The sequence below is a fragment of the Leptosomus discolor genome, chromosome 22 (genome assembly GCF_034619465.1).
Source record: "Leptosomus discolor isolate bLepDis1 chromosome 22, bLepDis1.hap2, whole genome shotgun sequence".
In the NCBI taxonomy this organism is placed as follows: domain Eukaryota; kingdom Metazoa; phylum Chordata; class Aves; order Leptosomiformes; family Leptosomidae; genus Leptosomus; species Leptosomus discolor.
Genome location: NC_141412.1, coordinates 7,734,344 through 7,788,331, shown reverse-complemented (window position 1 = coordinate 7,788,331; position 53,988 = coordinate 7,734,344). Strand labels below are relative to the sequence as shown.

General features: G+C 57.5%; 4 protein-coding genes across 4 annotated transcripts; 2 read left to right on the top strand and 2 right to left on the bottom strand.

Moving 5' to 3' along the window:
- The first annotated feature begins 10,920 nt into the window (after positions 1 to 10,920).
- TMEM218 (transmembrane protein 218) lies at positions 10,921 to 13,208 on the top strand. Its single transcript, XM_086476939.1, has 3 exons — positions 10,921 to 11,030; positions 11,184 to 11,286; positions 13,074 to 13,208. The coding sequence occupies exons 1-3, from the start codon at positions 10,921 to 10,923 to the stop codon at positions 13,206 to 13,208; spliced, it is 348 nt and encodes a 115-aa protein (XP_086333065.1).
- Positions 13,209 to 20,199: 6,991 nt separating this feature from the next.
- SLC37A2 (solute carrier family 37 member 2) lies at positions 20,200 to 29,756 on the bottom strand. Its single transcript, XM_086476811.1, has 18 exons — positions 29,698 to 29,756; positions 26,607 to 26,688; positions 26,430 to 26,517; positions 25,974 to 26,052; positions 25,627 to 25,762; positions 25,113 to 25,189; positions 24,851 to 25,017; positions 24,387 to 24,424; positions 23,966 to 24,148; positions 23,717 to 23,807; positions 23,576 to 23,638; positions 22,994 to 23,079; positions 22,069 to 22,117; positions 21,691 to 21,764; positions 21,121 to 21,199; positions 20,905 to 21,002; positions 20,511 to 20,575; positions 20,200 to 20,242 (listed from the first exon to the last, which is right to left on the bottom strand). Exons 1-18 carry the CDS (start codon positions 29,754 to 29,756, stop codon positions 20,200 to 20,202), a joined length of 1,557 nt encoding a protein of 518 aa, XP_086332937.1.
- Positions 29,757 to 31,652: 1,896 nt separating this feature from the next.
- CCDC15 (coiled-coil domain containing 15) lies at positions 31,653 to 46,045 on the bottom strand. Its single transcript, XM_086476891.1, has 10 exons — positions 45,887 to 46,045; positions 43,771 to 43,920; positions 42,815 to 42,976; positions 41,891 to 41,995; positions 37,309 to 37,461; positions 36,116 to 36,235; positions 34,202 to 34,305; positions 32,677 to 32,856; positions 32,449 to 32,597; positions 31,653 to 31,774 (listed from the first exon to the last, which is right to left on the bottom strand). The coding sequence occupies exons 1-10, from the start codon at positions 46,043 to 46,045 to the stop codon at positions 31,653 to 31,655; spliced, it is 1,404 nt and encodes a 467-aa protein (XP_086333017.1).
- Positions 46,046 to 48,588: 2,543 nt separating this feature from the next.
- Positions 48,589 to 53,695, top strand: HEPACAM (hepatic and glial cell adhesion molecule). The gene is made up of 7 exons (XM_086476917.1): positions 48,589 to 48,673; positions 51,064 to 51,405; positions 51,632 to 51,913; positions 52,015 to 52,108; positions 53,074 to 53,147; positions 53,241 to 53,311; positions 53,408 to 53,695. Exons 1-7 carry the CDS (start codon positions 48,589 to 48,591, stop codon positions 53,693 to 53,695), a joined length of 1,236 nt encoding a protein of 411 aa, XP_086333043.1.
- The last annotated feature ends 293 nt before the right edge of the window (positions 53,696 to 53,988 follow it).

Sequence of the window (53,988 nt, the reverse complement as noted above, 5' to 3'; positions counted from 1 at the left end):
TAGCATTTGCTTCCCCCAACACCATTTGCCCCCCCCAGCAGCATTTGCCCCCCGAGCACCATTTGCCCCCCCAGCCCCATTTGCCCCCCCAGTCCCATTTGCCCCCTCAGCACCACTTCCACCCCAAGCACCATTTGCCCCCCCAAGTCCCATTTGCCCCCCCCAGACATATTTCCCCCCCAAAACACCTTTGCTCCCCCATCCACATTCTGAGCCAAACCCCCTGACCTTTGACCCCCCCCAGCCTCCCCCAGGGTGCCACCCCACCATTAAGGCCACTAACCCCCCCGGGGGGGTCAACAAACTCCCCCCTCCCCAGCATGCACCCCAAAAATTTCCTCCCCAGGGACACTTCCCCCTCCCCCGGGATTATCCCTGAGGCGAAACACGCCGATTTTGGAAGAATCGATTAATTATTTTTAATTGAGGGAGGGGGGGATTTCTGACAGAGCTCCCTCCTCCCCCCAAATTTTGGGCCATGTGAGACAGTAAACCCCCCCTCCTTCTCCCAAGGCCCTGGAGATGAGGTTTCCCTGGAGTCGCGAGTACTGGGGGCACTGGGAACACTGGATCCTGCAGGCAAATTTTCCCGCATTTTATTACAAACGCCACAGGGACGGATTTTTCCGGACCAGCCCCAGCCACGGTTTGGTTTCTCCTGATTTTCCCCCCTTCCTGATAAAAAATCTTGTCAAAACGGGATTTGGTAAAAAACGCTGGATTTCTGTCCATTTCCTAAGGAATATTGGATGGGAGTGGGAATTAACCCGGAATTCTTTCAGGATTGGGTCAAAATGGCTCTGAAGAGTTACAGTGGGAGGCCTGAGCCAGTGGCGACAAATACGGCTATAGGATCAGGGAAAAGTGGAAAAACGAGCTTAAATTTAATGCTAGGAACCCAAACCACCTTAATTTTCCCTCTTGAGTTTCCCAGGGTGAGCGACCGCTTGCGAACACCTATTTCTAACTCCCTCCTTCCCCCAAAAAAAACCTAAAATCCGGAAAATATTTGCTCCGACGTCCTAAAAACATGGTTGACCTCGTTTGGGTTGGCCATTGGAGAGTTCACGCCTCGAGCATCCCACGTTCGCTCCTCGAGCATCCCACATTCCTCTTCCCCAATTTCTGCTGCCGAGCCCCAAAGCGATTCTTCCGCCAGCTCCTTGCACTCATCCTCCAGGAAAAGTAGGCCCGATTTTTTTCTTCTACAAATACAAAAGCCTCTTCTCCCCTGGAGAGGTTTTATTCCAGAGGTTAATTATCATCCTGGGTCAAAAAACCCGGTGCCTGATGTCCCAGTGCGATTGGCTCCTCTTCGACATTTAGCTGTGGGGTCTTGCTGTATTTTTGGGGCGGTAAATTAAGTCTCCCGCACTCAACTTGGGTTTTTTTCCCCCAGAAAAGCATCTTTCTGCTCTCCCAGGTCACCTCTGGATGATCTTATTTTGGCCACATCCCACCCTGCCACTTCTGCACTCCAGTGGGTACCAGCCCGGGTGGTACCCAGCGGGAAGAGACCCCTAAACTCACAAAATCCTCCCTCAAACACCTTCTTCCACCTCCCTACCCCAAGCCGGAGCACGAACTGCTGGAAAACCTTGGAATCACCCCCACTTCACCCGGGAGTCCCCCAAATTTTGGGGGTTGTGCCGTTTTACCCGCCCCAACGCGGGGGCTGGGGTTTTTTTGCTCGGAGTCGGTGTCGTAAATCGATAATTACCGCGAGTTAATCAAAGGCGCGGAGGGTTCCTTCTCAAAAGTGCCGCGAGTTTGCTAAAATATTAAACATTTGGCAAGAGCGGCGCCATCTATAACCGGCAATATTTACATTTTTACATAACGGGCTTCAGGAGAAAACAAATTAGATAAAATATAGCGGTTTAGTCTCCGTCATTTGACTGCTCCTCCATAAATAATTCAATTCTCTTTCCAAGATTGTGTTATTGCTCGTGTCGGGTTTCTCTAAGAAAACTGTGACGGGATACATAAGAGCGAAGCCGAGTAAATTATTAAACGACAAATGTTAAAAACAAGAAGGAGGTTTCGGATGCAACCACAGCCGGGGCTGAGCTCCTCAGGCTGAGCTTCGCGGCCGAGCCTGGCTTAAGCTCTGCGATGGGTTAGAGGGGGAAGATACTCCCCCCCCGGGAGGATCTCTGTCCCCCTCGGGATGTCAAAAAGGGATCCCTAAAGAAGATTGAAGACTTGTTTCAGGTCAGATGCTGCTCCAAACTGTCCCAGCTCGGGTGTTGGTGGTACCCACCAGCCCCCTCCATCCCTCCAGCTCGGGTGCTGCGATCGGGGCACGGCGCTTAGTACGAACCACCCGTTAAAATTTGCGTTGGATTTTTAGAAGATATTTAGGATACAGATATTTCCCCCCGCCTTTCGAAACCCTCTTCAGTTTGAGTTTCAAGAAGAGAGGAAAAAAATTCAGCGTCATCCAACACAACGTCATTAACCTGGGACCGGACACACAGAGCCGTCTGTCCGCACCCGACGCTTGCGCCGAATCCGCGTCGAAGTTACGGGATTCCCCAGATTTGAACAATTTAGCTCCTGGAGGATTTCTATTTCCCTCGGTTTGTGGTACTTCACGTACGCAGAGGACAACTCCCCTTCGTAAATAGGTTTATTTTTATCTCTGCACATGATTTTCCTGGGGATAATACGAGAGTAAACCCAAAAAGATTTACGGCACCGAGGAGACAGCGTTCTCTTTGAAGCCGCCGTGCATTTTAAACAGTCTCAGGCGCACAAGTGAGAGCAAGTAACGCGACGCCGGCTTGACAACTACTAATAGATAAATACACGGGAGGATATAATTAAAGGCTTTATCGATAATCACAGGCACGAGGAGGATGTTGTACGAATAAGCGATCAATGCCAGGACGGCTCGAAGTTCCCGGAGGTTTCCCCATGCGGGATTAAACGAGATTAAAGTTTATTTCTTGCACGGGATTGACGGATCGATAATAAAGAAGGCGAAAGCCAAAAAAAAAAAAAAAGGATTTTTCCCTCTCGCCGCCTCCACCAAGCGGCCGGGATCGAGTGGGAAAATAGGTGAAAAAATGGGATTTCTCCCCTCCCTGCACCGGCTGAGCAGGGGTTAATGATGGCTCATGGAGCCGGGAGAGCACTTTGGGGTCGTTTTGGAGGAAAAAGGCTGGATAAATGGCAGGTTATATAGATTTTGATCAGAAAATCCCCGCTGCCAACTAACTCCTTTTAAATATTACCTTTCGAGGCACAATAAGTCCATGGCTGGTTCTTGCTTCTCCTTCGGGCTCTCCCCCGTAAAGTTACCGCGAGCGTCCGACTGACTGATCCTTTCCCGAGCATTTCCAGGGATTTTTTAAAAAAATAAATAAATAAGACGATCTGGGTGTTTAAAGCAACTTACCTCCAGCACTCGGGCAAGCTTCGGAGTCTGTTTTCCAGAGGTGATATCGGCTGGTTGAGATAGGGATGGGCTGGAGGGATACGCACCGAGGGGGAATAAAAGTTCTAAATAATCATAAAACTGCACCTTGTATAAAAAAAACCCGAGGTTGACGGATGGGATGAGGCAGGTAAAGCAATAAACCCCCCCACCTTATTTTTCCCTCGGATACCTGCCGTAGTTGGGCACCAGAAGCGCCGCGGGGATGCCGAATCCCGAGCTTTTAAATCTTGGCTCCACCTGAGATGTTTCTTCACCTTGGCTGGGCTTCAGCATCCCTTCCCCGTCCTCGTTTCGGTTCAGTCCGCGGTGGGAGCTCAACCTTCACCCGCGGCACCTCTTCCCCGAGCGATGCGAACGCGGCGCCAACCCCCGGCACCAGCCCGGCGTCAGAGGAGCTGGCGGAGGGAGAAGCGGAGCGATGGTCACAACTCTTTAAAGATGCAAATTGAGAGGCAGCCATCATAACAAGAGAGCTCTGTTAATTCTCTTACGAGTATGCAGATTTCGACGCCGACTTTTCCTGGGCTTATTTGTTTTATTTAGCAATAAATTTAATACCGGCTCCTTGAAGCAAAGAGACAGATGGACTATAAACTTTGAATTTTGAGTAGCTTTACTTCCTTGGGTTGGTGTCATCTTTGATCTCTCCTGAAATTACATCTAGGAAAGTTTGCGGGGATTGAATTCTGCTTTTTTACAACCCTCAGAACTGTTTGATTAGCCGTCTTTTAATTTTTTTTTGGTTTTTTTTTTTTGCACAGGGGACCCAAACGGATCTTAAACACCATCACATCCTTGGCTGCTGGAGTTATCTCAGGCGCTTGCTGGTGGACCTCAGCAAACCAAAGCGCTACATAACCTCTCCTCCGCAGGCAAACGAAAGGGAAATAAATTTTACGCAACCTTTGGGATGCAAAAACCCCCAGGTCCAAGACCAAAACCCCGGGTCTGAAATAAAACGGTGCCCTTGGAGAACGTGGGGCAACCAGCGCGCGGTTCTGGAAGGACCACGAAGTCATGAAGCAGCAGAAAGGCCTATATTTTTTTTTTTGCGATCCACAGGAATTACACAAAATCAGGTTGGAGGTGAGGAGAAATACCTGGCCAGGGAGGCCAGTGCAGCCCAGGGAAGTCCCCCAGAGGTGGGTGATCTCCATCCACCCGCGGTAGGACGAAGCCATGGGTTGATCGAGCGCTGTGATGGCTGGATACACCAGAACGTCCTTTTTTACCAACGATCTTGAGGTGTGTGAAAATCCAAAATTTCATTTTGGGGGATTAAAAGCCGCATCCCACATGCTCAGGACTCGGGGAAAAGAGATCTTAAGGGCAACACGGTGACTTTTGAAGAAAGATACGCAGCCCTTTGACCTCGCTGCTCCAGGCCCAGCCGGTTCCCACCACGACTAATTTCGCAACCGCCAAGCACAAATAAGGAAGGAAATTATTTTTTTGAAAAGAAAACAACAACGGCAACAACAGCTGCATCATTTCCAAGCTGCTGCCTGGGGAACGGGAGGAAAAAAATCGATATATGTCAAACGAAAAAGGGTGAGAGCGAAGGTGTTGCAAGGAGAGGAGGATAAAACCCGTCATCAAAGCCGCAAACCGGCTTGGCCGCCGAAAGGAACCAAAGCCTTGGGGACTGCGGTGAGTGCCGCGCTCGTGCCCCGCGGATTTGGGCCATTTCAGCAGATGTGGGTGGCTCACGGCCACCCAACATCCCGCCGCGGCCGGACGGCACCCGTCGACGTCGCCAACCCTTTCCAATAAGGAGACATTATCGACGGCTCAATTGCGATTGAATTACTACGGATGAACATATTACGGGGACATTAAAGTCTAATGAGCGGCCGGTGATTAATGCCATTACGAGGAATACCAAAAGAACTAATGATGATGAGCCACTTAAAGTGAAGTGTCGAGGGTTTCATTATCGATGACTCCTTGGTTTCTTGCCGAAAAGCTCTTGGGTTGGAAGGAGGAAGGGGGTTGACACGCGTAAAGGCAAGAGGTTTCCAGAAGTGATGACACAAGGAGGTCCCATATCGATACTCGTTTAAGGATAAGATTGATGGGAAATAGCGTTTCTTGGAGAAACATGGAAGAAACAGAAAGTTTCTTGGAAAAACATCTCACCACGGGGTTTAGCACCTTTGGGAAAGCCATTATAAAAGCAAATTATAATTTTTAGTGTCTCCCCAGACCCTGTTCTTGCCTTCCTTTCTCCCCTCAACCTTCTTACATCCATTTTCCACTTGTTCTTTCACTCCCTCCTTTAGCTTTGCCTCAGCTCCTTCGCTTGCAGCACACAGGGAGGGCTCCACAACTGAATTTAAGTCTCTCAGGTGGTTCCTCTCCTCCTTCCTCTCCTCGGCTGGGTCAGATTTTGTCGTGATATCACGGGTTTTGACCCCATGGGGAAATATCACCCCATGTGGGCATGATGACATTGAAACATCCCCAGAAGATGACTATAGGACCTTTTTTTGTAGGGTTTTTGAGGGAAAGCACTCTGCAGTTGCTTTAACTTCGGGGAGCCAAGTATCAAAACCCCTTACTTGTACCAATATGCAAATTTACTGGACCGAATTGAAATTGCATTTAGTATAAAAAGTCACCAAAACCAAAAACCGACCAACTTCCTCCCACTCGGGAGCATTTTGAACCATAACAGGCGATGATGGGGACACCCCCTCTTCCTCCACCCACCTTCTCCAAGCGCTTCTTGGTTGGAGTCAGACTCGTCCCACCATGGGAAACGCTTTTTCTCCTCCACCTCCCACCAACCAGGGCATTTTGGGGCTTTTCGAGGCATCTCCTTTTGCTGGGATGGGATTTTTTTTTTTTTTTTCATTTAAAAAGTGACTTCATATCCCATTTTATTATTTTGTTGAACGTTGCAGGATTTGTTCTGTTTGAAGTCTTACATCCTCATTTCCCGTCAAGACGATGAAAATTGATTTCCGCCATCAGCAAGAGAAAGATAATCCGAAGTGGGTTCCTGCGAGAGAGAGCTGTATCCCCACCGGAGCCATTACAAACCCTCTCCTATTATTTTAACTTTCCTTTCTTAGGGATTTCTCTTCGGAAAAGGGCAACTTGGCGCTTCTCGGCCGCACGCGTCCTCCAAGAAGTCGGGGAGAACTATTTAACCTCCTGTATTTCCATCGCAGAAAGTGGACCGGGGCAGGGGGGGGATTTAAATAGCTCATGTTTACCGCCACCACCCTCCCTGAGGTATTTTTAGAGGGGTAATCAGATCCTCTCAACGCCTTCGCTTTGCTTTCTCGGGCTCCGCATCCTCCGACCCCATCCCAGCACCTGTCCCAGCTTGTATCCGCGCCAAGCGGAACGGGATGGGGTTTTCTCATCGCATTATTTGGGTCGTTCCTGGTGCACCCGGGGGCTTTACAGAAGGAGGACGGAGGGATTCGGGCTGGAAAATCACCTCCAGGGCGTAAAATCTCTGGCTGACGAAGAAGACATGGAAATGACGGGCACGGAGGGCGAGCGGCACATGGGGATCCAGCTGCGCCCACATTTACCCACCTCTTAAATCAGTTAAGTTTGGAACATCCTCAATAAAAAATCAATTAAAATCAATTACATAAATTCTAAAAATCAATTACATAAATTCTAAAAATCAATTAAGCAGATTTTTGCAATGGGTTGAATAAATTTAAAAATTAAGTAAGTCAACTAAACCCTGAATATCCTAAATAATCTCCAAAATATGCCCAAAACACCCCCTAAAATAGAAATAGCATCTTTCCAGGCTGGAGAGAATCTCGGGGCCCTGCGAGCATCCCACTCCTGCGCTGCTTCGCAGCAAACCTCTGTAAGCAAATCTATGCAAATGAGGGGGGTTGGTGGTTCCTATCGCACCTTGCAAGGGGAAACGACGGGTTTGTACCAACCCCGCAAGAGCTCAGCTGTCCCCAGCGGCCACCCCCAGGCTCCCAACCCACGAGAAGCCACCCCAAAAAAGGGGGTCCCCAGCCAGGTCGCCACCATCTAACGGCATCCCCATCCCGAGGCTTAAATACCTTTACAAGAGAGTAATTTAACGCCATCCCCAGCTTAAGCTCCATATCTACCGGGCGTGAAATTAGTTCCAGCAAGCTGCAAATTTGCTGCTAATAAAAATATTTAGCAATTCGCTAGTCTTTAAATCAGGAGCGGAATATTTTCGCGCTCGCATCAGCGCCTGTTTCTTTTGAATTCTAATATTGGAGCAAGTTTTACGGCTGCGCGAAGAGTTTTAAATCAATTCCCCCAGGGTTTCCAACTCCGCCGCCGAGAGTTTGATCTTAGACCCCGTTGGTCATTTTGGCCGCTGGGATGAGCCAGGCGTGGTGGATTTGTAGCTTTTAACCCCAGAAAAGGCCCATCTCGACCCAAACCTGCCCTGTTCCTGGCAGCTGCTCCTCAAGCGGCGTCTTACAAAAGAGCTTTGATCCACGTGAGCCTGCCTTGCAGCCCTTGAAGGAAGGTGACCTCTCGGTCCTCCTGGGCCAAGCGTTTAATTAGCCTCGGTGCTAATTGCAGCTCTCTGCCAAGCCCATCTCGTCCGATTCCAACATCAGGATCTTTTTCATGCCTTTGCCAAGAAACTCCGCGATCCCCTCACCTTTTTTTTTGGGGGAAAACACACCCACTGTGATGAAGCATCCTTCAAATTGTTCCACAGCAGGTCCATCGGAGACCACCTGGATTATTTGTGTCCAAATAAACCCTTTGCTTTGGGTTTTGCTGGGCCATGAGCACCCAACAGCACTCAGATGACTTCACTTCTCCTTATTTAATGCATGGTATCGCTTCAGAGCCTTGCCAGTAAAGGCTTTATGGTACCTAGATCGCTGATATCAAATATATTGGACCTGGAATTAACCGTTACCACATCGTTTGTCATCAGTTTGGTGTGTCCTGCCCCCAACACAAGGGTTTGGATGCAAACACCACGCGGTGTATGTCAAAAGTCTTGGAGAAACTTGTTTCCACGATACCAGCAGGCATCTCCATATCAAAAAAAACACCACAAAAATCAAGTTTCTCCCAGAGCCGTGCAATCGCAGCAAATGACCCAAAAATCCTCAGTTTCTGCTGGCTTCCTACATTTTTAAATCACGTTGCCTTTTTCCCCCCCTTTCTATTTTTTTTTTTCTTTTACAGGTGCAATGCAACTCTGACACAAGCAGCAAGTGATACCAAATACTAGTGGGTAAAAGCTGGGGGAAAAAGCTAATTTTAGGACAGCAATCAGTTATTCTTTGGCCATAAAATCTAATCTTTACGTTCAACTGTCCAGCTGCCCGAGCGGTCCCGTAAGGCAAATCCCTGCTGAGGCATTTCTGATACCTGGGAGGGGGGGGGAGGCTGAGATAAAGAAGAGGGTGTTTCAGATGATGTGCTTCATTGGAGATGGACTGAAGAAATTTCTAAGGAAAGTTGTGCTTGGAAATATCACACCAATGAGGCTGGTTGTCCCAGTTCCTCAGCTGTGGATTCCCTTTGCCTCCGTTGTGCTCAAAGAAACCCATAGCCCTGCAGCGATACCATTTGTGCTGTAGAAACAAATATTCTAGGGATATTTCGGAGTGCGTTGGGCATCATTTTGACTCCAAATCTTAGTGCTTGAGTTACCACCAGCCCAGCTGTGCTGGATACCACAGATGGGATTCAAACCGACGAGCAGCACGGCTGAAATCTGGCTGCTGGGTGCGGTTGATGGGGCACACATCAGGACAAATACCCGGGACGCGGTGGCGTCCAGCATTGGGTTCAAGAGCTGGATGATTCAAGGTCTCTGCTGCAACCTCTTGAACTTGCTTAACGTTGTTGCCAACACCACAAGATTACCAGGCAGGATCAAGAGGTGATGAAGGAGTTAATAAACAGTGAAAAAGACCCAGATGATACAGAAATGGGTTAAAGATGTCGTTGTAAAATCTGCGGCTAAAATAGAAGGGAAAATTCAGTAAAGGAAAAGCCACGTTGGCTGATGGACCAAAATGATCACTTTTAGATGGAAAGCCAAAGGATGGAAGAAGAACAGCAGAAGGAGAAGGGTGCCTTCCAAGAACAGGGCTATGAAGAAGAAATTTGGGGTTTTCCACTCTACTGGGGTCCAAAATTGCAAAGAAACAGGAAAATGGAGAAAAGCAAAGGGAGATTCTCAAAAAGCGGGAGCGAATTTCTCATTTCTGCTTGCCAACAGGAGCGGAAAGCGTGGGGAATAACGGGAGGGTCGGGAGGAGGATGGCAAGGACGGACATCGCCGATGTGGGGTTTGCAGAGGGAAAAAAAAAAAAACAACCCCTCTCAGGTGGGATTAGCGGCACGAGACGGTGCGGGAAGGCGTTTGCTATCAAACCTGCGCTTTTAATGTGTTGGCAGCCGGTTGCTGCTCGATGCCAAGGAAAGGCAGGTGTCGGAGACAGTTTGTGCTCCGCTTGCCGACCCGGTGGGTGTCACGCTGGCGACTTTGATTTCATCGCAGGAAAAGGCAGGTCGGTGCCGCGCGGCCTCATTAATCGCCGGTTTATTCCTCCCATCGAAAGGCGCGACAGAAAGGAGCCAGCGGTTACGTGACGTTTTATGCAGGCAAAGTATCATCAGGCTTCAACTAGTTGAGAGGAAAATCTGAATATATCAGTGTATTTCTTTTTTTTTTCATGCTAACTGGCAGGCAAGCCCTGAGTACCAGCATAAAGTCACCCACGGAACTACGCACAGACACGACGAGGAAGAACCAGGATCTAAAAACAGGCAGAGAAAAATGGGCTTAAAATGAAAATCGCTCATGTCTTGGTATTAAAAGATGCTCAATGCACCGATAAACCCCCTTGACTTGTCTCAGAGGCCCTTGACCCCCGGCGTGGCTGTGTCAAACCCTGCCCTATCCACCCGTGTGGGTATTAACCAAATCCACCCGGTTTCGGCTCAGAATGTTTTGAGGGTGCAGGGAGTTAAATTCTAGGTTTTGGGGGTTCAGACCTTGCTCAAACCGAGATGCTCCCTGCAGGGGGGTGGGCAGGAGCTGGCTGGTCGCTAGGGCCGGTGGCACAACTTGTGCACCGGGGAACGCGGGGTTAATTAATTAACGGATCCGCCAGCAACGGGAGCAGGGCGGGGAGGGAATTCCTGTTCCACCGGGAAAACCTCCAGGGAGCGGGGTGGGAGCCCCGGCAGCGGCTGGAGGAGGGTCCCGTGAGCTCCCTGCCGCCGGGAGAACCGGGGCTGTGCCCGGGAGAGCCGCGATCGCAATCGCGATCGCACCCGGGACGGCCGCGCCCGGAACGCAGCGGCGCGCCCCCGCCTCTGGCGGCGCGGGAAAAGCCGCCGCGGTTCCGCCCTCGACGCCCCTCCCCGCAGCCAATGGGAAGCGGCGGGCGAGCGGCGGGCGGCGCTGATTGGCTGAGGCGGGGCGGCGCGGCGCGGTTGCTAAGGGGAAGGGGGAGCGGCGGAGCGGCATGGCGGGCGCGGCGCTGGGCCTGGGGCCGGGCGTGCTGGTGCTGCAGGCGCTGTGGGGCCTGGCGCTGCTGCTCTGCCTGGTGCTCTCCCGCACGGCCGGGCGGCCCCGGTAAGCTGCGGGGTGAGGGGAGGGGGAAGGGGGACGGGGAGGGATCGGTCCGCCCCCGGTGCTGTGCCCGGTCCGCCCCCGGTGCTGTGCCCGGTCCGCCCCCGGTGCTGTGCCGGGTCCGCCCCCGGTGCTGAGCCCGGTCCGCCCCCGCAGGTTCGCCGTCCTGCTGGTAACGGGGGGAGCCGCCGTCCTCAGCGCCGCGCTGCTGCTCTTCCCCCGGGAGGACGAGAGCCCGGTGGCAGCCGCCGCCGATGAGGTGAGCCCGAGCGGGCCCGGGGGTGGCGGGAACGTTACCTCAGGGATGGCCCCAACTGCCGCCCCGAGGCCCCGGGAATGGGCCTCGCCACCCGGGACCCGTCCCCACGGGCGCCCCGGGAGGGCGGGGCCGGGGCTCCCCCCCCGGGCCGGGCCCCCACGGGGGCCCTGAGGCCCCGGGGATGGGCCTTTTCTTCAGAGAGGGGTCCCCAGAACCACCCTGAGGCCCCGGGGATGGGGCTCTCCCTCAGGGCCGGCCCCGGCAGCAGCCCCGAGGCCCTGGGGATGGCCCTGCGCTGCCTTTTCACTCTCCTGCGGCTCCTTCTCTGGTGCAGGCTCATTCCCTGGGGCAAGCTGTGTCGCTCACGGCACAGAGATCAATTTATTTCTTGAGGAAAATCCCTTCTTTACGTGCCTTTACACATGGGGGTTCGCTCCCGTTCTCCCACCCCCAGGCCCAAGGGGCTCCGAACAGGAATCCCACTCGTACTTTTCTCCCTCCCACCTCAGCCCTGAGCTCCAGCAGCTTCTGCTCCCCCCTCTGCCACCCCCTTTCACAGCCTAGTCCACGGCTTTCCTTGCTCCTGCCCGCCTCCATCTTTCAACCCACCGCTGGCAGCCACGTGGCACGTAGTTTTGATAATTTTCCCTCCAATTCTGCAGCCTGTCGCTTTCCCCTGGCTCGGTTTTTTATTTTAAAGCCCACTAACTGCTTTTCAGCTCTCTTGTAGGTTGCTACCGTGCTCAAGCATCTATGTTTTTAGACAGCCCCTTGCCTGTGTGATCAGGCACAGGATCTCCCCCAGTTTTGGGTTGTGACTGCTGCCTGAGCTGCCATCTTGGGCTTTCCCAGCGCTCTTTGGGCTTTGAACACACGAAGTTTTGTGGCATTTGAGGTGCCGTTTCCTCTGTTCTATTATTAATGCACATTAATTGTTGCTCTCCTAGATCCCAATCTGTGTAAATCCCTACTAAAGATCCTCGTAAGTTGTTTTTTTTTTTCTTTTTTTTTCCACCTTGCGTGGGACCCGCTCGTGGAAGCGAGATGAAGGGCAGCCGAGCGCGTGTTCGTGCCCTGGAGGCCAACAGAATTGGAAAGCTTTATTCTTTATTTTATTTTTTTTTTTTTTTGGATCTTCAATTGGACTGGACCTGCCCTGCCTATCAATAATACATGACCTGAGCTTTCTGCGCCGAAACTCTGCTAATTGGCTAATTAAAAAGTGAAACGGGCAGAAGGAGCCAACGCTTCGCTCACCAGAGACTCCTCCTGCAGCAACACCAAGGCTGAGCGTGTGCTAATGCACTTTCTAACAACGGAGCCGGGGGTGAGCGGAGCTGTGGGGCAGCCTCGGGAGCGGCGGGGATGATTTCATAACCAGCCTTCTCGCTCGCGTCGCGGCTTGCCTTGCTGCTGCATCTGCCTTCTTTAAATCTTTCTCTTTTCGCCCTCCCCACCGCCCCGTTTCTCTTCTAAAAGGGAGGAATTCTGCGAGGTTTGTGGCTGGGGAGAGCTGCTGCAGGTTTTGACTCCTTTCCTTCACGTTGGCTTTCCCCTGAGCGGCTTTTTTCAGAGGAAAGGGATTCTTCTCTCAATCCGTTGTCTCACGCCCTGCTTCCCACGGAGGACACCCATGAAAAGGGAGGGGTGAAATCGGGGAGGGCGAACCCCAAAGGTTTTCCTCTTGGGTGATGTTTTTCTGGCTCTTTTTCCAGGCTCCTGCAGATGTAAATGTGCTGTGGTCTTATTTTTGTGGTTTTTTTTTTTATTTTCCCCACTCTCTGCAGATCGTGGACACCTTCTTTATCGGCCGTTTCGTCCTCCTGGCCGTGATGAGCCTGGTTGTACTGGGGTGCCTCTTCCTGCTCCTGATTTATCACCTCATGGAGCCGGTGTACGCCAAACCGCTCCGCAGCAGCTAGCGGCAGCCGGAGGCGGCGAGCCCCGCGAAGAGGAAATCCCAATTTCACGGCAATAAACCCGGGAAGGGAGACCAAGAGGCTGTTGGCGTCGGTTTTTCCGAGCTCCCAAAGAGCCAGCGAAAGAAGTGAAGTGTCTCGCTTGCGCCCAGCGCCGCGTCTTTCATCTTGAAAAGCAAAGTTTGGACTGAGCACAAGCGTCTCTGCCTCTCCTGGGAGGTGTGTTCAACCCTCTGCGGGCTCTGAAGGTGTTTTAACCTCTCTCTTCTTTTCTCTTTTGCAGGACACTTGAAATCCATGCACTTTGTACTGCACTTGATTCAATGAATTGAACTGAATCGAGATGGTTTATCGTTATCCACAAGAGATGGTTCGTTACTGTTCCTTTTTCACTGTAGTTTAATAAAACTCTGAGAAAGCCCGGACTCAGTCTTCATTTATTCTCCACTAACGTCACGTTTCGCTGCCAGCATCTCTGTAAACCACCTTTTCCTGTGGGTTTTTTGGGTTTCTTTGGAAATTCAGCGTGTGGTTGTGGATTGTTGGGCACGAGCCCTTTGGAAACCCTGAGGGATTCGGAGTGGGGAGTGCAAAATAAGGCGCAACTTAGAATCTCCCCTCCTCAAGGACGCAGAGGAAAGCCAGGTCGTGCCTCCCTGCGCTGAACAATCCTGCCAGCCCACGAAATAACCTGTTTTGCGGGGGGGGAAACCCCACTTTTTGTGCATTTTGGCAGCAGCGACGGGGGTCAAATCGCAGTTATCTCCGTTTTTTTTCATGGAAACCAGGGTGAGCAGCCCCCGAGCTGGCAGCTACCTCTGCCTCCTGCCCGTGCTGCAAATCAACCCGTCGACAGCAGCGGCTCGCGCAGGCTGGGTGCCCGTGCTTACCCAGCAATCGGTACCGCTTCCCTCGGCCACGAGGGTTTCTTTTTCTCCCGTGAAATCTCACGAGGCTTTTAAATCACTTGCAGGAGGAAAGCGGTTTGGTGGAGTAAGAGTTGGTCCGAAAACCAGCATTGCCTCAACCTTGTCATCAGGAATGCGGACTCTGGAAGTGAGGTTAACACCTTGCAGCGGCCTGCCTGAGAGGCACTTGCTGATCCTGAATGCCGGGCTCGTGAGGTCATTGTGCCCTGGACAGGGCAAGGAGCTGAGCAACTTGTTCCTCTGGCAGAAAACAGCAAAAGGATGGAGGTGCTGCTGTCTGCTCCTCCCTTCTAGAAACCTGGTGAGGGGAGAGAACAGCTGAAGGAGGGAGCCTTGCGGAGGCCAGAGGGCTCTGTTTTGGCTAAGGAGTGCTGTGCCGTTCCCCGGTGCCAGGGATGAGCCTGAGAACCGTTATCAAGAAGGATCAACCAGCATCGATGGAGCCAAGAAGAGGCAGAGATGCAGAGGAGGAGCAAGGGGTGCTACTGGGCATAAAAAGGGGCTCCTCAGCACCCCAACTTTGGAAGCTTCTGCCACCAAGCGTCACGACGATTGGTAGGACCGGCCAGACGCTGCCTGGACCTGGGACCATCGGGACGCCTTGGACCCGCGGTGGCAGCTATCGATCTCTGTCCTCTTGTCACTTTACTTTCCCCTTTCCTTTCACCCTCTTTACCACTTTACAGGCAAACAATAAAGTTTCACTGATGGTAGCAAACCCCTTTGGTGTGGTCACCTTAATTTTGCCCTTCGAGATCGCAGCGAAAGAAGCATCACAAGTCCACGGAGTGGACCATGACAGGTGGGACGGAGCGTCGTGTGACCGTTTCGGAGCTGGGAAGGAGCCTTTGCCGTCCCTGCTGCGTGGGGGAGAGGTTCCCCCCCAGGTGAGTGATGTTAGGGCTCACGTTGGCCAGCCCCAGAGGGATGGAGCTGCTCGGCCAGTTCACGGTTGAGCAGGCAGCGGGTATTGCTGTGAGGCTGCCGCCGCAGCCCTGAGCCGAAAACCTGAGGGCAAGAAATTCTGAGATTTTTATTTTTTCCCTCCTTTTTAGAGATTTTATTTTGAACGGAAGACGGTGAGCAGTAAATAAAAGAACCGGCCAGCTCCTTCCAGCCCTGTCCTGCCAGCTGTCAGTCACAAAATATCGCTAGCAGGGCATGAAAGATTAATAAGGCAGAGCTAGTGGTCTCGGGGACGATGCTTCCCCTGCAGAAAATGCCCCAGCACCCAGGAGCCCTAACTCAGGCAGCTAAAAATGTGTAAGTACATCTTAAAAAAAGAAAAGAAAAAAAAAAAAAAAAGGCATATCTGCTTTCTGAGCCGCATAAACGCTCCATCCCTTCCTATCCCGAAGCCTATGTCCAAGGGAGTCGAACTATCGTGTTAAGGAACATGCCGAGCATTTATGCAACACAAGCGCGTCGGGTCTCTGGGTGATTTTGAAGTTACGCCTGAAACAAAATTCATATTTAATTCATCATCTTAATAACATTTATGAACACGAAGCTCGTCTCACCGCTCGCTCTGGCTCCGCGCCTGCTGTGCCTCTATTCCCCGCGCCGGTGCGAAAGTGCCGGGGCCACGGCAGCGAACTGGGCCAGCCGGGGATGGCGGCGTTTTGCCAGGCTTCCAGTCTGACGAGTGGGGAAACGGTGGCAAAAGCAGACGGGGCACGAAAAAAAAAAACAACCCTAAAAGCAGAAATGCGAAATTTTTCCCAGTTTTGTGCCATAAATAAACCAGAGATATTTGTTTTCTTCCATCCCCTTAATCCATTTGTGGCTAAAATCAGCCAAAAGGCTCGTTGCGTGGGAGGGGTGTTTTGGGGAGAGGGGAAAGCCGCGCTGCCGGAGGGACGCGGTGGCTCCTGCACGAGGCGGCCATTTCAGCGCTTTCCCCAAAATCCCATTAATTAGGGATAGAACTCCATGTGCTCTCACCACCCCCCAAGACATTTCAAGCTCTAGCCTCATCCTTCGCTACCCTTGGCAGCGGGGAACGACCGGCTGGAGGAACTCAACCCCAGGCTCTCTCCGTGTATTTATTTATTCTGGGCAATTCTGCTCCTCCCCACGCAGGGGCTTTCCAGACGGTTCCTGTTTATTTTTGGGAAAGGAAAGACCGCATCAAGGAATTGGTATGAGCTGGAGCTGCTTCCCAAGCGGCCCCAAATAGTGATTTCTCTTTTTTTTTGCTGCTGCCCCCCACCCAAACCTTCAGCTTCTGGAGGAGAACCTCTCTCTAGCACCCGGATAATTTGTTCTTTTTTTGCAATGGATGTGTAGCAGGAGGGCAGATTTGGCTTAAATCCCAACCTTTCAGTCGCTGACAAAGCTTTTGGGAGCTTGGAAGAGTCCTGCTGCGGCCCAGCTTTCTCCCAAAACTGTGAGCAAACGATCCCAGCAGGGTGGGAGCGCCGGGTGCTCCGTATCGCCAGGAGCCAGCCCCGCGCGGACGAAAAAAATCGGGCTAAATCCCAGCGAGAGAAACCTGCCGTGCCAAAAAGGGGCATTGGCGCGAGGTACCGCGTGCACCAGGAGGAGGGCGGCCAAACTGCTTTCGGGTCGGGTGGGAAAACAGCCTTTTTTGCTGCTAAATTCCCCGCCTGGCTCATTAGGAACGAGCAGAGAGCCAGGATGCCGGTCCCCAGCTCGCCACGGGCTCCCGCAACGCGAGGGCGGCTGCTCCCTCCTGCCCCATGAGCGGGGACGGAGGGGAGAGCGAGTGTCTGCAGGAGAAACTCCTCTCCTTGATTTAAGGTCCTTGAATGACGGCAATTCCTCACGCCTCGTGCTGCGCTCTGCCGGCACTTAATTACCCTCCCTGGTAAAAGCTGGCCTCTTATTTCCACCTTGACTTTGCTGACTTCAGCTTCCCCGCTGTTGAATCTCGCTTTGCCTTTGGCTGCTAATTAAAAAGCCCTTCAGCGTTTGCTGGCTGCATCGGTAATCACGGCCCGTGCCCCAGCCACCTCTTCACCTTCACAGCGGACCCACGGCGCGTTCCTCCACCGTACGGGCAACCCGACCCCTTCCCCAGCCGCCTCCCGGCAAAGCTCGGCCAAAACGGTGTCGCTGCCGCGGTGTCGCCTGTAGAAAAACCCTGCGTTGAGCCCGTTTGAGGCGCGATATTTTTTTATTGTTCCCCCCCCCATCCGCAGGACGGCGGCGGACGCGTGGTCGTGCTCTCCCGGCTCGCCGCGACGCCGTGGCAGGGGGGAAAAGCGGCGGCCCCTTCTCTGGGGGAGACGAGGTGAGTTGCAGACTTCTCCCGGAGGAGCTCGGCTGGATTTAAACAGTCCTTTGGCTGAGGCGAACCCAGGGGATCCCCCGCTGCCTTCCCGCCCACCCCTCGGTCTCGCCGAGATTGGGTTTTCTTTGGCATTTGGCTCCTTAAAGGGTGGGGGTTTTTTAAGTTTAAAACTGCCATGGGCCGTCTGCCCTTTCTCTTCGCTCCCCGCGGCGCAGCCAAGGCTGCTCAGACTTTCCAAACACGAGAGGGACACGGCACAGGCCTAAATTTGTCCTGGAAAAACTATGAGCAGCTGAAAGAACAGGCGGGGGGGGGAAAAAAAGGAAGAAAAGGGAGGAAAAAACCCAAACCAAACCAACTTGCTTTTGCAATAAGCACGTGTCGGGGCTGGTGGGTTTTTTTTGGCTTGAAAATGTATTTCAAGCCCCCTCATCCTCCCCTGCAAGGTGGAGGGCGGTGAAACAAAGCGAAAGCTCGGTCACACGTGCACCAAAATAACCGTTCTCAGCCCATCTCTGCTGGCGTCGGTGATCCGTGCGCTGCCGGAGGCCACATTTGCCAGGAGCCCCGCGGTGTAGCCCTTCGTCTCTGCTGAGGCCAGACCCAGCCGGGACGCTTCTCCCTGGGGGTTTGCCCCTGGTGGGGGGTGATTTCCTTGGGAAAAAGGGGCAGTTTGGGGATTTTGCTTTTCTCTGCCCGCCTCAACATTTCTCCCCCAGGGATCTGCAGTGAGTTTTCAAGCCCCAGTTAGTGTGGAGGGACCAAAGGCCGTCACCATCCAGCCCCCTCGAACGCAGAGCTACCACTCTCCGAGTGGCCTGTCGCCGCCCGGTGCCGCTCCGTCACCTTGCAGGGGGAGCTGATCCAACTGGCCAGCAGGTTTTTTTTCCCTTTTTTCTTTTTCTGATGAAATCAGCACTTAATAAAATCACATCAGGCCCAGATGTTTTCTCCTCGGGTTAAGATCCAAGGAGGTGAAGTCAATTAGAGTTCAGATTTAATACCGGGCGTAAACGCAGCCCCTGGCACCCGCTCTCCTGCTCTCCCCTGGTTTAACCTCCCCGGGGGTTCCCAGGCGCCTGTCGCACGGCTCCTCCTAATTAAGAGGCGTCTAACGAAGGCCATCAGCCCGCTGTGCTGGTCTGAGAGTGGCCACGGTGTGTTTGCTGTGGCTTAGGGGATGATGTGTGGCTACAGGTCCCTCTTTTGGGGCTAAACGGTATGAACTAGGAATAGTAATAATCAGGAAAAATGCTGTTCTGTTGGGATTTTTTTTCAGTGGGATGAGACAAGGTGTAAACCCAGCTTAATTTGGGCTCGATGAAAGGCCCAGGGACACCCTTTACCAGCACTTTGTCGGTGAGGCAGCGCCTGAAGTGCTTTGGCGCAGTCCTCCTGGTCCGATATCCTGCAATACCGAGCGCCGGGATGGGGCAGGCTCGCAAACGAGAGGCCGCACGTGGCGAAAAGCAAGGAGGAAGGTGCGATCCCTGCCCCCAAGTTCATGCAGACCTGGCCGAGCCCCATCCACGAAAGGGCACGGAGCGGCAACACGGGTTTCGCACGTTTTTTATTAATAAAATGGCTGACGGCGAAGAATCGGCCCAGAAAACCGGTCAGCCGGGGCCCTCGGACGGCTCCTCGCCGCTGCCTCCCTCCGAAGCGAACCCACTGTAGCTCTACGAGCCCACAGGGGCCGTGGCTGAGGCCGGGCCTCGGCTCTGCCGAGACGGACACGCTCCCGGCGTGCCCCAGCCTCTCTCCTCCCTCCGGGCCTCTTGGCTGGGGGGGGACACACGTCAAAACTCCTTAAACCTGCGGGGAGAGAAGCGAGCGGCTGAGCGGGGCGGGAGGCCGTGCGGCAGGCGTTGGGATCGATGGCGGGTGCTGCTGGAGAGATGGAAAATGGCTCTGCCGGGAAACCCCAGCCCCGTCTGCACCGTAAACCCGGAGGAGAAGCAGGCGCGAGGAGGAGATCCAGCCACCGTTTTGCCTCTGGCCAAAGCTGAAAGTCCGCCAAAAGAAAAAACCCCCAAACCCCAGCATTTGCACACTCCTCTCTGCAAACAACACGCTCCCCAAAGCCCTCTAAAGTGTTGCAGTATCGCCACCACCTGAGCCAGCCGCTTCCCCCGGCACAAAACTGCCGGATTTTGGTGCAAACAGGGATGGTCCTCGCCCCAGCCAGCCCCGGCACAAGAGAGCGGGGATGAACAACCCTCCACCGGCGGCCGGAGAAGGAGATTTGGGCCGCACTTACCGCAGCGCGAGGCCCACGCTATTGGGTCTTTCACCTGCAAACACAAGACATAAAGGACCAAACGTTTTTTTTTGGGGGGGGGGGATATGTCTGGGGTCTGGCACCCCCCACCACTGGCCTGGCTGCAGCCCCTTCCCCCTCAGCGCTCGGGGGGGGGGGGGGCTTTGGTGGCAATCGGAGAGGGGCCGGTGCTGATTCGGAGATTATTTATACCCTCGCTGCGGTGATGTGGCCACGGATTTGATTAGCGAGCCTGGACTGTGTGTAATCAAGCTCATTAGCGCGGGTGGGCAAGTCGGCCTATAAATTTGGCCGTTTCAAGTGCGTTAATCAATGCCAATCAAGCGGGCATCTGGGCTAGCGTCTCGCCCGCTCTCTTCCCCCCGGCCTTTTGATCCTTTGATTCCCCCATCTTGATCTCGGCCCTCGAATTATCATCGGCGGGGCTGTCTCTAGGCTGAGCCTGCCAAGCGAAACTTGAAATCAGGGCGAATCAGGCTTGCGTTTGCGTTTAATCCCCGAGGCTCAAGCGGAGATACTCACACCGAGCTACTTCCCATCCAGAACTGACTCTGTTAGCTGCACGCTAGAGCTACAAAGACACAAGGTCGGCGTGTTTAGCACCGAGACAGTTTCATGGCTAAAATCCCCCCTGGCGCTCCCCTGGCTCGAGGTGGAAACCGCTCTTTGTGCCCACGGGAGCGAGGCAGCGGGCAGACGGCCTCGCGAAGCCTGGCGCGATGCCGGCGCGGAGATGCAGCAGCGACAGCAAGGGATAACAAATGTCTTTCCGGAGCGGCATCGACGCCGTGTTTTGGCATCGCGGGACCGGAGGCCGCCCCGGGGTGGTACGTACGTACCCTCTCTTCCTCGCCATGTAACCACACCATCCACGGATCTCTTTGACCACCACGCGAGCGAGGAGCTGCAAGAGGAAAGGGGGAGGATCGCCGCCGGGCTGAGGGCTCTGCAGCCGCCAGCCTCGGTGTGAGCATTTCCAGCGCCGGGAGATAAATTTTAAGGCTCTTCCTAGAGCAGATCGCAGGAACTAAAACTGTGCGTGGAGGAGGTGGTTGGGAAAAGCCACGTGAACAGAGGCAAAGATTTGGAGTCGACAACGGGGCTTTGCAGTCTGCCCTCTGCCTTTCTGTCTCCCGAGGACTGTCCCTGCCCTCCGCCGGCGAGCGGGGCGGCTAAAAGGGAGCCCCTGAGGCTCCAGGGTAGCAAAACGCATCCCGCCGAGGAAGGACCTACCAGGCAAGCCAAGACGTCGGCTGCTATCAACATGTAGAAGACGTTATTCCAGCCCGTGGGGGAGATGAGCCCTGCGAGCAGCGGCCCTAGCGCGGCACCTGCGAGGGCACACGAGTTAGGAGATGTTCTCCTCCCAGGGGAGAGGGGACCAGGAAGCCCCAGCACCCCGGCACGGGGGGGGGAAAAGGTCGCTCGGCATCCCCCAGCCGTACATACCTATGGATCCTGTGCCGTCAATGATGGCTGTGACAGTGGAAAGGGCTTTGGCGTTTCCTTTGAGAGATTCATGGGTTCCCTGCAGGGACAGAGGAGCAAAAAGTGAGGTGGGAAAGGAGCTTTGGGGTCCACAGCTGGAAAGTCCTAGCAGGAAACCGGTCGCACCCCAGGCAGCAATTTCTATGTATGGGACCCTGCCGTGGATGGGAAGACCGAATTCGGACGCTGCCTGCAGCTCAGCCATGGCAAAACCAGGATCGCCAACAGCGGGAAGCAATCCCAGTTGATTTCCCAGCGCATTTTTCCCGCTCTGTTCGGGCTCAGAGGGAGATGCAGCGAGGCCGAAGCAGAGTCACGTGGCCAAGATGAAAAAGCAGTAGGAAAAGAAAAGCCAGGAGGGTGCGGACCGCAGCACGAGGTGTGACAGCCCTGCCCATCTCCTCTGGGCTTCAGAGGCGTTGGAAAACAAAGCTGAAATGCAAAAATCCCAGCAAACATCCCGCTGGGAAAGAGGGAAGGGCCTTTGGGTGCGGAAGGCCAGCGTGGCGGGGTGCGAGGTGCGCCGCTTACCAAATCGGCCGAAACCGCTGTCGTGATGAGAGCGTAGGGCCCGTTCACCAGAGCGCCGCAGACAATCAGCATCCCTGCGAGGGATGAGGCGGCCACGGAGGTACCCGGGAAGAGATGAAATCGTTTGAGTGCGGGGAACAACGGGATGTCAGGTCCGTCGCCCCCCAGCCCGTGCGCGGACCTCGCGGCATCCACCACCGCCTGCTCGTCTCCGTTTTCCCCAGAAGATCCCACCCAGCAGGCAGCAAACGCTCATCCAGCACCACCCTCTCCCAAATCCTAGACTGGGAGCCCAGCTCCAGAGGAGAAATAAAGGCAGGTGAGTCCGTAGCATCTCCCTTCGGTGACGGGAGCCGGCTGCACCAAGGAGCTCCTTACCTATTGATGTGCCGATGCCGTTCTGGCCGACGTGGTTATACAGGAACAGCTGGAAAAGAGACACGAGAGACACCACTTACGGCTGCTCCAGCTGTTTTCCCAAGTGTTTTCCCAGCAGCAGCACCCCAGGGACAGGACAGAGAAGGTGGGGACCCGAATTACCGCCGGCGCCAAGCTTTGCAACCCCCCCATTGACGCAGCATTGGAAGAGGAGAGCACCAGCTGGGACGGGGAGCCGAGCGCGCCCTTGGCTCCGCGTCCCGCCGTCTGCCTGCCAGACGAAATACCTGGCAGCCGGCAAACAGAGGTGCCGCCGCGATTTACGGCCCGGCGAGGCTTCGCGCGCCTCCCCGCCGGCTGAAGCCAGACGGCGATTTGCCCCGCGGGCGCTGTCGGGGGCCGCGGGCACGACGTGGCCTCGCTGCTTTTCAGGAGGGGAGGCCAGGCTTGAATTACACTAATTAGCCGTATTTTTTTGGCAGCAGCGACGCCAAACGAGCTCCATGCAGGTGCTCGGGAAGAACATCCCGGCCAAGCGCCGGCGGAGCGTGAGGCCGTCAGCACGGGGGCTTTTGGGATGCAAAGCCAAGAGGCGAAAGCTGGACTGGCTCAGTGGGACCCCCAAGGCTTTAAGACGGAGTCAAGGGTGACGGCAGGATGGAGGGGAAGAAAAAACAACCCTAAAGGGTTGGGTTTTTTTAGCTGTCAAGGACTCTACAGTCCCCTCCCAGTCCCCACATCTGGACGTTCACCCCGGGAACATCTGGGCACGTGGATCGATCCCAGCTCTCGTCTCAGCCGAGCACGTGACCGGCTCATCCCGGGCGCTTGGGAAGAGGAAGGCGGCCGTGACTTAAAGAAGCCAGAGGAGAGGAAACCCTCGTGACCGTGGTTTTTTTTCTCCCCCCGCCGTGTGACAACGCACCATGGGAGCGGCGATGACCAGCATCACGCAGCACGTGGTGGCTCTGCCGCCGGCGTAGTCCGAGATGAGGCCGGCGAAGATGCCCCCTGCAAGAAGGAGTCGCGGGTGTCGGCCGCGCCGCCCCAGCAGCAAAGCTTTGCCCTGGCTGAACCCAAAATCCAAGAGGAGGTGCTTTTTCATCCCCTCTCTTTTCAGCGAGATGCCCCCAAGCTTAAATATAGTAATACCAGAGGGAAGAGCTTTGATTTAGCCGCACCGCTTTCGCCCTGCGGATGGTTTCCCCACACCTCCACGCAGCTCTGGTCCCTCCCACGCTTGCAAAATTGCCTTATTTTTCTAAGAAAAAGGAGAGCCTGAGCAAGCAGGACCCAAGGAAAGGTGCTGCGGTGGTCACCCGGCTGGCAAAATAAAAGCGAGGGGCGTTTGCTGCCTGCTGAGTGCTACGGATGCCACAGAAACCTCGCCGCGGTGCGCCGGGGAAAGAGGTGGTGTTACCGGCAAAGCGCTCCCACGGAGGGGACTTTCCGTCAAGGCCAGGATTGTCCCCAAATCATCCCCGATCCACCCCGGTAGGTGACGAACCTAAAATGCCCCCGACGTCAAAGAGGGTCGACAGGTCGCCGGCTTCCTTGGCACTGAAATGAGCTGCGAGGGAGAGGGGAGGGGTGAGGAGGTGCTCCCCTTGCCAGGCTCGTTCCCACCTCCCCGCCCCCCGAAACTCACCGATGTTCACGATGTAGAGGGGCAGCCAGTAGAGGAAGGTGTAGCTCACCAGCTTGGCAAAGAGCAGGCAAAGGGAGAACTCCACCACGCCCTGGGAGGAGAGGAGAAGACATCAAGGGAGCCTCCTTCCCCCTCTGGATGGTGAGGGTTTCCCCCAATTTTCTGGCCACCCCGTTAATGGGGTGAGCTGCCCTGGCTTTGGTCTTTCCCCCATCCCTGTCACGATGCACGGAGCATCCCGCAACTCACGGGTATCCGGAGAGCCCCGAGGAAGCTGATGGCTTCGGGCTCCTCGGCTGCCTCCTTGGGGCTGTCGGAGCGATCCGCGCTGCTCTGGCCTGAGGTGTTCAGCGGCCCCTCGTTGGAGGTGATCGCTTCGGGATCCTTCTCGTTGGAGGTCACCCCTCCGGCTCCCTCCTCATCAGAGGCCATCTACAAGCAAGCCAAAGGCAGGAGATGTGGCTCTCGTTGCTGCAAGGGGCTGAAATATCGGATTCGCGGGGGGGATGTGACCTGGAGGACGCTCACACCACAATACCGACGAGCATCCTCCGTGATAATGGAACATCTCGAATTTGTGAGGTTATGACCTGACACCCCGGCTGTTTCGCTGTGACCTGAGCGACCACCCAGCCCAGGAACGAGCCCGTTGGGAATCGATTCGACTCACGTGATGCAGAGGCGGACTGCAGCCGACGTCCTCGGGATCTGCAGGGAGAAAGGAGAGCCCATGAGAGCCTGGACCGGCCCCGTTCCGCCTGCTCTCCCCTCCAGCATCTCACCCCGCAGGGGAGAACCCGGGGGCTGGGAATCCCTGGGGGCTGGGAATCCCCTGGGGCTGGGCTGCATCTCCGGGTACCCGCTTCCCAGCAGTGAAAAATCCCGGTAAAATCCCAAAGGGCTTCCCAAACATTTCCTCTCAAGGAGTGACCAGCACAGGGGTTGAGCCTGCCTGAAGGACCCCAAAGGATGCTGAGCATTCCCGTGGTGGTCGGGTCCACATCCCTGCTTGCCACAAGCTGGAAATCACTATTTGGGGTTGCCAAAAACGCTTGGGTAAGGAGAAAAATAGTAGCCCCCGCTGCTCTCGGCGTTACGCCGGTCACCTGCTGCGCTCCGGATCGCGCCACTCACACTCTACGAGGAAGAAGAAGCAAATGATGCCCATGATGGCGATGATGATGCCGGGCACGATGAAGGACAAGCCCCAGGCAGAGGAAACCCAGACACCGGCGATGAGCGACCCCAAGATGTTGCCGACGGAGGTGTGCGAGTTCCAGATGCCCATGATCAACCCCCTCCTGGTGGAGACACAGTCAGGGTCGGTACCGCCGGGGTGGCCGCCGGGGCCAACAGGGACCAGCACCGGGGTGGGACACGCCGAAGAAAGACTCACTTTCCCTTCCCGAACCAGTTCCCAACGCATGTCACGACGGAGGGCCAGCCGGTCGTCTGCACCAGCCCGTTGCAGACCTGGCAAGAGACAGGCAGCACCGCACGGCGCCGTCGGGCACCCGGTGAGCGCCGCCTTCATCCACGGAGCGCGGCCCCTGTGCCGTTTCGGGCACTTGGCCTCAAAAATAGCCACCCCCATCCCAAAGCTGTCGAGAAAACACGTGGTTTGAGGTTTGTTTTTTTCTCCGCTGGGGCAATCCCGGAGCCGTTTGCATCCTTCCCGTGGCTCAGTTGGGAGTGGCTGGTGTTGCCAAACCGGCCGCCCGCCCTGCTCGGTGAGACGGGCGCGCCCGGTGGTTTCGGCGCCCACGCCGCGCGCGGCCGGGTTTTGCGGGAAGTGGAAATGCCCGGCGTTCTCCCGCTTGGAAACTGGGCCACCCCCATCCCCGAAAAAAAATGGGATGAGGCCGGAGCGATAAAATCCAGAGCCTGGGCATCCTCCAATGCGGACGCACCTGCATGATGATGAAGTACCAGAGGACGTGGATGTTCCAGAAGTAGCCGAGGCCGAAGAGCGCGGTGAAGAGCCCGCTCAGCACCATCCCCCCCGATAGGTAGTAGCGCAGGGGGAGGCGCTCCCCAAAAATGCCGCTGCGGAGAGGGGGAAGAGCACGGACGGGAGCTGTCAGAGGCGATGCCGTCGATGGGTGTTACCGCACCGAGCCGGTGCCCGCATTCCGAGCAGATCCCAGCACCTAGATGCTTTCCCATTAGCGTGACCCCGGCCCGACAGAAACCAGTTTCCTGGCGGACTGGTGCAAACTGGTGTGCGGAGGGAAAGGGGTGCAAAGGACCTGGGTACCTGATAAACATCCCGATGGCGTAGGCCACCAAGAAGGCATTATCCAGCGCCCCAAAAAGCTCGTTGTAGTTGTCCCCATCTGGAAAAGGAGCATTAGGGCCACGTCGGCCTGGCCCCCATCTTGTTTTCCCTCCCCGTGGCCGCTGGCTCATCCCTGTCCCCCATCCCCAAAACCTCCTCCCAGCACGGGGCGGGGGGGCTCTCGGAGCGTGGCTGGCTGCCACCAACGTTGGGCCCTGGTCCCATCTTGGCCCCGATTTCGCCACCCGCTGCTGCCCTTTGGCCCGGGGGCGTGGGGCAGACGAATGCCGCTTAATTACCTCCGGGTGCCTAACGAGTAGCCGAGCCCCTGCCAAAACCTCCGGCCACGACCTGGCTTAGGGCATGGCGGGGTGGGGAAAGCCCGTCTCGGCTGCCATGAGTTTTTGGGGTGACCGAGGGGGCGCTCAGCCTTACCGAAGGGTGCCCAACTGCACCACGTGCTGCTGTTGGAGTCGTTGTGGGGGTTCGGGCCCAAGGCTGAGCAATTGGGGTGCAGCTGGCTCTGCGGAGAGAGCAAAGGGGTGAAATCGGGGTGCTTGAGGACCCCCCCACGTCCCCTTTCCCTGTGTCTGGGGCGGGGTTGGAGCTAACCTTGACGATGCTGATGGGTTTTCGGGAGAGGTGGTAGCTGGTGTAGCAGAGGAAGGTCAGCACCAGCGTCAGTCCCCGATAGCTGCGGGATAAAGCGAGCGGAGAGGTCAGGATTTGGGGGGGGACAAGGATGGGGACAGGGATGGGCAGCCTGTCATCATGCCAGCTGGCAAAGCCCGGCCTGGCGGGGATGTCTCGGGTGGCTCCAGCGTTGGCGTTAGCCGTGCTCTTCCTCCCCCTGCCCCAAAATTCCTGTTTAGGACGCACGCACGCAGCTCCGGCGCTATTTCACCGAAAAACACACGGAAAGAGGGAAAAATACGGGGTCACTTCTTGATTCCCCCACAAAATACCCCCTCAGCACCAAACAGAGCCTCTTCTGCCAGATCGGTGAGCTGAACCGGCAGGGAAGTGACCAGCCCCCCCTTCCCAAAATAGCCAAGGATGCAGCTTAAAAGGGTTTTATTTTGGGGGTGGAAGCACTAATTGGTGTTTCCCCCTCCTCGAGCCGCCGTGCCAGCAAACCACAGGGTGAGCAAACACCTTCCCGGCGTCACGGGTGGAAACAGGGCACGAGATGGCGGCTGATTCATCGTCACTCCCGGCGTTAATTAAAGACGAGGTGGAAAAAAAAGCTGGAGGGGGGATGCCCTGAGCAATACCCACTCCGGTTCCTCCACCGGCTTTATCGCTTTTGCTGGAATTAAATACAGGAAAATAGGGGGAAAAAAATGGGGTTTGGGCTAAGGGACGGGGATGCTGCTCCCAGCAAAGGCAACGGCTGAAGCCTGGAGAGCCCCAAATCGGATCCAGCGCCCTTCGGAGCGGGGTGAGCACCTCCAAGGGGGGCTCATCCTGCATTTAGGGAGGGGTTTGTGGCAGCGCAGAGTATCCAAGCGCTCAGGGGTGGTTGTGACAACGAGAAGTGTCACGGGGTTGCTCCAAGTTTAGAAAGAAAAAAAAAAAAAGCCTTTTTTTTTTTTTTTTGTACTTTTAGCCCATCCTGCTCCTCTTCCCAGTTTCACTTCTTCATGAAACCGCAGCAATCAGACACCCCGTAAATCCAGGGCAGCTCTGCTCCCAGGGTGGGGGGCCAGCTCCTCAGCTGAAAAATTCCTGGTTCCCACCCCAAAAAAAAGGACTAAACTCCCCCCAAAAAATCACGGCGGGCAACTGCAGGGCTGAGCCGAGGGGAGCGGAGAGGCCGCGGCGAGGAAGCAGAAGAGGAACTTCACGTGCGGTGCCGACTCGGCCGGAGGGTTGGGTTTGTTGGTTGGTTTTTTTTTTACCCCACGTGTTCTGGCAGGGAAAATATTGCAGCTGATGGAAAAGCACGGGGGTTGTTTGGCAACAGACTGCCAAAAAATAAGTATATTAAAGAAAATTAAACCAGCAGCGGGCACGTCACCTCGCCGAAAGGGAGGGGAACCGGTGGGATCTCTGCCTTGGCCACGTCCCACCAAATTTTGAGGGCAAGGACCTGGTACACGCCGGAGGGATGGCTTGAGGCTCGTTAGGGCTCCCCCCCCATGTCCCCCCTGCCCAGCCTCAGGGTGCCCAAGCTGGGCTCGGTGCCCTCTGGCACAGGGATAGGGGCCAGTTCCTGGCTCGTGCCGAAAGCCCTGGGTTTGGTGCTGGATCCTGTCTCATGGTGGACCCGGTGCCTGAGGGGTGATGCTGGTCCCTGGGTGAGCGACTCCCAGTCCAGGGACAGTCCCCAGCCCGGTGAGGCTCCCTGGGCAAGTGACCCCCTGATCTAGGGCTGGTCCCCAGCCCGGTGCTGGTCCCTTGGCAAGTGACCCAGGTCCAGGGTTGGTCCCTGGGCAAGTGACCCGTGGTCCAGGGACAATCCCGGTGCCAGTCCCCAGCCAGGTGACAGTGTCCGGGCAAGTCACCCGCGGTCCAGTACTGGTCCCCGGGCAAGTGACCTCCCGGTCCAGAGCCAGTCTCTGTCCCGGTGCCTGTCCTTGGGCAAGTGTACCCCCCCCCACCCCAAGCCCGGTGCAAGTCCCCGGGCGAGTGACCCCCCCCGGTCCAGGGCTGGTCCCTGTCCTGGTACTGGTCCCCAGCCCGGTGCCAGTCCCTGGCCAAGTCACCCCCGGTCCAGTATTGGTCCCCGGGCGAGTGACCCCCCGATCCAGGGCTGGTCCCTGTCCTGGTGCTGGTCCCCAGCCCGGTGCTGGTCCCTGGGCAAGTGACTCCCTGGTCCAGGGCCAGTCCCTGTCCTGGTGCTGGTCCCCATCCCGGTGCCAGTCCCCGGGCAAGTGTCCCTCCCCAGTCCGGTGCCAGTCCCCGGGCGAGTGACCCCCCCCACCGGTCCAGGGCTGGTCCCTTTCCTGGTGCCGGTCCCCATCACCGGTGCCAGTCCCTGGGCAAGTCACTCCCGGTCCAGTATTGGTCCCCGGGCGAGTGACCCCCCCCCCCCGGTCCAGGACCTGTCCCTGTCCTGGTGCCGGTCCCCAGCCCGGTGCCGGTCCCCGGGCGAGTGACTCCCTGGTCCAGGGCCAGTCCCTGTCCTGGTGCCGGTCCCCATCCCGGTGCTGGTTCCTGGGCAAGTGTCCCCCCCCAGCCCGGTGCCAGTCCCCGGGCGAGTGACCGCCCCACCGGTCCAGGGCTGGTCCCTGTCCTGGTGCTGGTCCCCAGCCCGGTGCTGGTCCCTGGGCAAGTGACTCCCTGGTCCAGGGCCAGTCCCTGTTCCGGTGCCGGTCCCCATCCCGGTGCCAGTCCCCGGGCAAGTGTCCCTCCCCAGCCCGGTGCCAGTCCCCGGGCGAGTGACCCCCCCACCGGTCCAGGGCTGGTCCCTTTCCTGGTGCCGGTCCCCATCCCGGTGCCGGTCCCTGGGCAAGTGACCCCTTGGTCCAGGGCCAGTCCCTGTCCTGGTGCCGGTCCCCATCCCGGTGCCAGTCCCCGGGCAAGTGCCCCCCCCCCCCCCAAGTCCAGAGCCGCTCTCCGGGCGAGTGCCCCCCCACCCCCCCCCCCCGCTCCAGGCCCGGTCCCCGAAGAAGTGACCCCCCTGCCCAGGCCCGGTCCCCATCCCGGTGCCGGTGTCCGTGTGTGTCCCCCCCTCCCCCCCAGCCCGGTCCCCGCTCACCGGCTGTCCCGGGGGAGGGCGCGGAGCAGGCGGACGCCGGGGGCCAGCGCTGCCCTCATGGCGGAGCTGCGGGGCCGGGGCCGGGCCCGTTCCCCCACCCGGCGGCTCCTTTTCACCGCCCCGCGGGGCCGCCGCTCCCCGCCCCGGGCCCGCCCCGGGCCCCGCTCCTTCCCCCCCCCCCCCCCCCCCCGGTTCAGCCCCTTTCCCCCGGCTTCTCCTCCAGCCCCGGGAGGCGAAACCGGAGCAAATAAAAAAACCAATCCACTTCGAATCCGGCGCGAAGGAAGGAAAAGCGAAGCTGGGCAGCGGGGAGGGGGGGGGGGGGGTGTCCCCTTTCACCCTGTCCCCTCCTCTGGGCTCCGGGATTTACCCTAAAAACTGCTTTTTCCAGTGGAAAAACGCTGGGGTTAACTTTTCGGCTCATTTTTCCACCAGCCTCCCCCTGCTGGTGCCCTGATTTTGGCTAAATCCCCCCCCCGCAGTGATGCTTTTGCGTTCATTCGCAGGGATTTTGGGGAGCTCTGCTCTCCTCTTTCCCCGCCGGGAAGCAATTCCCACACACAGCCAGTCTCAAAGGATCCCATTTACACCGCCGGGTGGGGCGGATCATGAGGTCGAGGAGCAGCAATGGCTTTATTGAACCATCATCCCTTTGAACTAAACTCCAAACCAGCCCGTGGCCCTTCGGACGCCGCTCTGGCCCCTTCGGAGAGGTGGAAATGGTGGTTCCCGGGGGGGGGGGGGGGGGCTTGAGGAAGGGCTTGGCCATGGAAACGCTTGTCCCCAGGGCTTGAGGAAGGGCTTGTCCTCGAGAATGCTTGTCCTCACCTGCCCCGGTGCAACACCCTGCCCTAAAATCAGTTATAAACCACTTGAGCTCTTCCCTTCCTTGGCCCCGGTGGATGCAAACCTCCCCCCGGGCGGATCCTGCCCTTCACGGCTCCACCTCAGGACCCCTCGGTGGGCGCGCGGTGGCTTCCCCTGACGCAAACGGCGGTTAATGAACAGCACCGGCCGCCGCGGAGAAACCGGTGAATGATTCTCCAGCGGGAAACGGAGGAGCATCCCCTGGCTCGGTGCCTCCGTGGCACCGCTGGCACCGCCGCGCGGATGGTAACGGGGAGGAGGGGGAGGGGGGGGGAAGGAATCATCCGGCACGCTCGGCCGCCCATCCTTCCTGCCGCGGTTAATATTGGAGAGGAGGCGGGAGGGCGGCCAGCGGGCAGTAAATATTAATGACGGGTTACGGCGCGACCTCTGGCCGGCACCGCGTCACCCCGCCGGTGGCACTCGTGGCGAGCGCTATCTCGCTCCAGCAAGCCCTTGCCACGGGGGCAGAGTCACACTCCCCTGGAGATTAAATACAGATATTTTTTTAATTTTTTTTTTCAGGGGGAAAAAAAAAGCTCCTTTCTGGGGCAAAATAGAGGCTGTGGGAGTGCTGGGTGGATGTTACTGGAGGAGAGGTCCTCACGTGGAAGAAAGCGAAGGAGCAATAAACACCTGGCTCTGGCCCGTGACCTGACAGGGAAAGGGAGAGAAGGGAGTGGGAAGGAAGAGAAAGCCTCCTGGTTCCTAACCCTCGGGATTTTGACGCCCCCACACACCTCGTTGCTCCTCGTTTCGCACTCCAAATGAGACAAACGACCCTTGAAAACAAATTTATTCCGCAGCCGAACGCTGAAATTCAAGTGGCCGCCTCTAAACCAGCCCCGTGGCGCGCTCGGCTCCTTCGCCCCCACCGTCACCCCCGTGCTCCTGGTCCGGCCGACCCCGCGCACACGGAGCGAAGCGGGAGAGGAGCAGCTTGAACGTGAGGAGGAGGAGGAGAGCGAAGGCGCCGTCGTGCCAGGCGGAGCAGAGGGCCAGGCAGGAGCGGGCAGGACAGGCCACAGCCCTGCCCTCTACTTCCAGCCGAAACAGAGGGCAGGGGGGTGCCTGCGGCTGCTGCCTCGTCACAGACGCTTCCCCGAGCGAGCGCAGAGGGCGGCCAAGCGTCGGAGGGGCGACCTCGCCCAGGGGCTGGTGGCCGCGGGGTCGCAGGACGAGAGGAGGGACTGCAGAGCGTGGCTGTAGGCTGAGGGAAGGGGACACAGAAGCCGCGTTAAGAGGTATGGCCCGAACCTGGGCTCGGCTTGAGCCTTTTCCCCATAAACCAGAGAGAGAAGAACTGGTTTTTAGGCTAAATCCACATGCCTGTAGTTTTCCACACGCTTGCCTGCACCCTCCTGAGTACGAAAGCAGCAAAGCCAAAAGATATTTTGGTTTTTTTTTTTATAAAGCCCCCATTTCTCTTTTTCCCCTAGAAGACAACTCCCAGTTGCTCAGCCAGCTCTTTTTCCAAGCTGGACTCAAAATCCATCACTGAACCAAGACAATTTCCACCACCTTGGTGCATCCTCCCAGCAGAAGATCCAGGGTCTAAGGCCAAGAGGTTCTCCACGCCCCTAACGAGCCTGTTTGGCAGCGTTTTCCTTACGGTTCTCCCCCTACCAACGCCCGTATGTACCACAGCAGCGTTATTTATCACATCATCGAGGCTGGTGCTTTGCTGAGGGTGCCACTAAGCCCCCTGAAGGGACAGAGGAAAAGGTTGGGGTAGAAACAAGCAGCAGAGCCCCTGCCTTGCCCTCTCCAGAGTATATCCGTAGGAGAACCTCTCCACAGCAGCCCAGGACCGCGGCAGCATCGAGCCACGCTTGATTTCTCCCTGTACAACCAGGATTCCAGGCCCGAAGCAGGCGCTCCTACCTTCGTGGTTTTTGTAGAAGACGCAGTTGTTGGCGCAGGTATCCGGGTGGGAGTCCCAAAAATCCGCCCCGCAGGAGCACAGCGGGGGCAAGTCGATGTTGGAGAGTTTTATCTTCTCCCTCATCTGGGCTCTGAGCGCTTCGACGTACCTGCGAGGGGTAAAACGTTCGCCTTGGCCAGCGCCGCCCGCCTCCGCGCGAGGAGAAGGGGAGGGGGGTCAGGCCGTACCTCACGTGCTCCTTATTTCGCTGCTGTTTTTCCTTGACCTTCTTCACCCTCCCCTCCTCCAGTTGAAGCTGGGCCGGGGTTTCACAGGCTCCCGCTCCCAGCGAGGGGTCTTGCTGCTCGACCCCCTGCTGCAGCCTCTGCTCCTCCGCCCGGCGCTGCGTCTCCTTCTTGCCCTTAATCCTGCAGGCACCAAGGCGGTCAGAGAAGGAGCTTCCCCATCCCAACCTCCGCTCCCCGCCAGCCTCGGGTTGGAAGATGAGGGCAAGAGGATCCAGATGCTGCTGCTGCTGCTTCCCCCCCCAGCAGGTGAAAACCCTGCGCTCGCCGCGGCGTCGAGGTTCTACCGGGACGGGGAGAGCGACCGAAGAGCGCCGGGTACCCCAAGGATTTGGAGAAGCTCCAAGGATTCCACACCTCCTCCAAAAGTCGCTTCAAGGGGCATTTTTAACCTATTTCCTCCACCCCCCTTGCACCTACACGGCACCCGGGTGGCACCAGCCGAACTCCAAGCGCGTTCCCTCGGCCAGCGGCAGCGCCGGAGCGCAAAGCCCGCGAACCGCAGCGTCTGCCATTGCATTCCCGCCGATGAGCACCCAGTGCAAGAGCTGATCGCTGCCCAAAGGCATTTAAAAATCATCAAATATCACGAAATCAAGGCTGGGTAGAAGCCAGCCGGGGAGAAAGCGTCATTGAACGAGACGTTGCGGATGTTGCTGCATTCGGGGGTGGGGGGTGTCGAATCTTTTACATCCAGAAGGCAAAGGGCCGAAGCCAAACTTCTCCAGTCAAGTTATAAACACCAAAATGTTTTTTAAATGAAGTGGTAATAGAGCCTTAACTACCCCACCATAAATCTTCTGCTATAGAAACTAAGGCCAAGGCCAACGTCAGGCTTTACACTAAGTAATTACAAAACCAGCTCTTTTCCGCATACGTTCCCAGCAGCTTGCAGCTCCCCTGCACACACAAAAAATAATAACAACAAGAAGATATTGCACTAACTAAGACGTCCCTGGTGGCTCGCCAGGGCTTGTAGGGCAGGACGAGGTCTCCGAAGCTGCCGAGTGCCAATTTAAATGTCAGGAATGGGGCCGGAGGAGCGTTTTCTTTCGCCTGGCCATTCCTCCCGTGAAAAATCCCGCTCTCGGGTGCTTGGGCTGCTCCCCCAAAGCCTGCCCACCGCAGAGAGCAGGGAAGAAATAAGAAATCTGGAGTCTCTCCTATTTTGGTGTTTGTTTGCAGCGCTCCTCCTTAACGAAGGCCTTAAAAGGGAGAAGATGACTAAACCACCAAAGCCAGGACTGATACTTTTGCACAGATACCAAGTTTTCAACTCTGGAACAAATGCTGGGCAAGCTTTTTTATTACACTATATACATTTATAGCTGTGAGGGTGAAGGGTCTGATATTAAAAAAACGTGACGAGATCAGCTCACCAGCACCAACGTGGCCTCACCCCGAAGACTAACCGCTGAGGTGCGGCGCGGGGTCTTGGGAGGCGACGCCTCCCCCCGCACGTACCCACCTGGCGATTCGCTGCTGCCTCTCCTTGTGCCGCTGCTGGGCCTTCACTTGCTCCCGCTCGACGGTCATGAAGAGGCGCCTGTACCTCAGGAACTCGGCCTGACGCTGCGGGCGAGAAGAGGCACCGCTGAGAAGGGCGGCTGGGGGCAGGTGGGGAGCGTCAAGGGCCCAGCTTGGTTTCTGGGGCGGAGGAGTCAGGGTAGAAACCCCGCTGCTTCCCCACGAGATCCTCCAACGCCTCCTAGCACACGCAGCCCAGGAGCTGGCGAGACAGCGGGTTAGCAAGGAGAGGAGGATCAAGGCATCTTGGAGCACCAGAAACCCAACGTTCCTCGGGACGGGAGCTCTGGTGTCTGACAAACTCCTAAACTCCCGCTTTCCTGAGGGGGGGAAAGAGCCGGTTCCCGCTTCACCAGAGCGCTACAAGCTACAGTCCAAGAGTTTCCATCCACCTGGGGGCTGGTGGTCCTCCACGATCCACGGGAAGCCTGGATCTCCAAGCAACACGAATGTACAACACCAAGCCAGACCCACTAGGTGCAGAAGAGGTGGCAAAGTCATGGCTGAGGCAAATCCAAGAGCGCTGCGGGCACCAACCCCCACTCAGGTGCTCAGCACACGCCGAGGTTTAGTGTCTGGGCTTAACCCCACCGATGCAGCAAGGGCAGGGAAACCTCCCGGCTCAAGCTCCCACCAAAAGCCCTCCCACCCGCACGGGAATCAGTCGGGATGCAGCTCATTTGAGCTGCAGAAAGTCGGATTTTTTTTCCTCATCAAAGCCAAGAATTTGGGGCTGACACTGTCCACCTCGCCCAGCGGAGCGAAAGGAGCAGGAGGAACCGCCGAGGCCGAGGAGTGGAGAAAGCTGGATGGAAAAAACCCACGCGGAAGAGAGTGCTGCGAAACCAGTTATCTCAAGGTGGATCAGAGCCAAGGAGATAAAAAAGCAAGGGGCAGAGGGAACCACGGAGGCGGGGGGAAGGAGCAGCCTGACAAGCCCCAGGCGCTGTCACGCCGTCTAGAAACCACAGCCGGATTTTGGAGCGGCTTCTTGGAAAATAAGGAACCAAAAAAATAAACAAAACAAACGCCACGCGTTCAAAGTCCGCTCGAGTTTCACGCCGTAAGCGGCGAGAAGGCCGACAAAAGCCGAGGGAAGTGTTCCCCTTCCCAGCAGAGGGAAGCAGGAACATGAAAGTCACCGCCTTTAGGCAGTCCAAGGGAAACATCGGCTCTTTGCAGCGCCTGGATGACCACGAGGCAAACTGTCCCGGGCAGCCCTCGCTGGTAAATCACACACTGGGCATCAGTCTGTGCTTGAGAGCTACGCCCGAGATGGCAGAAACCTTTATATTCCCAGCCTTGCACCCGAACAAGACAAATTGGGGTTTGTCGTGCCTGTTTTGGGGTTGGTTTTAAGCCTTCTTGGCAGAAACCTTTATATTCCCAGCCTTGCACCCAAACAAGACAAATTGGGGTTTGCTGTGTCTGGTTTGGGGTTGGTTTTAAGCCTTCTTGGCAGAAACCTTTATATTTCCAGCCTTGCACCCAAACAAGACAAATTGGGGTTTGTTGTGTCTCTTTCGGGGTTGGTTTTAAGCCTTTTTGGCGCTTCTCTCTCTCCACACAACCACGGAAAGCGACACCTCTGGTCGGTGAGGCGAAAGGAACGGAGGCCGCTTCTGCTCCAACCCTTCCGAGCCCAGCTTGGGCCGGAGGAGCACGGAACGGTGGCGCTTCTGGTCACAACAGCCCTTCAAAAGCAACGCTCGGGTTTGCCCGAGACCTGAGCCACCACCGCCGTAGAAACGCTTCCCACACGAAAGTGGGGGGCAGCGGCACCCCCCCCGGCGCTCCATCCCTCTCATCCCGAAGCCGAGACGAACCCCCGAGGCCTCGGCTCCGGCGGACAAACCTGCTTCTTGGTCTCCTCTTGGTCTATCCCAGCCCAGAGCCCGAGGGGCGCTCGGTGCTGAGCGGGCAGCCGCGGGGGAGGCTCAGGCGAGCTCGGCTCCTGCCCCGATCCCTCGCAGAACTGGAAGAGAACGGGAGAGAGCGGCGTCAGCACCCTCACGGCCCAGTTTCTCCCCTTCCCGCAGCAACTGGAAGGAGGGGGGGGGGTCGGCCACAGGGTAGCCCACCCCCGAGCCGTGCTTCTTTTTGGAGGGCGCAGGCAGGAGAGACCCGTGCGACAGCTCCTCGCGGGAGCGCCAACGCTTTGTCAACACATTTCTAGAGACAACCTGGAGGAGGAGGAGGCTTGAGGAGGGATTCCCACCTCCCCTCCCCAAACTTCCACAAGGAAAACGACACAAATAACAATTAATAAAAACAACCAGAGGGAATTCAACGGCCAAAACCTCAGCGGAAACCTCCCTCCCGCCTGCCTATGTGGCAAGCCAGGATTTCTGCTCCTGGCTGGACTAATCCCCAGCTATTGGCACAGGCTGCTCGGAGCCATTAAGTATTTGCTAACTACTCCAGGTAATTAAGTATTTGCTAACTACCCCAGGTAATCAGGGCGAAACATTTCCACACCTCCGATGCTTAACGGAAGCCTGCCCGAAAACAAAAGAGGAATCGATAAATACATCAGCTCAGTCCTCCCCAGCAGATTTGTCACCTCCAAGGGAGGCGTTTCGCCAGCCCAGGGGCGCAGGAATTGTCACAGCCAGCTCCTGCCTCTGCTGCAAAGCGGGGTTGGGGTTTTTTTTTTTTCCCCCCCTTGCCCTTTTCTGGTTGGTTTGAGGCACCACCCGCAGCTCTTCCAGCCCCAGCAGGGCGGCGGGGACCAGAGGCTGTTAGCGGCGGTTTGGAGGGGGGGTTGAAGTGGATGGTGCAACGGCAGGCGGTGCTGAGCGCCAGCCAAGGGGCACCACGGCCCAAATAAACCCCCTTCCGAAGCCCCAGCTGTAAGACAGAAGCCGCCAATCGCACTTAGCCGTCACGCTGCTCTCAAGCCTGTTTGGCCGACAGTAGGCTTAAGAGTTAACCAGCCCTGAGGGAGCAACTGCTTTCCCACAACAGCAGCCTCTGCTGAAATAAACCTCAAATCCCAATGCTTCGAACCTCTGAAGCCCCGCTGGCCCAGCCCTGTAGCAGCCTTACTTTTCCAAATTCGATTTTGACGTAGAAGTCATCGTCTTCCTCGGCCCAACGCGGGTCTTGCGGTTCAGCGGGAAGATCGTGGTGTCCTGCCAGCAGCAGTTCCTCATTCCGGTCTCCGGCGGGCACCCCGGCCGTCTTGCGAGACTCGGGTTCCTGGAGGAGAGGGGAGGAGACGGGTGTCGATACGGAATCTGGCTGTCGATACGGAATCTGGCTGCGGCCACTTTGGTGCCGAGGGCAAACGCCAGGTCCTGCCGCAGGGGCGATAACCCCAGGGCACTGGGAGAGGCAGCGGAGAGCCGGGAGCGGCTGCGCAACTGCTCAGGCACCCCCGGGGGCAGGGGAGGCAGAAAGATCTGAATTTAGCGGGGAAACTCCTGACGACGTCTCCCTGAGTGCGGGGGAAAAGAGGGACAAAGGCTGCGGGGCGAGGGGGGAAGGAAAGGCGAGGGGGAAGGAAGGCGAGGGGGGAAGGAAAGGCGAGGGGGGAAGGAAAGGCGAGGGGGGAAGGAAAGGCGAGGGGGGAAGGAAAGGCGAGGGGGAAGGAAAGGCGAGGGGGAAGGAAAGGCGAGGGGGGAAGGAAAGGCGAGGGGGGAAGGAAAGGCGAGGGGGGAAGGAAAGGCGAGGGGGGAAGGAAAGGCGAGGGGGGAAGGAAAGGCGAGGGGGAAGGAAAGGCGAGGGGGGAAGGAAAGGCGAGGGGGGAAGGAAAGGCGAGGGGGGAAGGAAAGGCGAGGGGGAAGGAAGGCGAGGGGGGAAGGAAAGGCGAGGGGGGAAGGAAAGGCGAGGGGGGAAGGAAAGGCGAGGGGGGAAGGAAAGGCGAGGGGGGAAGGAAAGGCGAGGGGGGAAGGAAAGGCGAGGGGGAAGGAAAGGCGAGGGGGGAAGGAAAGGCGAGGGGGGAAGGAAAGGCGAGGGGGGAAGGAAAGGCGAGGGGGGAAGGAAAGGCGAGGGGGAAGGAAAGGCGAGGGAGGAAGGCGGGGGAAGGAAAGGCGAGGGGGGAAGGAAAGGCGAGGGGGGAAGACGGGGGAAAGGCCTCTCCAGGTGCCGTTTCGCAACTGCGAGGAGTTGGGGGGCGGCGGGATCCCCGGAGCGACACCGGAGCGCGCAGAGCACTCCTTCAGATGGCAGGTGGGCAGGCTCCCCTGCGGCAAGGAACAATATTTTGAGAGGCAGCAGATTGTTTCCTACAAACTAAAAAAAATCAAAATGCCAGAAGGAGAGGGGAAGGGAAGGGAGAGGAGAGGGGAAGGGAAGGGAGAGGAGAGGGGAAGGGAAGGGAGAGGAGAGGGGAAGGGAAGGGAGAGGAGAGGGGAAGGGAAGGGAGAGGAGAGGGGAAGGGAAGGGAGAGGAGAGGGGAAGGGAAGGGAGAGGAGAGGGGAAGGGAAGGGAGAGGAGAGGGGAAGGGAAGGGAGAGGAGAGGGGAAGGGAGAGGGGAAGGGAGAGGAGGCCCCGCCAGGGATCCCCTGAGCTGGCCCTGCTGCCATACAGGAAGGCCGGAGGACAGCCCGGAGTGAAGCGTGAACACGAAATTATTTGGCAGGGCCAGGAACTGCCCTAAGCGCCCCGTTACGGCAGGGAGCCCGCCCGGGAGAGCTGCTCCGGCCAGGACAGGGAAATGGAGAGGAAGGGTTATTGCTTTGTACGGGTGAAGCCCTGAAGGTGGAAGGAAATGAAGTGGTGGGGGGGAAATAAAATAATAATAAAAAAAGACCGACTTTGGAGAAGGATCAGCTGGGGATAAGGATTTGGGTGCTGTCACGCGGGGGACCTCCAGCAGTCTACTGAACCCTACGGGCAAAGCAGCTGAGGACTTGGTGAACTTCTGCCACACCAGACAGGTCGTTCCCGCGCAATGAACCCTCGAAGTATCTGCTTGGGAAAGCAGGGAAGAAACTCTCTGGATGGTCTTGACCTGACAAGAAATCTCTGGGAGAGAGGAAGAGCAACGATTTGGGGAACGTGGATTAGCGACTGGAGGGACTGCAACTCTTTAGAGGGAAGGAGGAGCAGGGGGGATAAAAAAAGGGGGGGAAAAAGGGCAGAAAACAGGACCGAAGGAGAAGCAGCAGCTGGGCGGTTCGCAGTGGGAATCAGCCCTGGCGACGGCCCAAGCTGCTCTTGCGCCCGCGATCCGCACGTGCACGGAGGAAGCGGAGCACGGGTCAGGTTCCCGAAGGGATCACGCAGGAGGCCACACGAGCACACGAGGACAAATAAATCATAAAAAAAAAAACCCAACCCACCAAACAACAAAAGAAACACGTGCCAGAAAGGCCAAAGCTCTAAGGGAAACAAGAGTGATCAAGGTAACAGGTCAGGCTTTAGTAAGAGAGACTTAAGAACAACGGTGGTTTGTGCTTCTGGGCACCGACGTTCAGCCAAAGGCTTGCTCGGAGCTAACAGGAAAAATCTTAGGTTATTTTGGGGAAGAAAAAGTGCGGTTGTTCCTCGGAGCTGAGGTTTTTAACCAGGCAGGACCTGCCCTGGGTTACGGCCAGGAGTGGCAGCCAAGCTGCTAAGAGCCCAAATCCGTGGAGGTCCGGGTTATCAGAAGTGTCTGTCTTTAAATAAAAGAGGGGGGAAGGAAAGGGTGAAGAGAAGAGTTTGGCCTCAAGAGCTTCACGGCCTGGCTTTTGGCAGAACCAGAGGAAATCACCTTGCAAACTGCCCCGAAGGTGCTAAAAAACGAGATAAGCAGCAACCAGCAGAAGTTTGTCAAGAGCTGCGCCGACCACGGAAGGAGGAGGAGGAGGAGGCCTCAGGCCAAGCGCAGCAGGAGACATCTCAGAGTTTAGCTCAGCTTTTGGCGCGGCCTCAGGAGACCCTGGCGGGAAGAAATATCCGTCGGAGGAGACACGGGATGAAACGATGGTGCAGGTTCAGTCTCAGGAGCTCGCTGCCCAAAACCGGGGCAAGGAGTAGGCGGGTTCTGCTCGGTCACTTCGTTATCGGGATGATGGGAGAAAAAAAACACCTTGATGTCATTCCCCCCCCCCAACTCCACTTGAAGCTGCAGGAGTCTGTGAGAACGGGTTAAAACCCTCTGGGTTCAGACCCGAGAGATGAGCTGGAACAGGCGGTTCAAGGAGGACAAAAGCAAAGGGCAAAGGCAGCGATTACCGAGGGGGTTGAGCTCGTTGCATCTGAGGAGCAGGGAACGAGCTGCCGGCCCGCCTAGCTGCGAGCATGGCAAACCTTCACTCAGGGACAAAGATTCTGATTAATATTAGAGCTTTTCTTTTTTTTTTTATCCCCCCCCTTCTACTATCTTGGAGTAATAAGCCAGGCTAATGTAATAAATCAATATATTCCTCCTGGAATAAACTGCCGGGGGAAGCTGTTAAATCCTCCTCGCCAGAGGTTCGAGGGAAGCGTGGAGGAACTGGAGCTGCAGCGAGGTTTGGGTGGGAGGATTGAGCTCCCCCGCCCGCCGGCTCCCTCCCTGCCTTGTTTCTCACTGCTGTGGACGACTCCCCCCGCCATCCTACCTGCCGTCTTCTGTAACCCTCCGGCTTGCCTGGGCAGCGGCTGTGCTGCTCCTGCCAGGCTTTAGCGCTGCTAATAGCCAAGCAATGAATCACTCCATCTTGCCAGAGCTGTCTGAACGCACCGAGGACTTCAACAGGAGGTATGTTTAGCATCGGAAATAGATAACGAGGTTTTCAAGCCCATAATTAATACTCGTTCCGTGACTCTTGTTTGCAAAGCTGACTTCCTTCAGCAGAAACCCAGCAGAGGAGGACGAGCCAGGTCGGCCCTTACATAAAAAGTATTTTCTAGATAACAGCCAGCCAAGATCTACTTCACCTTTGGTGAACCCACGGGAGATATGGGAATGAAGAATTGCAAGACGGGCAGGAAAACCGGCTTGGGAGGAGGCACCAGGACAAAACCCCAGGCTGGGTTTCTGCCGGTGTTCTCCAAGGATGGACAAAGTACGTCCCGAAGAAAAGTTTTGGCAGAGCAGGCAGGGGCATAGCTGCAAAGTTGAGAACCAGGGCGAAAAAAAGGAGGGCGAAACTCAGCGGAATGAAAGGGGAGGTGCTCGGGGCTGGCCTTACGTGGCCGCCGCTTCCAGGAAAGCAGCTGCGTGCCAACCATCCTCTACAAGAAGCCAACCCTGGGGGGCGGGGGGGGGGGGGGGGGGGAGGAAAACCCTCCAGATCTTCCCCACCCACACCGAACAAGGGATTGATGCAAGGGGAAGAGTCGTTGGGGTTTGCTGAAGGAAGAAAAGGCGCCGAAGGGGAGGGCTGATCCGCCGTGTTCCTCCCAGACACCCAGATCACAATCTCAGCCTTTGAAAAAAAAAAAAAATGAATTGAGCCCTTGCTTCCTAGTTTCCCTCTTTCCTAGTTTATTCTCTGCAAGCAGAGAGGTTTCCACCCGCTTTGTCCTGCTGCCTTCTCTGAAAGGAGCCCTCAGGCCATCGAAATCCACGGGCTGATCGTCAGGCGGGTCACGGAAGCCCAGTTTGTTTCGCTTGTGCTGGTGGAACTCGCTGAACTACGCTTTGGGTTTGCTAATGAGAGCGGGACCTTCAACAATCTGCAAGTTAATCCCTTTTCCCCTACCCCTGGCTCACCTCCCGCCTCCAGACACCGCCGGGGAGCTCGGGGGGACCCGCTCCTTGGGGCACGGTTCTGCAGGCCGCCAGCCGGCGCCGAACTTGCTGCACGGTTCTGCTGAGCTGCCGTTGAGGAGGGGAGGGAAAGGGGAGACAAAACAAAGAGGTCACTGGCTGCTCTCCCCGAGGGCCGCGCCACCAAGTTTAGCAGCACAAAAGAGATCTCCTCACGTCCCCTGCTCCCACCAAACGGCTTCACCGCGGCAGGGCGACCCCAACTCATCAGAACAGCCCTAAGGGAACCTCCAACCCTTCGGAGCTGCCCCAATGCCCCGACATCCTCAGCCAGGCCAGGGTAAAGGGCTTGGTGACAGCTCATCCGCTCCCAAATCGCTTGGTTGAGATGCTCAAAGTCCCAGATCCCAGCTTGTCCCGCCCGGTGTCCAGCCCAGAAGGGATTCTCCCCGCCAAGGGAAGCAGTAATTCCACGGGGCGAACGCACGCGCTTCATACAACGCAGCAGAAGCGTCGCTATCACCAAAAAAAAAAAAGGCTTAAAACAATCCCCGAGGTGGGTTTTTCCCAGATTCCATGAGCCCATCCATGCGGGCAAGCTGCAAGGAGGTGGCACCACCTAGTGCCACCTCTCCGGCACGACAGGCCCGCACGGCGGAGGGAAAGGAACCCCCAAGTCCCACCACAGCCTCCTCCTGGAAGACATCGACCCTCCTTTTTGGACGCTCCGACGAGCACAAGGGCAAAGCAGAGGGAAAACGGGCGCCACTGTTTCATCCAGCATCCAAAAAAATACGTGAGGGACGGGCGGGGAAAGGGAATGAGGTGTTGCCTGTCCTCCACTTGGGACCACCAGGCATGGGTTGGGTTGGGAGGGACATTAAAGACCACGGAGGGACGAGGAATTGCAGGAGGGGACGCGCTCACCTCGGGGGTTTGCTGCTGGAGGGGCTGGCTTGGCACCCCGCGCCCCTGCGCCGGGAGGATGGCGGGAGCGGGGTGGCTCCGAAAGAGGCACGTGTCCCTCCTGGTGGAGAAGCGCAGCGCCGAGGCCGAGTAGCGCTGGGCGACGCCGCTCTCCCGCTCCGCCTGCCGGGACACAGACCCCACGGTGAAAACCAAACCCACCCAGGGGCAAAACTCTCGGCCGTCACGTAGGACAGCACCCACGGGGCGTGGGGGAGGCTGTTTGGTGGCGTTTCTTGGGCGGGGAGGTTTGGCTCTCCACGCTGAGGGGCACAAAGAAGCCACCAGGGGCTGAAGGAGCAGCGCTAGCGGAGTTCCGTGAGGACATCCCCACCCCACCGTGCCTCCCGAGGCCTGGCGACCAGCCCAAACCCCCCAGGGGGTGGCCAAAACCGTCGCCATTTCAGCTTCTGGCAAGTCACCCTGGCGGTGGTTTTGGGAGCAGAAAGGATTCAATCCACTCGCAGGATCACCTCGAACAAGGGGGAAGGGGGAGACGTTGCTGGTGAGCTACGGGAGCGCCCCGGGAAAGGGAAAGGAGCAGAAACAAGCTGCTTTGCTTCTGGCGGCACCCGCACGGTTCGCAGCTCCGGCCTGGCTGGTTTTGAACCCCGCTGGAGCTCCCCACAGGGCACTGGGATCCTGTTCTGGCACTGGGATCCTGTTCTGCCGCTGCCTGAGGGAGCTGGTGACCTCTCTGCAGGGAGGCAAAGGGCTCAAAGCCCCTTCAGCGCCAGCCAAGGTGTCACGCTGACCTCGCTGGAGGGGACGCCGCTGCCATGACCACGACTTTCCTCGGGTTTTTTCCTTATTAACACCTTGAGGTCGTGGCTGGGGGGGTGTGTGTGGGGGTTTTTTTTGCTGATTTACTCTGGTTTCAGAGGAGTTTCTCCCACAAGACCCCCGGCTCTGCTCACCGCTGCGCAGGACTCCTGCCACTGCTGCTGCTGCCGTAGCCTGACCTGCTGGTTCACCCGCCGCTTCACCTCTCCCTGGAAGCGCCTCAGGCTGGCTGCCTTCTCCCGCTGCCGCTCCTCCAGCTCCTCCTCCACCTCCAGCGCCGAAGCCTGCGAGAGGGGGAAGCGGATTTCCCGGGATTTTTGGCTACGTCGCGGCATTTTAGGGGCTTGTCTCCCACCCACAGCTGCACCTGCAAGCAGCACCCAGAGAAAACTTAATATTTTGTTTCCCAAATATTCTGTCCCCCAAATATTCTGTCCCCCAAATATTCTGTCCCCCAAATATTCTGTCCCCCAAATATTCTGTCCCCCAAATATTCTGTCCCCCAAATATTCTGTCCCCCAAATATTCTGTCCTCCAAATATTCTGTTCCCCAAATATTCTGTTCCCCAAATCTGTGCTCAAATATTCCAAGCCCGGACCCGAAAGGAACGGGCCGACCTCTGATCCCGTTAATGTTCTGCGAGGCTGGAAGCGCAGCAGGGAAGCAGTTTACAGGGCAGGGCTACAGCCCCGAGAATGTTTTGACCATCTGAAGTAAAAGATTAAAAGCAACCACCTAAAAATAAATCAGGTTGTTTTGTTTGGGGTTTTTTTTTTAAAAAAAACTTCTCTTGAAGTCAGGCCAAGCAATTCTGCTGATACTTTAAAGGAAACTGGTGCTGCTCTCCCGGCTGTCACCGCAGCACTAAAGCAAGAGAAATCAGAGCCTGAAGGGATGGAGGAAAAGGGATGAGCTTGAAAATCAGCTTAGGAAACGCCGGGTCGGATGCTCCCTGCATCCCACTGACCGCCAGGAACGTTTCCAGCAGCCAAGTGAGGTCAGCAGGTCCAAGCAAGGCGAGAAATCTGCCCCGAAACGGCGCCATCCGCTCCCCTCGGCCCCCTCACTAGCGGTTCTGATGCAGGAGGCACCAATATATATATTTTTAATACGCTCCATGGGTGTATAAAGATATATTCCACCAGCTCCCACCACCCTGAGCGCCTTCCTCCGCGCCCAAAAGCCCCCCGCAGCGGGGGAGGACCGGGAACGCCCCGGTTCACCCCCCCCCTCCGAGCAGCCACGAAGAGTTCGGCTCCCCCAGAAGTTTCGCAGTGCCACGGTGGAAGTTATAGGGAATATGGAGATGATTCATTTCCATATATTATCTCAACCTTTCAGGATTTAAATTACAATATGGAAATAAATCATCTCAGAAGGGCAGGAGCTTCTGTAACGTTTAGACATTAATTACAGGGGACTGAACTCATCATCCTGTATTTAATGCACTTTTAGTCCTCTTATAATAACCCTCAAAGCAGAAATCCCTGAGATAAGCATCGATAAAGATGGTCTTAAGTGTTTCTAACGGGGCACAGCAGCGCTTGGCTCCAGACCCTGAAACATTCAACTTCTTTTTTCCTTTACAGGAGCAACGTGGAATAAAATCCCACCTGACCCACATCCTTTTTTTTTTTTTTTTTGGATGAAGGGGAAGGCGAAGAGCAGCACTGAAACTGGGAGTGGCGGGGGGGGGGACTGGTATGAGCACCAAAGGTACGGCGCGGAGCTCCAAACCCAGCGCTGATCAAACCACTGGGAATAACGAGGGAAAAAACCTCACACGGGGGAGGACAAACCTGCTGAGTTCCAGCTGCGCTGGGCAACACGGTGGAAATCCGTGGGTCCAGCCAAAATTAAAAGCGCAAAGAGCAATTAAGCAGCTGATTAGAGCATTGGCTGGATTCCCCACCTGCCTGATGTTCAAAATCAATGTGTTTCCCCCCCCCCCCCCCCAAAAAACGCCGTTTATTCGAGGGGAATCAACTCGAGACGCGGTGGGCTTGGGTCAACGGGACGCCAGGCGCCGCGGACACCACGGTGGCTTTTGACCCGACTAAAAATGATTAAAATAAATCCTAATTTTTAGGAGAAGCCCTCCTGGCTGCCTTCCAACGGAGATAAAAGCTCCTTTTCGGCTCTGATCGCCCCCACAGCGCTTACTGGCACCATGGGGGGGGTGGTCAGAGACATCCCCAGCAGGACCCGTGAGCCCGAAGGGGGCCCGGGCCCCCCACGGCGGCACTCACGAAGGCCAGGCGCTCCTCCGGCCCCCCCGGGGCGCTCTCCACCCAGACGCCCACGGGGACGACGCTCTGGTTCCTCTCGGCCAGCACCCGCCAGCTCCGCCGCGAGGGTCTCGCCTGACGCCCCCCTGGGGGCTCCCCGGCCCCCCGGGGTTTCTCCATCCCGGCACAGCGGCGGGTTCGGGGCTGGGGAAGAGGCAGAGGAAGGAGGTGAGCGTGCCCCCCCCACTCCAGGCACCCCAACTTGCACCCACAACCCCCCACCTTGCCCCAGGCGCCATCTCCCGCCCCCTGCGCCCACCTCCCCTCGCCCACGGGGCACCCCACGGCTCCCCACAGTTACCCGAGCCCAGGGCACCCCCCAGGGAGACCTGCAGCCCACGCCCCCCGCTGCCCATACACTGACTGGGGACCCCCAAACCTTCGTGGCTGAGTTCCCCCCCGTGCGCCCCCCCCAACTCCCCATCCCTAACAGCCCCGTCCCCTCGGGCACCCCATTTCCCCTCCACCCCCTGGTCACCCCCATGCACCCTCATCTCCCCGTACCCCCCTGGGCACCCCTAACACTCCTCTCACCCACCAGTCACCCCCATACCTGCCCCCCCCCTCAATCTCCTCACCCCTTGGGCACCCCATAGTACCCTCTGCACCTTCATCTCCCCATAAGCCCCCCCTGCCCAGTCCCTGGCCACCCTCCCCCAACCCCTGCCCCCCCCCCCAAACACTCCGGGCACCCTCAAACCCTGCACCCCCCCATCACTCCCTGGGCACTTCCAACCCCTACACCCCCCCCAAACACCCTGGGCACCCCCAAAGCCTGCACCTCCTCATCCCATCACCCCCTGGGCACCCCCAACACCTGCACCCCCATCCTCCCCTCACCCCTGGGCACCCCCAACCCCTGCACTCCCCCCGCCCAAACACCCTGGGCACCCCCAAAGCCTGCATCCCCACCCTCCCCCTCATCCCTGGGCACTTCCAACCCCTGCGCCCCCCCCCCCCCCCCAGACATCCTGGGCACCCCCCGAACTTTGCACCCCTCCACCCCAACACCCCCTGAGTATCCCCAGCCCCTGGACATCCTCCTCTCACCCCCTGGGCACCCCCAACCCCTGCATCCCACCCCCCCCCACTCACCCCCTGGGCACCCCCAACGCCGGCACCCCCCACCCTCCCCTCACCCCCCGGTGCCCCCAACCCCCTCACCCCCCCCCCCCCCCCCCCCGGCACCCCCAGCCCCTGCCCACCCTCCCCTCACCCCCCAGGCCCCCACAGCCCTTTCATGCCCCTCCCCTGCCCCCCCAAAACGCCCCGATACCCCCCTGCCCCCCACCAGGCGCCACCAACCGCCACTTCCGTCTCAACCGCCGCTTCGAATCCTGGCGCCACTTCCGCCCGCCCGGCCCCGCCCACCCACGGCCCCGCCCACCCTCCCGGCCCCTCTGACGCGCCGATCCCGCCCCCCGAGTCGCTCCTTCCCCTCCTGGCCCCGCCTCCAGCCCCGCCCACGGCTCGCTCCTGCCCCGCCCCCGCATGGTCTCTGGGTCGCGGGTTCGCGTCCCGCCGCCGACAGACAAGGGGGTGGGTGGTGACTGCTCTGCGTCCCCCCAAAAACACCCCCGAAACACCCCCCTGAACATCCCTGAAACACCCACCCAGAGCAACCTCCTGAAATCCCTCCCAAAATATCCCTATAGTGTCCCCCATAGCACCCCTGAACCCCCCCAAAGCATCTTCTTATCCCATCTCCCAAGTCCCCCCATAGCATCTCCCTATAGCATCGCACCAAATCATCTCCCCCACCCCCATAGCACACCCTTAGTGCCCCCCAAAAGTCCCCCAAAGCATCTCCCTATAACATCCCCCCAAATCCCTCCTTACAGCATCTCCCTATAGCGTCCTCCCAAAAAATCCACCCCCAAAAACCCCTGTAGCATCCCCCCTCCATAACATATCCCCCCCCCAAAGTCTCTCCCAAAACACCTCCATCCCGCTGGGGCAGGATACTCGGAGGCCTTGACCCCTTTTTTGGGGCTGGGGAGCCTCCTTCGGGGCGGTGGCTCACGGGGGTGATGAGCTTGGCAGGTCTCAGAAGGCGGGGGAAGGGGGGTGGGAAACAAATCCGGGCATCCTGCCCCGCATCCCCGCTGCCCTATTCAACGATGCCCGGAGAACCGGCGCTAATTGGCACAGGAGCTGGAACGAAGCCTGGATGCAACCGCGGCTTCGTTTTAAAGCCTGGGAAGAGAGGAAAAAAAAAAAGGGGGGGTATCTTCATTTGGGGGGGTGTCCAGCTTTGCAAAATGCCCCCCATCCCCAAAAAAACAACTTAATGGGATGCTCAGAGCCTTAAACCCCGTGGGATTGTCCGCGGAGGGCACGGCAAACCTCAACTGGGCTCGATGGGGTGATGCCCCGACTTTGAGCGTCTCCCCGGGATGGGGCGAAGATGGAAAAGGGGGTTGTAACGGAGGGGGAAAGAGCAAATCTGTGTGTTTTTTCCCCAAATAAATGTCAGCTCGAGGCCGCTGGGGAGGCGAGAGCCGCCAGGACACAGGGCTCTATTGAGAAAAGAAAGAACAAAAAAGAAAAAAAAAAAAAAAGGGAAAAAAATAAATGAGCCGGGCGGAACGCCAAGCCGGGAGCGCCGAGGGACGTGCCCGGAGTGGGGAAGCTGAGCGATTCGGGGGGCGAACCTGCCCGAAATGTGGGGTACGCCGGCCGCCCCGCGGGGTGTACCCGCTCCCCCCTGCTTGCTGCCGGTGACCTGGCTCTTGGCGCTGCATGCAGGTAGGGGGGGGGTCACGTTTTTCCATGGGGTTTCCCATTTTTCCATGGGGTTTCCCATTTTTTCATGGGTTTTTCCCACTTTTCTCATGTTTTTTTTTTTTCCCCGTTTTTCCATGGGGTTTGGGGGTATCCGGATGGAGGATGTGGTGGTGGGGAGGAGGGGGAGGAGGGTGGTGGTACCTGATGAAGCAGGGGGTGGTTTGGGGGGGGTGTTGCGCCGTCAAGCATTCTGCTTGGGAGAGTTTAAAAAAAAAAGGGGGGGGGAAATTGGGGGAAAAAACTGGGAAAAACACTTTTCCAGAGCTAAACTGGTCCTGCCGGGGAGGGTGGATCCAGCACCGCCCCCCCCCTTGACCTTCTCCTCAGCTTTTCATCTTCCCCAACACCCCTTTTGCCTTGTTTTTCCTCACCCCCAAATCTATTCTCTGACCCATCCTTCAGCTTTCCCAAAAAGCCCGTTTTTCACCCTGTTTCTAGGTTCATGCCCGTTCACCCCTTCCCACTGCAGCCCTGGTTGCAGCCCTGATTTATTCCTGAAATATCCACATTTTGGGGTTCAATGAGCCCCAAACTGCCCCATCCTGGTCCTGGCAATGTGGGAAAATACCTGCAAACATTTTGCACCATTTTACCAAAGTTTGGACCCAAAACCAGCCCCGGGGAGGCCCCGTTTCCCTCGGGATAAGCCGAGGACGCAAAGCCAAGCCAGTGGGCTTGGATTTGCACCCCAAAAAAGCACCTGGGTTGCAGCCAGGGCACCGCAAAAAAACGCTGCTGTGCTTTTTCCAAAGAAATAGGGATTTATTCTACAAAATAGTAGGAAAATGAGGAATTTTGGTGGAGTTTTTTCAGCAAAAAACAGCCAGAAAGGGTGGGAGATCTCCATCCCAAAGCCAAGGATGCTGTAGGAAATGGGACTATTGCCTGATTTATTCATTAACTCCCAAATTTATTACCCAGAGTGGGGAAAAAAAGGAGGAACCGGGTTAAAAAAGGGAAGAAACTGTTCAAAAGCAGCAATTTGGGGGTGCAGGGGGCGCAAGGATGCATTAAAAGCTGCGTCCTCATCCCATTCCTGGGCTTTCCCGAATTTCTTTTCGGGTTGGGGCATGTTTTTGGAGGCCAGCTCTTGCGCTGCCGGGAAGGACGGACGGACGGACGCTGCATACCAATAGGTCCCATGACTTTTCGGGCTTGTTTAAAGCCTTTCTTGCTCCCGCTTCACCCTCCCCAGCTGCTTTTCCCACTCTCCCCTCCTCTTCAATATGGGGTTTGTTCGCTGTTGGGTGACGGCAGCCGGATGGGGGGTCGCGGGGGGGACCCCTGGGCTGGCGAGCAGGGGGGAGGAGGCTATTATGAGGAGTCCCCCCAAAAAAAATCAGGTTTTCCCACTTTTTTTTTTGGCTTATAACCAGCAACGAGGAGCAATGCATGTGCCTCGACACCCCCCCCCCCCCCGTGATGCAAATTTGCATCTCGGGGGGCAGCGGGGGGGAATGGGCTTGAGCGGAGCTGAGGATGGGATGCCAAAATTCCCACCCCACCCCCCCCCCGCACTTTTTGGGGCGATGCACGCGTCTTTGCAAAGCGTTGCGTTGACCTGGGTGCAGGAGGGCTCTCCCCACCCCTCCCATGCACTTTTTTGGGGTGATGCATGGGTGTGTGCAGCTCTGCAAGGCGTTGCATCAACCTGGGTGCACGCAGCTCTGCAGGGAGTTGCACCAACCTGGATGCACGTAGTTCTGCAGGGAGTTGCATCAACCTGGGTGCACGCAGCTCTGCAGGGAGTTGCATCAACCTGGATGCACGCAGCTCTGCAGGGAGTTGCACCAACCCGGGTGCACGCAGCTCTGCAGGGAGTTGCACCAACCCGGGTGCACGCAGCTCTGCAGGGAGTTGCACCAACCTGGGTGCACGCAGCTCTGCAGGGAGTTGCATCAACCTGGATGCACGTAGTTCTGCAGGGAGTTGCACCAACCCGGGTGCACGCAGCTCTGCAGGGAGTTGCACCAACCTGGGTGCACGCAGCTCTGCAGGGAGTTGCACCAACCTGGATGCACGCAGCTCTGCAGGGAGTTGCACCAACTCGGTTGCAGCAACGCTCCCACCCTCCCAGAGGCTTCGGGGGGGGGGGGGGGAGGACCATGCAGTTTTGCAGTGCGTTGCAGCGACCCGACCACAGGAGGGCTCCGACCTCCACGCAATTTTGGGGGAAGATGCATGCAGTTTCGCGAAGAGTTGGTTGCAAGAACCCGGCCTCACCGCAGCTGCTGCATTTTGGGGGTGCTCAGAGCATCTCCGGGAGGGGTTTCCCCATTTTTTTTTTCTCCGGGGCTCAAAGGACCGGGCACCCTCCACCCCTGCCCCCTGCTCTCTCTCCCCACCCCAAGGTCTGCTGGCGGGGGTGAACATCACCAGCCCCACGCCGCTGGTGCGCGGCACGGCGGGCAAAGCGGCGCTGCTCTCGGTGCGCTACGCCAGCGCCAGCGCCGACAAGCCGGTGGTCAAGTGGCAGCTGAAGCGCGACAAACCCGTCACCGTCGTCCAGTCCATCGGCACCGAGATCATCGGCAACCTCCGGCCCGACTACCGGGACCGCATCCGCGTGCTGGAGAACGGCTCGTTACTCATCAGCCCCTTGCAGTTGGCTGATGAAGGTGCTTATGAGGTGGAGGTGTCCATCACCGACGACACCTTCACCGGCGAGAAGACCATCAACCTCACCGTGGACAGTAAGCGCAAGAAGGACGTCCAGTGGAGATTGGGTTCTCCATGGGATGTCCTCCCCGACCGTGTTTTGGGAGGGCTTTCTCCAACTGAGGGGTGGTTTTGGGGGTTCAACCACCCCATGCAACCAAGCTACCTCCCCGGTTGGGTTTTGACATCCCTCTTCCCGTCCCCTGGGCCCATCTCTCTGCTGAGACATGGTGTCACCATGGTTGTCCCGCTTGCCTGCAGTCCCCATCTCGAAGCCACAAGTGCTGGTGGCCTCCTCGACGGTGCTGGAGCTCAGCGAGTTCTTCACCCTCAACTGCTCGCACGAGAACGGCACCAAGCCCACCTACACCTGGCTGAAGGACGGGCGGCCACTGAGCAACGACTCCCGCCTGCTCCTCTCCCCTGACCAGAAGATCCTCACCATCACCCGCGTCCTCATGGCTGACGACGATGTCTACAGCTGCCTGGTGGAGAACCCTATCAGCCACGGTCGCAGCGTCCCTGTGAAGCTCACCGTCTACCGTAAGCCACCCCCCTCCCGCGCCCCTGGGGCTGGCCGTCCCTTGCAGATTCTCCTAGCTAAAATTTCTGGGGGGTTGTGCCCCCTTATTCCTCTCCCCTAGGCCGGAGCTCCCTCTACATCATCCTCTCCACGGGCGGCATCTTCCTCCTCGTCACCTTGGTGACTGTTTGCGCCTGCTGGAAACCCTCCAAGAAGTATGGCTGGGGGTAACGCGGGAGCCAAAGGGGGTTCCTCTCATCCTGCCCCGTCTTGTTCCGTCCCGTCCCATCCCATCCCATCCCATCCCATCCCATCCCATCCCACCCTGTCTTGACCTGTCCCATCCCATCTTGCCTCAACCCATTTAGTCTCATCTCATCTTGTCTCTTCTCGTCCTGTCCCACCTCGTCGCATCCCATCCCATCCCATCCCATCCCATCCCATCCCATCCCATCCCATCCCATCCCATCCCATCCCATCCCATCCCATCTCATCGTGTCCTGTCTCGTCTCATCCTATTTAGCCCCATCTCGTCTCTTCTCGTCTCGTCTCGTCTCGTCTCACCTCACCATCTCACCTTACCTCACCCCATCCCATCCTGCCTTGAGCCATCTCTCCTGTCCCATCCCATTCTATCCCATCCCATTCCCCTGTCTTGACCTATCCCATCCTATCCCATCTTATCTTGTCCCATCATGCCTCATACCATTTAGTCTCGTCTCATCTTGTCTTGTCTTGTCCCATCTCGTATCGTCACATCCCATCCCGTCCCATCCCATCCATCTCGTCTTGTCCTGTCTCGTCTCGTCTCGTTTCATCTCGTCATTTCATCTCATCTCATCTCATCCCATCCCATCCCATCCCATCTCATCTCATCTCATCCCATCCCATCTCATCCCATCCCATCCCATCCCATCCCATCCCATCCCATCCCATCCCATCCCATCCCATCCCATCCCATCCCATCCCATCTATCTCATCTCATTCCATCCCATCTTGTCCCATCCCATCCTATTCTATCCCATCCCATCCCACCCCATCCCATCCCCTCCCACCTGATCCAATCCGTCCCTCACCACCACACTGGGCCTTGCCCCGGCTGAGCCGCCGGCAGTCCCCCAGTCCCCCCGCTGCCCCCACCGTGGCACCAGTGCTGCCCCATCCCCTGTCCCTTCTCCAGGGAGAAGCGGCAAGCCGAGACCCAACCGCCCTCCGAATACGCCGAGCAGGACGAGGAGCGCCTGAAGCACGAAGGTGAGTGCTGGCCCCGGGGTGGCCGCGGCGGCGGCGGCGGCTTGGGGCACGCTAATGCTGCCGGCGCGGTAAGCAACGCCTTCCTCCACGCAGCCGAGGGCATCCCACGGAGCGGTGAGCACGAGCGCAAAAACCCGGTGGCCTTGTATATCCTCAAGGACAAGGTGAGCAGCCGGTAGCGCGCCGGTAGCGCGCCGGTAGCGCGCTGGCACCGGGTCTCGCACGCTTCGCACGCTCGCCTGCCCTTGGCTTTTTGGCAGGACTCGCCGGAGGCAGAGGAGGATTCGCCGCCCGAACCCCGTGGCGCGGTTGAACCGGGTTACACCAGCTCACCGGTACCGGCAGCCGGTCGCTCGCCGGGACCGGTGGGGCGTTCGACTCGTCGGTACCATCGCTCGCCGGCTCGCTCGCCCGCCTCGACGCGGACGCACAGGTCGCCGCCGGGTTCGCCGGCGCGTTCCCGCGGTGCCCCGCGGCTGCTGCGGACTGCCGGCGTCCACGTCATCCGGGAACAGGAGGAGGCCAACGCCGTGGAGATCAGCGCCTGAGCAGGGGGGACACGTGGGCGCTTGGGCGGCGGCGAGCGAGCGGGGACACCGGCACGGCCCCGCGCCCGCCACCGGGCACCGTTCAGCTCGGCGTAAAGTCACTAATTTGCTGTTGATCCCACCCGGAGCTCCCCTCGTCCGTCCCCCGTCGTCCTGGGGCGTCGCTTTAACGGCTTTCTCGGTGGGATGAGCACGCGGGGAGCATGCGGGAGGGCGCGAAGGGAGCGTGCAGAGGGAGTGTGCATGGAGCGTGCAAGAGGGCGTGAAGGGAGCGTGCACGGAGCGTGCAAGAG

What these genes read in the sequence shown, in the direction of transcription:
- CCDC15 (XM_086476891.1), bottom strand. Translation starts at nt 46,045, where the DNA reads ATGGAGAAACCCCGGGGGGCCGGGGAGCCCCCAGGGGGGCGTCAGGCG. An exon ending in CGGAGGAGCGCCTGGCCTTC is followed by an intron (nt 43,921 to 45,886) that starts GTGAGTGCCGCC and finishes CCCCTCTCGCAG; the next exon opens with GCTTCGGCGCTGGAGGTGGA. An exon ending in AGGCAGCAGCGAATCGCCAG is followed by an intron (nt 32,857 to 34,201) that starts GTGGGTACGTGC and finishes TGGTGCCTGCAG; the next exon opens with GATTAAGGGCAAGAAGGAGA.
- TMEM218 (XM_086476939.1), top strand. Translation starts at nt 10,921, where the DNA reads ATGGCGGGCGCGGCGCTGGGCCTGGGGCCGGGCGTGCTGGTGCTGCAG. An exon ending in CGCACGGCCGGGCGGCCCCG is followed by an intron (nt 11,031 to 11,183) that starts GTAAGCTGCGGG and finishes CCGCCCCCGCAG; the next exon opens with GTTCGCCGTCCTGCTGGTAA. An exon ending in TGGCAGCCGCCGCCGATGAG is followed by an intron (nt 11,287 to 13,073) that starts GTGAGCCCGAGC and finishes CACTCTCTGCAG; the next exon opens with ATCGTGGACACCTTCTTTAT.
- HEPACAM (XM_086476917.1), top strand. Translation starts at nt 48,589, where the DNA reads ATGTGGGGTACGCCGGCCGCCCCGCGGGGTGTACCCGCTCCCCCCTGC. An exon ending in TGCTGGAAACCCTCCAAGAA is followed by an intron (nt 52,109 to 53,073) that starts GTATGGCTGGGG and finishes TCCCTTCTCCAG; the next exon opens with GGAGAAGCGGCAAGCCGAGA. An exon ending in GGAGCGCCTGAAGCACGAAG is followed by an intron (nt 53,148 to 53,240) that starts GTGAGTGCTGGC and finishes TCCTCCACGCAG; the next exon opens with CCGAGGGCATCCCACGGAGC.
- SLC37A2 (XM_086476811.1), bottom strand. Translation starts at nt 29,756, where the DNA reads ATGAGGGCAGCGCTGGCCCCCGGCGTCCGCCTGCTCCGCGCCCTCCCC. An exon ending in TGACGTCGGGGGCATTTTAG is followed by an intron (nt 23,080 to 23,575) that starts GTTCGTCACCTA and finishes TCCTTCTTGCAG; the next exon opens with GGGGCATCTTCGCCGGCCTC. An exon ending in TGGTCATCGCCGCTCCCATG is followed by an intron (nt 22,118 to 22,993) that starts GTGCGTTGTCAC and finishes TCTCTTTTCCAG; the next exon opens with CTGTTCCTGTATAACCACGT.